The 72,089-nt window shown below is 47.7% G+C and overlaps 1 protein-coding gene across 1 annotated transcript; it reads left to right on the forward strand.

Moving 5' to 3' along the window:
- Positions 1 to 13,561: 13,561 nt before the first annotated feature.
- Positions 13,562 to 53,115, forward strand: LOC126260628 (synaptic vesicle membrane protein VAT-1 homolog). The gene is made up of 5 exons (XM_049957967.1): positions 13,562 to 13,621; positions 13,670 to 13,913; positions 28,265 to 28,522; positions 31,663 to 31,907; positions 52,741 to 53,115. The coding sequence occupies exons 1-5, from the start codon at positions 13,562 to 13,564 to the stop codon at positions 53,113 to 53,115; spliced, it is 1,182 nt and encodes a 393-aa protein (XP_049813924.1).
- The last annotated feature ends 18,974 nt before the right edge of the window (positions 53,116 to 72,089 follow it).

A 72,089-nucleotide genomic window follows, 5' to 3' on the forward strand; every position in this document is an offset into this window, starting at 1 on the left:
GAGAAGACTAGAAAACCGCGACCTACTCGGATTAGTCTAGATTTAAGTTCGTAAGAGCTAACAGTAGGGTCAGTGTGTGGCGGAATCAACAAGGCACTGTGAAAGCTGGCGGGGACTCCATAATGGTGCGGGCTACATTCACATGGAATGGGCTGGATTCTCTGGTCTAACTGAACCGATCATTGACTGCAAAAGGTAAATACTTGGTATGCGAACCGGTATACAGACGACTCCGCTTGAAAAACGAGCCCTCGTGAACGGCGGACACACTGAACTCACATCGATAGGTCTCACTGAGGTGTACATCAAATACGTTGATCGTCTGTCCTTTGGTCCTGACCATTCACAGCAAATAATTAGCAAATCAATATAGCGTTGTAAATGGGGTGTAAGTACCGTAATAATTTCCGTATAAACTGGGAACACTTTGAAGCATTGCAAAGCAGATGTGTCCAATGGATTCCGCAGTTGTCGAAATGAGTGTATCCACTAGCACGTTTGACATTTCGCATCCCACAATGCTAATCTCAAAATACACACTGTAGCAATATCAGACTATTCAAAATGGTATTCACTGTGCTGGAGCCATCTGCTGCCCTATCGTGGTATCTTAGATTGCCAAAAGGCTTCAGGTATCGTCCCTTATAAGCGGATTCTAATCAAATTGAATGCTTACGGAGAATCGCTTCAACTGTGCTACTGAATTCCCGATTTCCTCTCCGAAAGGTCACGGTTCGTAATAGCTGACGTGATTCCTCGCGCTAACCCATGAATTGTTATAGGTTGTCTGGTGCTCGTGTAAATGGTTTAGGAAGATCTTTTATTGGCAGAACCCTTAAAAGATGCAACATACCTACTATAGAGGTTGCATACACTACGCTTGTCAGTCTCCTACTAGAATATTGCAGTACGGTATGTCAAGCTTACCAAATAAGACTGATGTAGGATACCGAAAAAGCATATTTCTGTATAGCTGGCGCAATACGGGGGTGTATCATAAAGAGGTAGGGGTGGTAATCATTAAAACAAGTGCGTTTCTCGTTGCGAAGAGATTTTTCGCGAAAATGCTGTATCCAACGTTCCCCGAATACGAAAAAAAAATTTGAAACTCACCTACATAGTAAGAAATAAACACCGTATTGCAATAAATTAGAGCTCGTACGGAAGCATTTCTTTTTCACCGCACAACGCTTGTATGGAACGGTAGAGAAATAACTTGAAAGTTGTTCGATGAACCCTCTCCAAGGCACTTACGAATTGAATGGTAGTAATGCAGATCTAGATACGGTAGGGACTAGGCACTAGGCACTTTAGTACCGACGGTATTGTTGATAGGTACTATGATCGGTAAATAGCTGATGTGAGCGACCATGTAAAACCAGACACGAACATAGTTCAGAGCATGAAAATCAATACGCGACACAGCTGAATTCACTTCTAACCGCAAGGAGTTGCCTTACTAATCAGGCTGATACAAACTTCATTGTGACTAAAGTTTGCACCATTGGTTTTGGAGTAAGAGGTTCTCCAAAGGTGTAGGAATAGAAGGAACGGATGTAGAGAATTGTGCCTATCCGATCACAAGGACACCTAACAGATTCGTTAAAATTAAGTAGACGTAGCAACAGAGGTGCAATCAATCTACATGTGCACTACACTGTAGAACCAGCGTATCCACGCATATATCATGTCATCGGAGTTCGATTTATTGAACCGTTGAATCATCTTAAACACATGACACACTCAGACTTCCATTTTTACATATGAAAAGAAATATTGGAAAGCAGTGAGTAGTTAATGCCAGCCATTGATAGGTACTCAGACTGAATTCGCCCTTAAGTGGATCGTGCATTGTCTTGAAACTTTCTGGCAGATTAAAGCCGTCGGACCAGAATAGCTGGAACCTTTACTTTTGAGAGGAAACACCTTACCGACTCAATTCTACCTAAGGCATTCCACCGTCGAATTACATCGATCCAGAGTACAAAATTTAGATGTCTGCATCTACTACGCAGAAACATATAACCTATTTGTTCACAAGCAGAATAGCGAATTCTGAGAGGAGTAAGAGGAGCGGAATAAGGCACACTCTCACCACATTGTCTTCAGGGGTGAGGGGTAGTGCAGGGTGAACAGTCTACGCCAACTTAATGTGGTGCAAGCAACACACGTTCGCATAAAATTCGTGCCTTAGGCAGCGCTGCCAGTGTCATCTATTAGCCACCGCCGTAACCGCTGTCAACCGCTACGTTTTGCGTCTTTACGAAAGGAGAAACTGAGACCAGCGTAATAAGTTTGCAAGATTCGTGGGATAGAAGTTGACAATTTCATGTTCAATGATAGCGCTTTTGGCTACTAATTCTGTATCAGTTCTCAGACATTACAGAATTAAAGACGCAGTAGTAAAGCTCACATTGTGACAACAAAATACAGTAAAATTTTGAGCGTTTATCCACTTGTATAATGCTGAATTGTATGTTAACATAAATCACTCATAAAATTCTTCGTTTGTGCATGATGCATTATTGCTGCTACTGTCAGATTCAACAGTAACGGTATAATTTCGTCTATTGAGAGTTCGGTGTCACCGTCGCGCCTCCAGTAATTATCCAGTTGCTAGGCCTTCTCGCAGTATCTGTTAGTCATCAGCAGTTTGACAAAAAGGATTCAATTACAATCTTAACCAGTTTATTTTTGGACATGTTCCCTGACATGATTCCCTTCCTAAACAATCGTCTTACTTTCGCCCGAGCCATTTCTATCGCACTCAAATCAGAAATACTTGATTTCAAAGGAACAATTGGATGGCCTCTCTTTTTTTGCCATTTCGTAGATCAGACTTCAAAGATCTGTTCTTGGATTACAGGGGATACAACCTACTTGTCATGCTCTAATAACAGGCAACACGCCTCTGTTGCAGCCATTACAACATCCTCGCTTTGGTACGATATATATGAATGTTACTCCCATCCGTCATGGTGTGTTGTCCAGCGCAGTGACTTTCTTTGGAGGAAGAATTTGGAAGAATCATATTTGCAAACCACCTTCAAAAGTTTACAGAACTCATTTGACTATGGTAATCGCTTTTTGTGGATTTAGACCAGAATTTTTGGAACTCCCTGACGACCAACTACATCAGTCCGACACTTCCAATAACAAGTCCTTTAGAGGAGATTCCTCTCCACAACGCCGACATCATGCATCTAACATTTACCAACCGTCATATTACTGCCTATCCAAGTTAAATTTAGATACAATATTTCTGTGGCTACTTCCCGAATATTTCACTTCAGCAATGAAACGCGGCTGTAATTATGTTGCAGTAAGCACCTCTTATTTTACACTTTTTCCGTGTAAATGCAATGGATAACGAAACATTCCGTAGAGGTGCAATAACCCGAGTCCACCCAATTTGTCGAGTAAAGGAAGTTTTCGCAAACTGAGAGAAATCTTCAGCATCATGTAGAAGCCTCAGGTTTTGTTTCAAGACGATCCTATCGAAGTTATTTAACTAGAAGTTCCCAGATCTTGGCCTCAGTAAAAGAGAATTTTAAAAAAATAAAGTAGAATTAAATTTATGCACAATGTTACACCCAAAGGAAAAGGGCAGGTCCCAACGGAAAGGATCGGATTTTTTAACCACTTGCATAGTGTTACGGTTCATGTGATCATGCCACAATTGACAATAGTAGCAGTCCTTCGTTAGAACAGATCAAATAGGGCGACCACAGCCGTGAATCTGCATCTTGGAAAATAGAAAACAGCTTCAGCTGGGCGAATCCTTTTTCACTGGACTCAGTCCGATGCTCCACTGGCAAGTCACATCTGACAAGTCATAACGATTAATCATTTGATGGTATCCAAATACTCAGTTACTGTGAACACAAATGCAGTTGTTCATAAGTACCTCCAGGGTTTCAGAAGACTGTGAAAACTGAGACGTACAGAAAAGACCGCAAGTGGTCAGTGTCCTTCGAATCCTTTAACTCAACACAGGTGCTCAGTACTGACGCAACTTGTGACAAGCAATCCATACGACTAATATGCAGTTGACAATTAAGTGCCCGGCAGAGGGTTCACTGAACCACATTTAACCTGAAACGTCCAGGCAGATTAAAACTGTGTGCCGGACCGAGACTCGAACTCGGGACCTTTGCCTTTCGCGGGCAAGTGCTCTACCAACTGAGCTACCCAAGCACTACTCACGCCCCATCCTCACAGATTTACTGCTGCCAGTACCTCGTCTCCTACGTTCCAAACGTAACAGGTACTGGCAGAAGTAAGGCAGTGAAGACGGGGCGTGAGTCGTGCTTGGGTAGCTCAGTTGGTAGTGCACTTGCCCGCGAAAGGCAAAGGTCCCGAGTTCGGTCTCTGTCCGGCACACAGTTTTCATATGCCAGGAAGTTCATATCAGCGCACACTCCGCTGCAGAGTGAAAATCTCATTCTGGACACATTCAACCTATTTCTCTGCCGTTCCGCTCGCGAACAGCTCGCGAGAGAAATGAACATTTTAGTCTTTCCGTGTGAGCTCTGATTTCTCTTTATCATTTCTCTATGTACGGGACGCCAATGAAATATTTTCGCATACGGAGGAGAAAGTAGATGACGAAAATTGCGTTAGAAGATTGTCGCAAAGAAAACGCCTGCTTTGACTGCCGTCCCAACTCCCATATCACTTACGTGACATTTTCCTGTATTTCGAGATAGTACAAAAAGATGTTCCCAGTCAGCCGCATCTTCCAGCACCACACAGCAATGTTCCAGGAGAGAGCGAACAAACTTATTGTAAGCAGTCCCTTTAGTAGGCCTGTTGCATTTTCCAAGTGCTCTGCCAATAAAACGCAATCTTTAGTTTGCTTTCCCCCCAACATTACATTGACAGGTAGTTACAAATTCACTCTTAATCGTAATCCCTAAGTATTTAGTTGAATTTACAGCAGTGGGATTGGTGATTCATCGTGTAACCGAAACTTAAGATTCCTCTTAGAACTCCTGTGGACGACCTCAAGCTTTACACTATTTAAACTGCCATTTTAAGTTGAATATAGGTCTTTTCTGAATCATTTTGCAATTGGTTTTGAACTGAAGACTTTCGAAGACTGCAGACGAGAGCCTCATCTGAAGCAGTCTGAGAGCTCACTTCTCCTAAATCGTTTATATATCTTAGGAACAGCGGAAGACCTGTAGCATTTTCTTGAGGACCGGCACACACTTTTATTTTGACTTTCCATGAATTGCTACGAAGAGTTACCTTAGTCAGGGAATCCCCCCCCCCCCTGCGGGTCCGGGGGTAAGAATTGGCCCACGGTATTCCTGCCTGTCGTAAGAGGCGACTAAAAGGAGTCTCAAACTTTTCCGCCTTAATGTGATAGTCCCCTAAGGGGTTTGACCACTCGATTTCAAAATTTTCTGTTAGTGCGTACCATTTGGGGAAGGACGCCTTACGTGGTGCATTCTATATCCATCTTCCACTAAGATCTGGCACAACCGACTTTGTCATGGAGTTGGCCTTACACCGAGCATCCGGCCACGTCAGCTGCAGTGTGTTCTGGGTGGCATACATGCCCTCCATTATGCACTTCCATCTTCGCACTTACGACACATGGATATTTGACACCCGACATCCAGCACGGTAGCCAGTCCGTTGTGGTGGGGTCGTCATGTACCCTCTTGGTTGTAGCCTCCTGACTACACAAGGATCGCACTGGTGATACCTGAGCTGCTACCTCCCCACGTATGCCGAGGAGTAGATGCCTATCCCTCTGGGGCATCGGGACTCCCGGGAAAGGCCATCCTGCCAGGTGGTCTTAGCTGCGGCTGGGTGGCGCCCGTGGGGAGAGCCCCTGGTCGGAGTGGGTGGCATCGGGGTGGATGACCCACAATGAAGCGTGGTACATCATCTCTCGCTGGTGGGCCTCCACCAGCAGTCTCTAAGCGATCGAGGTCTAACCTCAACGGCAAGCAATACAATCAAAGATCATTTCCCTCCCTAGCCACTCCATGGGAGGAATGCATGGCTAAAGACAGCAGTGGAGATTATTCACCCCAGTACCTTGTCTGTAAGCGGGTTGATGGTGAATCTCTTATGCCAACCAAGCCTCAGTTTTTTGTGGAGCATTTAGAGGACAGGTTTGCGGAGGTGGAGGGCTTGTCCAAAATACGCTCTGGATCAGTTCTCATCAAAACAGCTTTCTATGCCCAGTCACGGAGGTTGCTTGCTTGTGACAAGTTGGGGATGTTTCAGTTAGCATCACGCCCCATTAGTCTCAACATGGTCCAGGTTATTATATTCCACAGGGATCTTCTTCTGCAGTCAGACGATGAACTACGCGCCAACCTAGGACGAGGTGTTCACTTCGTCCGACGCGTCCATCGGGGTCCAAGGGATAATCAGGTAGCCCTCGGTGCCTTCATCTTGGCCTTGGAGGGTGACGTCTTACCCGAAAAGGTTAAGGTAATGGTTTACAGTTGATGTCAAGCCATATATCCCTCCTCCGATGCGGTGTTTTAAATGCTGGAAGTTCAGGCACATGTCATCTCGCTGTACTTCCAGCATCACGTGTCGGGATTGTGGACGTCCTTCGCATCCCAATACTCCATGTGCCCCCTCCTATCTGTGTTAACTGCGGAGAACAGCACTCCCCCTGCTCGCCGGACTGTAGGATATTCCAGAAAAAGGAAGATAATGGGATATAAGACCCTGGACCGCCTGACATACCCCGAGGCTAGGCGGAAATATGAGCGGCTCCATCCTGTGGCAATGACGTCATTTTACGCCGCTGCTGCCACGACGGTTCTCCCATCGTCCCGAATCGGCTCTGAGATCAGTCAGAATCCACCAGCCCCCTTGCTTGTGGGGGCCCTTCACAACCTGTCGCTCCTGCTCCATTTACTTCAGGAGCAACAACCCCCAACACTCGGGGACATCAGCTCCCCCTTCCCAGCCGAAGAAGCGTAAGACTTCTTCGGCTCCTCTCGCAAGGAAAGGGTCCCTTGGGGATCTCCCTTCGCAATTTCCGACCAGCGGCACAGCAGACACCCACAAGTGGCTCAAACAACCACCAGTCCCTGGTTGTAGGGCCTCACGGTCGTCGTCCGTCCCTGAGACTCACCCTGTGAATCCCTCCAAGCCTGAACCACCGAAGGCACAACGCGAGAAACAGAAACAGAAGCAGAAGAAAGTCCCCAAGAATACAGACATTGCGGTGGCACCCGTCCCACCACTTCCTACAAGCTTTGTGTCTGAGGACGAGGTGGAGATTCTGGCGTCTGCTGAGGACCTCGATCTCGCCAGTCCCTCAGACGCCATGGATAGCGCTAGCACCGATGCTCAATTGGAGGCAGCAGGTGACCCAGTGGCGTAATCTGCCTTCAAAGTTCCCTCACGCCTCTCTGACATGGCCAATAACATCCTCCAGTGGAACTGCGGCGGTTTCTTCCACCATCTAGCTGAGCTCTGACAACTTATCAGCCTTCATCCTTTTCTCTGCATTGCTCTGCAGGAAACTTGGTTTCCAGCAATGCGAACCACTGCCATCCATGGCTATCAGGGTTATTATAAGAACCGAGCAGCTTATGCAAGGGTGTCTGGTGGCATCTGCATCTATGTCCTTAACTCTCTTCACAGCGAGTCTGTCCCTCTACAAACGGCTTTAGAGGCTGTCGCTGTTAGGCTGTGGACGCCACAGGCTATTACCGTCTGCAGTCTTTACCTTCCACCAGATGGTGATGTCGCGCAGCATGAGCTGGCTGCGCTGCTGGCCCAATTGCCGCCACCTTTCTTGTTACTGGGCGATTTCAATGCCCACAACCCTCTATGGGGTGGAACTGTCTCCGATGACCGCGGTCGTGCCGTGGAGCATTTGTTGGCTCAGTTCGACCTTAGCGTCTTGAACAACGGTGCTCCCACGCATTTCAGTGTGGCCCATGGCTCGTTCTCGGCCATCGATCTCTCTCTTTGCAGCCCCGGACTTGTCCCATCCCTCCACTGGAGAGTGCATCCTGACCTGTGTGGTAGTGACCATTTTCCCATCTATTTGTCACTGCCCCAGTGTCATTCTTCGGGGCGCCTTCCCCGCTGGGCTCTCCACAGGGCTGACTGGCCGGCTTTTACTTCCGCTGCAACCAGTCTCCCCCACAGGGTGACATTGACGAGGTGGTCCGTGTCTTAACCACGTCAATCATTTCGGCGGCAGAGGCTCCGATCCCCCGCTCTTCTGGACTCCCTCGGAGGAAGGCTGTACCCTGGTGGTCGCCGGAGATTGCTGAGGCTATTCGCGACCGTAGGCGGGCCCTCCAGCGTCATAGGCGGCACCTGTCTCTAGAGACCCTCATTGCCTTTAAGAGGCTCCGTGCCTTGGCCCGTCTTCTTATTGCACGGCGTAAGTAAGCCGGAGTGCTGGGAGAGGTATGTCTCATCCTTGGGCTCCCGTGTCTCCCCCTCGCTCGTGTGGTCCCGGATCCGGCGGATTTATGGATACCAGACCCCTATGGGTGTCCCTGGGATCTCTTGGACGGCGCTGTCTGCACGGACGCTGCCGCCATTGCTGAACGCCTTGCTGCGCACTTTGCTAAGAGCTCTGCGACTGCAACTTATCCCCCCACCTTTCGCTCTCTAAAAGAGCGAGCCGAGCAGACGCCGTTATCATTCCACACGCGTTGTTCTGAAAAATACAATGCTCCTTTCAGCGAGAGGGAATTCCTCGCTGCCCTCGCCGACTGCCCTGATACAGCACCAGGACCAGACTGCATCCACGCACACATGCTGAAGCATCTCTCCAGGGACTGCCAGAGACACATCCTCACCATCTTTAATCGTATTTGGAGCGAGGGCGTGTTCCCGTCGCAATGGCGAGAGGGTGTTATTGTCCCCATCCTGAAGCCCGGTGCGGACCCACTGGCGGTGGACAGCTATCGTCCCATTATCCTCACCAACGTTTTGTGCAAATTGCTCGAATGTATGGTGGGGCGGCGTTTGTGTTAGGTCCTTGAGTCGTGCGGTCTCCTCGCTCCATCCCAGGGTGGCTTCCGTTGGGGCCGGTCTGCAGCGGACAATTTGGTGCGGCTGGAATCTGCTATCCGTACGGCCTTTTCCCGACGTCAGCATCTCGTTGCTGTCTTTTTTTATCTGCGGAAGGCGTATGACACCACATGGAGGCATCACATCCTTGCTACGTTGCATGAGTGGGGTCTTCGTGGTCGGCTCCCGGCTTTTCATCAAACCTTTTTATTGCGCCGCTCTTTCTGGGTGCAAGTCGTTGCCACCTCTAGTTCCTCTTACACACAGGAAAATGGGGTCCCGCAGGGCTCGGTGTTAAGCGTCTCCTTATTTCTAGTGGCCATTAATGGTCTGGCTGCAGCCGTGGGGTCGTCGGTGTCTCCTTTGTATGCCGACGACTTCTGCATCTCCTTTAGCTCCACGACTACGGGAGTCGCTGAATGCAGGCTGCAAGTAGCTGTTCGCAAGGCAGCATCATGGGCTCTGACTCGTGGTTTTCAGTTCTCTGCAGCCAAGACTCGAGTTAAGCACTTCTGCAGGCGTCGGACGGTTCACCCTCATCCTGAACTTTACCTCGATGGCCACCTGCTTGAAGTGGTGAACACTTGCCGCTTCTTAGGACTCGTCTTTGATGCCCGGATCACATGGGTTCCTTATATTACTCAGCTGAAGCAAGTGCTGGCGGCACCTCAACGCCCTCCGCTGCCTGAGCCACACATCTTGGGGCGCGGATCGCTGCACGCTGTTGCGATTGTACAGGGCCTTTGTGCAGTCCAGGCTTGATTATGGGAGCCTGGCCTATGGGTCTGCATCACCCTCAGTGTTGACGTTTTTAAACTCCATACACCACTGTGGGGTTTGGCTTGCAACTGGCGCTTTTCGTACGAGCCCCGTGGATAGTCTACTGGTGGAGGCCGGGGTTCCCCCGCTGCAGATTCGCCGCCATCGACTGCTCGCCGACTATGCTGTCCACGTGCATTGCTCGCCGGGCCATCCCAATCGTCGCCTGCTTTTCCCTGCCATGGTTCTCCATCTGCCTGAACGGCGACCTAGGTCTGGGCTTTCCATAGCTGTCCGCGTCCAGTCCCTGCTGTTGGAACTGGGGTCATTCCCTCTTCTGCCTCCCTTCAGAGTCCGTGCACCTACGCCTCACTGGTGTTTTCGCCCCGTCCGTCCGTCCGTCCGTCCGTCCGGACTTGGCACAGGGACTCAAGGACTCGGTTCCGCCTGTGGCCCTCTGTCGCAGTTTTATTGTGCTCCTAGCCTCATTTTCGGGCTGAGAGACTGTCTACACTGATGGTTCCCTGGTTGATGGTCGCACTGCATACGCTTTTGCACACGCTGCCCGTGTTGAACAGCGCTCCTTGCAGGCTGGCTGCAGTATTTTTACTGCAGAGCTGGTGGCCATATTGCGCGCTCTTGAGCATATGCGTTCCTGCTCAGGTACGTCCATCGTCATCTGCAGTGACTCCCTGAGCAGCCTCCAGGCCATCGACCGCTGCTACACCTCTTCTCCTCTGGTGTCCTCTATTCAGGAGTCTGTTTCCGCCATTACCCGTTCTGGTCGTTCGTTGGTCTCTGTTTGGACGCCAGGTCACGTTGGCATCCCGGGGAACGAACGTGCTGACAGGCTGGCCAAAGGGGCGATCGACGCCCCAGCTTTGGAGATCGGCCTCCCGGCTCGTGATCAGTAGTTGGTGTTGCGCCGTAAGGTGTTTGGGATATGGACTGCTGACAAGGGAACCTCCCCATCGCACCCCCCTCAGATTTAGTTGTAAGTTGGCACAGTGGATAGGCCTTGAAAAACTGAACACAGATCAATCGAGAAAACAGGAAGAAGGTGTGTGGAACTATGAAAAAATAAGCAAAATATACAAACTGAGTAGTCCATGTGGAAGGTAGGCAACATCAAGGACAGTGTGCGCCAAGGAGCGCCGTGGTCCCGTGGTTAGCGTGAGCAGCTGCAGAACGAGAGGTCCTTGGTTCAAGTCTTCCCTCCAGTGAAAATTTTACTTTATTTATTTTCGCAAAGTTATGATCTATCCGTTCGTTCATTGACGTCTCTGTTCACTGTAATAAGTTTAGTGTCTGTGCTTTGCGACCGCACCGCAAAAGCGCGCTACTAATCGCACGGTCGCACGCTTTTGTGGTGCGGTCGCAAAGCACAGACACTAAGCTTATTACAGTGAACAGAGACGTCAATGAACGAACGGCCAGATCATAACTTTGCGAAAATAAAGTAAAATTTTCACTGGAGAGAAGACTTGAACCAAGGACCTCTCGTTCAGCAGCTGCTCACGCTAACCACGGGACCACGGCGCTCCTTGGCGCACACTGTCCTTGATGTTGCCTACGTTCCACATGGACTACACAGTTTGTATATTTTGCTTATTTTTTCATAGTTCCACACAACTTCTTCCTGTTTTCTCGATTGATCTGTGTTCAGTTTTTCAAGGCCTATCCACTGTGCCAACTTATAACTAAATCTGAGGGGGGGGGGGGGGGGGGTGCGATGGGGAGGTTCCCTTGTGAGTGGCGTGGCATGACCTCTCCGAATAAACTGCAGGCTGTTAAGGAGACGACCGATGTGTGGCGCTCCTCCCTGTGGACTTCTCGCAGGGACTCTGTCATCCTGTGTCGGCTCCGCATCGGCCATACCTACCTGACGCACGACCATCTTTTGTGTCAGGAAGATCCCCCCCTGTGTCGGTGTGGGTCCCAGCTGACGGTCACCCACATTTTGTTGGAGTGTCCCGACTGTGCCCCCTCCGGCAGTCTTTTAATCTCCCAGGCACTTTGCCTTTGGTTTTATGCGATGATGCCTCCATGGCTGATGACGTTTTACATTTTATCCGTGGTAGTCCTTTTTATGGTTCCATTTAGGGAGCTCCTGCACCTTTCCCTTTGTGTCTTTTGTCCTCGTGTCTCTCAAAATTTGTTGCTGTTTTGGTGTGTAGTCGGATGGTTGACTCTCCTTTTCTTTGTTCTCGTGGTCAGTCAGCCAGTCTTCGGCCATCTTCTTTTCTTCTGTTTCTTTCTTTCTGTCTGGTGTTCTTGTGTACTCTTCTTGTCTGTAGTATTGCTGCATTTGTGTTCTTTTAGTGCCTGGGGGACTCTCCTCCCCCCTTTGGTTTTTACCTGCTCAGCAAATTTTCAGCTCGCCTGTTTTTGGAATGGGGGACTGATGACCTTCGCTGTTCAATCCCCCTTAAACATCCCAACAACCACCACCACCAATCGTACAGTTGAGACGATAGTCCCTCACGTAATTTTATCAGGCATCGCACGCCAAATACGAAATTGCCCAGGAAGGCGTGACAATAGTAAGATTTTGAAATGTATGCCTATGTGCAGCCGTGAGCTAATTACACGGTATGGAATGGCAGATATGTCTAAATGTTATGGCATGCCTGTCCTAGTGAAACTACGCAGCGCAGTGTATTAGAAATAGGTTTGAGATGTTCTGTCATCTGATGGTTCTGTTACAAGTATGTCTTAGTTCTCGTGCACTTTGTATTCACTTATAACCCTTTACCATTAACATGTTTCATAAATTCTATTTGCACTCCTGTGTATTAAGATTCGTGGAAATTTATGTACAGGTTATATCATGGGTTTTCCGCTTTTGGTATGTAGTACGAGACGTCCCCTTAGAGAAATTTATGAATGTGCAGATAAACGCCTTACGTTATTCGGTTTTCAAACAGCTGAGCAGAACTGAACGTACTCACATTTCTCTCTTTACTTATTCTGATCAACACTAAATTGACACTATTTTTAGCGTAACGCAATCTGACTTTCAATAATCCTGACCAACAATAACCTATACCTTACATGAATCACTTACCTCACAAAAATCTTCGTTACTCAAAGTACTGCCAGCTGAATAAGATTCTAACTACTGAAGTCACTAACTACTGATGGGTGTAGATAGCAAATGATAGATTTTGATAGAGAACAATGTATTTACCTTCATAGTGTTCAAAAGTCATATATATATATATATATATATATATATATATATATATATATATATATATATATATATATACATATCAGTTCATAACATCCAGTCTTACAAATTTCGTTTCTCTGATGGACATACGTCCAGATCATCCGCTCTCAAAATTCCGCCATCTCTCCCCACATCCACCACTGCTGGTGGCTCACCTCCAACTGCGCAACGCTACGCGCTGTTCACATCCAACTACCCAACACTACAATAGCAAATATTCCAACAATGCAAACCAGCCACAGACTGCACACAGCACAGTGATTTTTCATAGAGAGCGCTACGTGGCGTTACCAACATAACCGTTTAGCCTAATTACAGTAGAAGTCGCACGACAGTGGACGTTTGTACAGTGGAACTCAATATTTCAGGTCATCGTAGACATCATAACGATTTCCCTGTAACTTACATTTCCAGGTTGTGAATACACCGCTGCCACAGGCCCTGAAAGACGACCACGTCGAAGTGGCAGTTTTTTACTGCGGCCTTAATTTTACGGATAATTACCTGAGACTGGGCATCATCAGAAGCGAGGCCTTTCCAATCGTCATGGGAAGCGAGTGTTGCGGGGTAGTCAGGCGAGTGGGTGCTGGAGTGGACGATCTCGAGGTAAGATGAGCGTAACTTATGAGAACGACTTGCTGCTTGTGGACTCAGAGCATTGAGGTAGCACGCTGGCTGCTGCGGCAGGCGGGCCGGAAGGTGCTGTGCCTTTGGATGCAGGGCGGGCTGTTCCGGCACGTGGTGCAGGTGCCGCGCGGCCACTGCTTCGCGCTGCCCGCCAGCGTCACCCTCAGCCAGGCCGCCGCGCTCGGCCTAGACTGCCTCGTCGCCTACCTCTGCCTGTTCGACCTGGGCAGGCTGCGCAAGGCGGGCGTCGTCTTCATGCAGTCTCTCGCAGGTACAGTAAGGCAGCAAGTTGCGATACGTGCCTGTAGGTCGTACACCACAGGACATCGATAAACTGGAAAAGCAATACTACTAAACCCTACCCCAGAACCCCGTATCCGTTCCAGGTTGCCTGTCTGGCATCCAGCGCAACAAAAATTTGGTTTTCAAAGTTTCGCGTAACTTGGTTCAATAAAAACTGTCATCATACGAGGGTGAGTCAAATGAAAACCTTAAATATTTTTTAAATATTTACTGTGCAGAAGTGGTACAAAGCTGTATCACTTTCCAACATAATCTCCCATACGCTCAATGCAAGTCCTCCAGCGTTTACAAAGTGTATAAATTCCTTAAAAAAAATTCTGGTAGTCCGCGCAACCACTAGTGCACCGCGTGGCATACCTCATCAGAACTGAACTTCTTCCCTCCCATTGCGTCTTTGAGTGGTCCAAACATGAAAATCACTTTGGACAAGGTCTGGTGAGTATGGTAGATGAGGAAGACTCAAAATGCAGGTCTGTGATAGTTGCAACTGTTGTACTGGCAGTGTAGGGCTTTGCATTGTCATATTGCAAAAAGGACACCTGCTGACAGCAATGCACGTCGCTTTGATTGCAGGCCGCAGATGCTTTTTTTTAGATCTATGTATGATGCACTGGTGACAGTGGTCACTCTAGGCATGTAATGCTCCAAAATGACACCTTTGTAGTCCCAAAAGTGTCAGCATAACCTTCCCTGCTGATGGTTCTGTTCGAAACTTCTTTCGTTTTGCTGATGAGGAATGGCGCCATTCCTTGTTCGCTCTCTTCATTTGTTGATGGAAGTGAACCCAGGTTTCGTCCCGAGTAATGATTCTTGCAAGGAAGCCATTACCGCCTCGTTCAAAGCGCCGAAGTAGGTCTTCACAAGCATCAACACGTCGTTCTCTCATTTCAGGAGTCAGCTGCTGTGTCACCCGTCTTGCAGACACAGGAGCAAATAATGCACAGTGTGGTGTGCTGCCCCATGACTAATCTGTAAACATGCCGCAATGTCATTCAGTGTCACTCGGCGGTTTTCCTTCACTATGGCTTCAACTGCTGCAGTGTTCTGTGGAGTCACAACTCGTTGTGCCTGACCTGTAGGAGGAGCATCTTCCACTGAAGTCGCATCATTTCCGAACTTCCTACTCCATTCGTAGACTTGCTGCTGTGAAAAAGGTGCATCAAAGTACTGAACTTTCATTGGTCGATGAATTTAAATAGGTTTTACACCTTCACTACACAAAAACCTAATAACAGAACGCTGTTATTCCCTGGTGCAAGTTGCAAGTGGGGCGGCTATCTTTATACTGATACTGCTACGGTATGTATGCATCTGCACTATGCTGCCACCTACATGCCATTCTGCACGCTGTTTGTAGCACGCTTACCATCTTACAGGATAACGGCGCGAAATTTCGATTTATTACAAATTTAAGGTTTTCATTTGACTCACCCTCGTATACTCATTAAACCTTTCAGTACCAGGTGTCGCTGTCTGAAACTTTCTAATGATCAGTGCCTTTAGGATGAAACCACCGATGCTATGGCAAGGCAGAGTACACAGAGGGACCTCTACGAATGAAATGGACTATGTCACAGCTTTCAAAGCAACAGCAGGCGTGAAGCTGTACTCAGTTATTGTAAGAGTTTAACATGCCCCTTTTTGTGACTGTATTGAGATCATTGACAGTGAAAGTAAATCTAGTTTTACTGTAAAGTAAATCTGTCACTACTGTTAAGTGGCTTCGAAACGGAACGTTTGGAACAATATGTACCTTTAGTACAAATTTATATTTTAGGCCCATTTTTGCGTATTTAGCTCCATAATTTATCATGACCTCATGGAAGCTGAGGTATGGGATTAGGTCTAGGAAAAATGCGAAATTTGTCAAATACATTTCACGAAAAGATGGCCGATGGAAACTGTATGACCCTGTGATTCCAAAGTGAAACTAAAAATTTCTGATGATGTATTGTTAAAGTTTCGCGGTTTTTCCTGTATTCGTTGCTTACAATAAAGGTAAATTTTGTGCAAAGTTTTAGAACGGTTAACACACTGACGCGTTTTACCGTCTGAAACAATGGTCTTCCGGCGTAAGTGACGATGCGCAAATAGCCAGATTTTATTCATCCCAGCAAACACCACACAATTTGAAACCTTTAATAAACTTTTTGCTGACACCGTTCCCTCCCCCCCCCCCCCTCTCTACCTCCTAATGATGAAAGCAAAAAGGTTATCGCTTACTATATTTTTGCTTTTACTGCAGGCATACTTCAACATTAAGCATGAGGGATTAATTACTCGTTCACGGACTATTTGCAACACAGTTAGCAGACAGTATCCAGACATCGATGTATCAACAAAATTATCACTGTTCAACGCATAGTTCGGGAAATAAAACGTAACGAACGTTTAGATGCGTGAGAAACTACCTTTTCTTAAAATTGCACGCAATTTATCCAGACCACATTCATCCATATTTCATTACAGCACTTAGCGAGTTTCAAAGAATTTAAACCCTAATTTCAAAACTTCTCTACACCTTTCCTCGCGTCTACACCCAAACTTATCTGTAATTAGACGTTGGAATTGCTGTATACATGGGAGGTAGATTCTGTAAGGAATCGAGGGTAAAACTTAAAACAAAGTCACCTTATCTTCAAATACAAAACCTTCATCTATACTGACAGTAAAATTCTAAAGCTCACGTGCCTGAACACACTAATCTCAAACACTGCTAGACTACTTTCCATGGGGTTTTCACAGTTAAAAGCGTCACCTAGTAATATATTGGCTTTTTCATGTAAATCGAGACATAAAGACAAATACCATAATTTAAAGTTCTATCTAAAATCGTCTCCTCGGCTTAGTAGCTCGGATGTTTAATCACAGCATAGTATTCTAAAGAAACAGAGGGAACTCTTTCGTAATAAGTTTAAGAACTGGTGGAGGTATTTGTTTCTTAGCTCAGTGACATACGCCAGTAAACAGAATTTAGCACCACAAGAGCGAATTTACCTGTCTAGTATCTACGGATGTACTGATGCCGCCTTCTGTATTACAAAGATGGTCTGCTTCTTTCGATAAATTTTTTTATTCTTTGCTACGAAAAGATTTCATCAAGCTTGATTTATAATTTGGATGTCTACTGATTAAATTTTCGTTTTGTTTGCGAATATAAATGCCTAGAAAACTGTCTGGTCCTTTTGAAGAAACCAGAATGGCTAAAAGACTGAGGACTACGGTCTCGGCAATCTGATGAGGCGACTTACTGTGATTCCATCATCGGGCTTCCTCGCTCTTCGGGAACTCCTTCCAAAAGCGAGGCGCAGTATAGCTCTGATCCCAAGTGTCATTCATTATCTCGCTCCTCAGAACCCTTTCCAGTTACTTCTCTCGAACGTAACTTCATAAAAGCGGAAATTAGGACGGGAAGCGGCCAAGGAGTTTTAATAGCCTGAACTCGAACAATTTCCAATTTCGCTTTAAACGTGTAAAATTTCTGGTGAAGTTATGATCACACACACTGCAAAATGCCAGACGTTGTGTTGTGTACGTGCATCTTAGTATCAGCTCTTCCTTAGTCACCAATCGCACTACCGAAGCTAAAAATATTTCACATCCCTGAAGTGTTGGGCACAGCTACAAATAACCGGGCTACGCTGGATCTCTCAGATAGGTGGAAATAAAAGGACCAGAAGCCGTAAAATTAAATGTGGACGACAAAAACACTAGAAAAGTTTATTATCTCCAACTGAATACATTAAAATGTCGTGGAGCCTAATTCAACATCAGTCTGTCCCGATGGCTAACCAAAATTCCACACAGTATCAAGGATCGTAAGAATTGGATAAAACACGAACACACACTCCAAACAACGCAATATGAAACGGCCAATATGAGACATTTAAGACTCAAAGCACATATTGGTAAAATCGAGCTGAAGAAAACCAGAACTCCTTAGCGACCTTGTTGCAAGCGTGGAAGCAGATTGCTGAACATTTACTGTTCTCCCTGGTGAGCACACATTCTACACTACTGGCAATTAAAATTGCTACACCAAGAAGAAATGCAGATGATAAACGGGTATTCATTGGACAAATATATTACACTAGAACTGACATGTGATTACATTTTCACGCAATTTGGGTGCATAGCTCTTGAGAAATCAGTACCCAGAACAACCACCTCTGGCCATAATAACGGCCTTTATACGCCTGGGCATTGAGTCAGAGCTTGGATGGCGTGTACAGGTACAGCTGCTTATTCAGCTTCAACACGATACCACAATTCATCGAGAGTAGTGACTGGCGTATTGTGACGAGCCAGTTGCTCGGCCACCATTGACCAGACGTTTTCAGTTGGTGAGAGATCTGGAGAATGCGCTGGCCAGGGCAGCAGTCGAACATTTTCTGTATCCAGAAAAGCCCGTACAGGACCTGCAACATGCGGTCGTGCATTATCCTGCTGAAAAGTCCGGTTTCGCAGGGATCAAATGAAGGGTAGAGCCACGGGTAGTAACACATCTGAAATGTAACGTCCACTGTTCAAAGTGCCGTCAAAGCAAACAAGAGGTGACGGAGACGTGTAACCAATGGCACCCCATACCATCACGCCGGGTGATACGCCAGTATGGCGATAACGAATACACGCTTCTAATGTGCGTTCACCACGATGTAGCCAAACACGGATAAGACCATCATGATGCTGTAAACAGAACCTGGATTCATCCGAAAAAATGTTTTGCCATTCGTGCACCCAGGTCCGTCGTAGAGTACACCATCGCAGGCGCTCCTGTCTGCAGTGTCAAGGGTAACCGCAGCCATGGTCTCTGAGCTGATAGTCCATGCTGCTAATGTCGTCGAACTGTTCGTGCAGATGGTTGTCTTGCAAACGTCCCCATCTGTTGACTCAGGGGTCGAGACGTGGCTGCACGATCCGTTACAGCCATGCGGATAAGATGCCTGTCATCTCGACTGCTAGTGATACGAGGCCGTTGGGATCCAGCACGGAGTTCCGTATTACCGTCCTGAACCCACCGATTCCACATTCTGCTAGCAGTCATTGGATCTCGACCAACGAGAGCAGCAGTGTCGCGATATGATAAACCGCAGTCGCGATAGGCTACAATCCGACCTTTATCAAAGTCGGAAACGTGATGCTACGCGTTTCCCCTCCTTAAACGAGGCATCACAACGTTTCACCAGGCAACGCCGGTCAACTGCAGTTTGTGCATGAGAAATCGGTTGGAAACTTTCCTCGTGTCAACACGTTGTAGGTGTCGCCACCGGCGCCAACCTTGCGTGAATGCTCTGAAAAGCTAATCATTTGCATATCACAGCATCTTCTTCCTGTCGGATAAAATTTCGCGTCTGTGGCACGTCAGGTTCGTGGTGTAGCAATTTAAATGGCCAGTAGTGTACTACAGGATGAAATAATTTTAAATTGTGCAAGACTTCGTAAGTCAGATACTATAGTCCAGTGCACAAAGGAACAGGCGAATAATGCGACAAAACAGAATTGCAAGCCAGGAATATCAATCACTTCTCTCAAGAAACACTAACTAGCAAACAGCTATCAAATATGATTCTTGAGTTTCTCCCGGCGTATTTGATAATAAAAATATCCACGGGTGTACTGCCGGTCTACAGTGTTCAACGGGCACAATATTTCGGCGATCATACATGTCACCATCATCAGGTGAACTGACTGACTGAGCTCCTGTGAACGTGCCGGCACGGAGATCCGTACGCTATGGCTGCTCAGGGGGCCGATTTAAATACCCTCCGCCCGCGGCGCGCTCACTCCGCCGTCCGCGCCCCGCGCCACGGTCGCGCGGTGGAACAGATTGCGACGGCGTCTGAGGTGACGTCGGTGTGATGGCTCTGTCCGCCGTGGTCGTCACAACTATACGTTTGCTCGATTTACTCTTGATTAACCCAATCGCTGGTCCCCAAGCCTTGGTAAGATTATAGCCACAGTCCCGGTTTATGAGGTCGTCATTGGTGCGAATTTCGATGGCCTCTCTAACAACGCTGTCCCAGTATCTCGACGTCTGTACCAGAATCCTCGTGCGTTCATACGCCATGGCGTGATTTTCCGACAAACAATGTTCAGCGACCGCCAACTTGCTCGGATACATCAGTCGAGTATGCCTCTGGTGTTCACGGCATCGATCCTCGACGGTACGCATCGTCAGACCAACATACGACTTGCCACATTGACACGGAATCTGGTGCACGCCGGCCTTCCTCAAACCGACAAGTTTCACGACGTATTTCCTCAGCTGATTGAGGTGGAAGTCGAGCTGCAACCTGTTCAACAACACTAACAATTTCTGCGACCGGAGTGAACTTGGGGGTGGGAGCGAAGTTGAGACCTTTCTGCAAAACAGAGACCGCACCATCACTCAACACCATGCCACTCAGATTGATGAGTCTTGCACGGAACCTGCAGGGATGGTTTGTCAAGGAGACGTGAGAACTTTGCTGTTTGACGTCCCGTTGCCTTCTTATGGGCGGAATCAGCTGCAACCCAGGTGACATCAATCCAATCCCAGGGAAAAGAAGTGAAATTACTAGCCAGGGAGGAGGGAGGAGGAAATCACTAGGGAGGAGGTAGGCACTGCGTTTATTCCATAGACAGGCGCACTCTCGGGGAAAATCGCCCGCATTTTGAAGAAACACCGGGTCGGAACTGTGTTGTCCTCCGAATAAAACTCGTGCACTGGTGGGGAGCGCCAAAGATGACCTCTGTTTGAGGAAGGCCGGCGTGTACCAGATTCCGTGTCAATGTGGCAAGTCTTATATTGGTCAGACGATGCGTACCGTCGAGGATCGATGCCGTGAGCACCAGAGGCACACTCGACTGATGTATCAGAGCAAGTCGGCGGTCGCTGAACATTGTTTGTCGGAAAATCACGCCATGGCGTATGAACGCACGAGGATTCTGGTACAGACGTCGAGATACTGGGACAGCGTTGTTAGAGAGGCCATCGAAATTCGCACCAATGACGACCTCATAAACCGGGACTGTGGCTATAATCTTACCAAGGCTTGGGGACCAGCGATTGGGTTAATCAAGAGTAAATCGAGCAAACGTATAGTTGTGACGACCACGGCGGACAGAGCCATCACACCGACGTCACCTCAGACGCCGTCGCAATCTGTTCCACCGCGCGACCGTGGCGTGCAACGTCCAACAGCTGACTCGTACTAGTTCTATTTCTGCAGCTGCTATATACTGCGGCACGATGACACTCCTCTGCATATATGGAGCGAACCTTAAGTCCCCAGAATCCTTGAAACATGTCAACACACTCAAGTTCTGGCGTAGGTTGTCTTGACGGATCATTGACACAGGTCTTAGCCGAAGATGCAACTAAATCAGCAATGCTTCAGCCATCCTACATGCAGTGAATACTACTAGATTTAAAGGACTAATTTCAGTAGTTAACTCCCACGGTGGAGATAGAGGGGACAAGGCTTGATTTTTTTTCCCCAGAAGAGGGCTGCTGCTTTCCGAACCTCGCTCGAACCACACACACTCCAAATGTTTCCCTGTTCTCGAAATAAGTTACTTGCCCTTGTCATCCACAACATATGGAACAGTCTTCATTTTTGCTGTCCTCTCCGTGTCGATGCAGCGTTCCTGTTTTGGGAGAACATTCCGTTGTGTGGTTCCGCCGTCGCCCTACTTCCACCTGTGCATGTTCTAAATCTCCTAACGATACTCTCAATTCAGTGTTATGTGTAGGTTGTCTGGTGACAGTGTCACAGCTGCTGACGACTCCCGCCACGTTACAAGCACCTCTTTTGGTGGTTTGTTGATATTGATCATAAAGGGACTAACAACCACGCTGTTGAGTTCCTCGGAAACCTCATTATCTCCGTCGTTCGTGATCAAACGCGTTGGCGTCTTGAACCCTGCTGACAGCCATTACAAGGTCTGATTGCACTACGGTTACGTGACTCGCTTATGCTACATGTAGGACGACTGCTAGCTTTATAAAAGTTATCCACAGTGCACTTCCTCACTGTCTAAGGATCGATCAAAAACTTTCCGTTCAAGGGATGTACTATCCAGAACTGGTATACCAGTCAGGCAGAATCGCCTGAGTATTGAGGCAATCATCCCACCAAAACACCACGTTGAAAAAGCCTGTTTGGTAAAACACCTTGCCCTGCAGCGTGAAGTCCTCAGCTGCCTGCTGCACATCCCCATACTACAGATACTGTATATCTCTAAAGGACTTTCTTGAGGGACCAAAGGCGTGACAATACCAGAGACGGCTGCACGGTGGATGCTCGAGCGTCTCCCACTTGAACTGGGCAACTTGCGCGTGACATTTTCCACATGAGGATGTGTTATCATGAAGTAGAGCACTTGCTGCAGTTTTCCCGGAATTCCCGCCATAACTGCTAGCCATCATTTCTCCTGCGTTCCTCGGTGATGACACATGCTTCTTTGAAATTAATAAGCAATGGGCTCTGGTAATCAAAGATAAAGATGAGAATCACCTTTCCAGCGAGTGCCTGGCTCTTGAACTCGTTGGGGTGAAGGGACGATGAACGACACTGCTGCATCGTCAGCGCTTTACTGATTCACAGTGGTGGCACCAGCTTTCTGTCTGCAACAATGCACTCAAGGACCTTGTTGCGTTCAAAATTTAAATACATCTGGTGCTTCAGGCACACAGCTCTAAGATTTCCTTTTTGTTAGATGTTCAACACCCCAGGTATCCACTGGCTGCCGACCTTATGGTATCCTAACATCTGTTGGGTACAGTGTTGCACGCTACCGAAGCTGATGAAAGGATCCTTTGCTAGCGCACGATTGGTTACGCCTCGGTCAACCCTGATCGCTCTATCAATCGTCCGCTTGTTTTTCGTAATGGAGGATGACCACCCAGTCCGGCTGGCGTCTTGTCAAACTGTAACCAGCATGGAACTTGACGCACCATTCCACAACAATGGTTTCAGACACAGTGCAGCACTCTTAATTCTCTGATGGATATCTACTGGTGTTTGTCCTTCTGCAGCCAAGAACAGAATAACAGTAAGTTGATCCTGTTCCGAAGCATTTGGTAATAACGTCTCCATAGTTCCTATTTTCACTTCATGGTATCGGTACTTACATCGCAGTCGCAATGACACACTCAAATGGAAACGTTTTCATCGTCCCTTATCTCTAGTAAGCGCACACCCTGAGCAACTCCATCTTCTACCTTTACATTTTCATGCTAACTGTTTTGTCGTTATTGCGCTGCCAAAACGCTTTCTACTAGCCAAGTTTTTCAAAACGAATTTCATCGGTAATATCTGCACTGAACTTGGTCTTCGCCAATAATTACAGAATAAAGCTTAATATCTTAGAGAATTCCTAGCAAATAAACTGTTGCACTGGGACTAGAACACGGAGCTCACCCTTCTGTGATCACTGTGTGACGTAGTTGGCATTTGATTTGTGACGTATATATAATCTTTATTTTTAATTTATCAGCATGATTCTTTCTCTCAGGAATATTGTCTCTTCTTATCACTTTTAATTACGTGCATAAGTAAATATGAAACGGGTTTTTGAAGGGCCTCAGTTATTCATGTACCAACTTTAGATTTTGAACGTGATGACTAAAATATAGTTGCCGTTAACTGAATTAAATGTAATTTTGATAATTTCTATTTATTGATTGCAAAGCAAGGCTCGAGAGAATTTAGATTGTTGTCGTGGAGCGCACAACATAAAATTTACTGAACTCACGGAATCTTCTAACATTCTGTGTGGTGTCTGTCTGTTCTATATCGTGTCTCCCTACCGCTTTCGCGCAACTACGCTCTGAGCGTATTTTTTAGGGAATTGACTAGTTTGAACCTGGGACCTGTTGCTGGTAAGGAGACGCCAGACCACACGACATGCAGTGTTCAGAAGGGTTCAGTGAGACTAGCGATGATATAACCAAATACTTAATGATTTCAGCGTCAGCTCCACTGCACTCCCTGTAAAAGAATCTTAATACTAACTAAATTTAGTGGAAGGGTTCAAGGCTTTCCTATTTTTAGTTAGCTGGTAAAATAACGTCGAAAAAGCAGTTAAGTTTACCATTGGAAATTTAATTCTACTCACAAAACATTGTTTATAAATTGCACTATTGATAAAAGGAAATGTTTTAATACAGGATGGTAAAAACCATACTGCGTTCAACAAAAATGTGAACGAATATTCCCTGAATGGGTTTCCAAGTTCTACAATGGATCGAAGGATGACCTATGCCATATCACATCTATAATCTAGGTTTAAATTTTCACAAGAGAGAAAACTATCAAAATGGTCTACAGTGACCCTCAATTATCTTTACTTATCTAACTTGTCGTAAATTAGAGTGGCTGATGTGGCTTCTCAATAACTATATAACAGAAAAATCATCGCATTTCAGATTTTTACTTAGTGGCAAATGTGAACACCATGACCTTTAATTACGCAAAAAGGGGGTGTAACAGACGACACTTCTGCAGTTCTGAGTGAAGCTTTGCGCACTGTTATGCGGCATCGCGTGCGTTCATTACCTTGTCGGTGTTCGTCAGGGGGCGGCGGACAGCACAGCTCCGCTCACCTCGCCGTCTCGGAAGCAACTTCTTACTAAAATTTACCGAAGCTGGTTTAAAAAAAAACTATCTGGCTGTGTATTCATCTGACCAATCAGGGTCTCAATGTTAACCTTAAGCTCCACCTACAAAAATTGTCTATCCAATGAAAAACGTTATACTTTTCGTTGTGGGGCAATGTTTTTAAAGTTTGCAACGTAACAGAGACGCGAGAAAGTCTCACGCTAAAACTTGCAGCTGGTGTGGTCGTTTTAGTGTTATCGTAAGATCTATACTGTTCCTCTGGAGGGCTCTAGCTTTTAACATGGGCTGGGGGTGGTCCTAGCGGTTTGCTGGCGACGTGGGTGTCCGTCCCTTATCGTAGGGCCTTCTAGCTTAACACGGTTCTGCTCTCGGCTTCTGTTCTCGTTTCTCCCCTCGGAACTGTCTCACGGTGGGAAGGTATGACATGCATTTAGGCATTCTTGTATTAGTCTGTGGTATTCCTTTTGCTCGCTCGTTACTCGTATTACTTTGGTTAATTTAATGTCACGATTTATTCGGAGCTATGTGACATACTACTGGATTTGCTTATGTCAGGGTTTTCATGTAAGGTGTTGGATTTGCCTGATACCTTACAATCTGTATAATTTAAAAAAATGAACTTTAACGTAAATTATCTATTGCAATTTAAAAAGGTTCTTACAACGCAATCTCACGCATTTACATTTACTGTTAACACTCTGAAAAATAAATTAATACTTCGGCGCGTAATTGCCGACCAGAGGCTGCATCGGAAGATGAGCTTCCAGCAGCGCAAATTACTGGAAAAATGCTTCTTAAAAATAATTAGCCACTGCGAGCATTTGAGGTGACAACTATTACAAAGAAATTCATTTTGTGGTAATTTTATTTTAGCAATAAATACGAATAACTTACATAAAATGTGTAGCCGCTCAACGGCTGCCTTCCATACCACGAAACAAGTGTGTCCCATAAAGTACGTCCTTCCTCCTCGGCCGTACAATCGCGTCTCTTTAGATGCTTTATTTGCATAGACATTAAATAAAGACGCTACTCTTAAATTATCGCTGCATATCAGTTGTTTCAAGAACATTAACTGTATCTTTTATGCTAATTATATTCACAAAATACGTTAACTACGGTTTACAACCAATAAAAATGTCAATATTTATGTGACGTACCGTCACAACTGCTCTTACCGACTGCGCTATTCAGGCCACTCAGGGCTTATTCACAGCTCCAGTTGCTATATCATCTCCGAACTCAAATACCTTCTGGTATGCTTTGCTAGACTAGCGCTCCCGATAAAAAGATAATCTCCGCCTATGGCACTCCAAAACGCAGTAAGTCACGCCTCCACTTCTTACTGGAGCCCTTAATCCAACATGTGGAAAACAGCTTCACTAAAATGCAGGAAGGAAGGGGAGGTATTGGTAACAGTGAAACTGAGACGTTGGGTTGTCATTTGTGCCTGCAGAATTCTCTGTATCATTGTCTGCAAAAGGCTAGGTTACCAGTCAGACTTGGTCTAGCACACAGTGTGTTTCCAACGATTTTTCACGACAATTACTCCTTGCAAGCCAAAAACCGGTTCACAATATAAGCACTGATATCTGTCGTCCACATTCCACTTCCGTACAGCGCTAAAATCCAGACACGATCTTTCGTAATCGCTGCTCTTCTTACATATCTCAATTTGCTTCGTCCAGCTGGGGGTGTACTCGTTCCTACCACAGCAATGAAGGGCATTTAGGGACGCTTTGTGTACCAGGTTTGAGACACTCTTGCAATTCCCAAGTTTCGGGGCTATCCGATTTGTGTTCTCAATGTAAGACTGATGTTGAATGGAATCGGCTTTCCACAGGATAATTCGTGGGATTTGGGTACTTTTTACAACTGGAATTGATAGTCAGATCTCTAAAATTACCGGGAGCCCGTGGAGGATCCTTCGTACAGCTTGCACGGGTGTACCTGTTGTTACACGTGTGATGAGGGTTACGTCAGGTGTCAACGTTGTTGGGCTCTTGTAACTGCTCTCTGGTTGGCGTGCAAATTGTAAAAAAACCTTTCGGTTGTTGCATTTTAATCTCTAACACCAAAATTTAAGTGTTACACAGTCAACATTGTCAAAATCCTCTCTCTAAATCTAAAATTTCTATAGACTTAGATTATCCTTTAATAGATCTTCTAAGATAAGTCAGTGGATCAGTATTGCCTCGCATGTTAGTGCATTTTTACGAAATCCAAATTGATCTTCTCAAATGCAGTCTCCATAAGTTTTATTCTTTTATGAATGATTCGTGTCACTATTTTGCGACTACGACGTATATAACTAATGGTTAGATAGCATTCACACCAGTCAGTATATGCTTTGTTTTGAACTGGAATTACATCCTTTTGGGAGTCTGAGGGAATTTCGCCTGTCTAATACATACTGCACAGCACCTGGAATACACTTATCATAGGTGGCTCTCCCAAGGATTATAATAATTTGAAGGAACAGTCTACGTCATGGGTCTTGTTGCCCGTTAGGTCTTAAAATGCTCTGTCAAATACGCCTCGCAGTATCATCTCATCTTCACCTTGTTCGCTTCTTTTCATTTTATGATACTCTCCTTGAATTTGTTTCCTTTATTGCGACCATTTATACTTCCTTCAAGCTATATTCCGCTTTGCTTAGTACTGGCTTACCCTCTGAGCTTTTGGTATTCATGAAGTTACTTCTTTCCATCAACGAGCTCTTTAATTTTCATGTACACGGAATTTCTTTCCCCCTAGTTATGCATGCTTTTATGGCCTTTCATTCGTTCAAAAATTGGCTCTGAGCGCTATGGGACTTAACATCTGAGGTCATCAGTCCCCTAGAACTTAGAACTACTTAAACCCAACTAACCTGAGGACATCACACACATCCATGCACGAGGCAGGATTCGAACCTGCGACCGTAGCGGTCGCGCGGTTCCAGACTGAAGCGACTAGAACCGCTCGGCCACAACGGCCGGCCTTTCATTCTTCCTCGAGCCATTCCTGCTTAGCTGTTTCGCACTGGATACCATTTTCAGACGACCTAAGAGGAAATGAATAATCGACCAAAATTTTTAGACAATACGAAATCGTCAGTGGTGTAAAATCTATTGAAAATGTGCTTAAGTGAAAAACACCATCTACCGTTACTATCATATGTCTGGGTAGATTGCCTTCGTCTGAAGTTCTCATTTTGCCGTCACATTCTCCAGTTCATTTAAATGAAGATAGTTTTCTTCTATTGTACAAGTCTTCCCTACAATTTCTTTCAGTGGGTGTCATTCGTGCATCTGATTTTTCAGGAGATTTATGTCGATATTTACTGACGTCAGGCAATGATTCTCTATTAACTTGCGTTGGAACTGAAGATAAGCATTAGTTTACAAAAAAGTTCCACAGGCGTTGCTCATTGGAGACCTCGTACTACCTGAGACATCACTCTCCCTTCTCTCAAAGTTCCTTTAGAGCCCTCTTCCGTCTGTATAGTTTCGACCGTCAAGCCTTGGATCACCGTATGTAGTGCTAGAGACGTGCAGCCTGAAGACAACCAGGCACTAGTTAAATTTCAGCGGTGATGAGTTTTTTTACCTGTTGTTCCCCCTAGCGTGAGAGTTTCACGTAAACAGCAATTTCCTCTTAATTTTACTTAAGCACTGAAATGTCGCTTAACAAAGCAAGCAGTGAGACTGAGGGAGAGTGGCACGCTTCGCAGGTGGCGTGGGCACGGTCGTGGCGCAGCTGGCTCGGACGGTGCCGCTAGTCACAGTGCTGGGGACGGCCTCGGAGTCGAAGCACGACAAGCTGTGGCGCCTGGGGGTGAACGGCGTGTACCGCCACGAGGAGGACTACGTGGAGCGCATCCTGAGCCTCTACCCTGAGGGCGTCGATGTCGCCATCGTCAGGAGTGGAGGGGCGGAGACCCAAAAATTCCTGAGGCTGCTCAAGCCTTGCGGAAGACTGATCACTATCGGTGAGTACGCGAATTGCTGGTCTGTCGCTGAATTGCTGTTCTTACGATAGTTCTAAGATGTTAATCCTCTTAATCGTGTACACTGGCAAGATTTAAACACCATTTTAACACGGTTACTTCATTGCCAAACGGCAGTTCAGGTCTCACTGCTTGGTCTGTAAAGACGAACCATTTGTGCTTATTTTTGTTCTAAATCTTAACAACGTAATTACTCTCGCGTCAGTATTAGGATGGTGCGTAAGTTCCTAGCGTTTTTGTATTTAACGCTAGTATTCTGGTTACAATGTCTTGATCGTTCACTTATTTGCACTTCGCTTTTTATTTGCACTTCGCTTTTTATTTGCACTTCGCTTTTTATTTGCACTTCGCTTTTTATTTGCACTTCGCTTTTTATTTGCACTTCGCTTTTTATTTGCACTTCGCTTTTTATTTGCACTTCGCTTTTTATTTGCACTTCGCTTTTTATTTGCACTTCGCTTTTTATTTGCACTTCGCTTTTTATTTGCACTTCGCTTTTTATTTGCACTTCGCTTTTTATTTGCACTTCGCTTTTTATTTGCACTTCGCTTTTTATTTGCACTTCGCTTTTTATTTGCACTTCGCTTTTTATTTGCACTTCGCTTTTTATTTGCACTTCGCTTTTTATTTGCACTTCGCTTTTTATTTGCACTTCGCTTTTTAGTTGCACTTCGCTTTTTAGTTGCACTTCGCTTTTTAGTTGCACTTCGCTTTTTAGTTGCACTTCGCTTTTTAGTTGCACTTCGCTTTTTAGTTGCACTTCGCTTTTTAGTTGCACTTCGCTTTTTAGTTGCACTTCGCTTTTTAGTTGCACTTCGCTTTTTAGTTGCACTTCGCTTTTTAGTTGCACTTCGCTTTTTAGTTGCACTTCGCTTTTTAGTTGCACTTCGCTTTTTAGTTGCACTTCGCTTTTTAGTTGCACTTCGCTTTTTAGTTGCACTTCGCTTTTTAGTTGCACTTCGCTTTTTAGTTGCACTTCGCTTTTTAGTTGCACTTCGCTTTTTAGTTGCACTTCGCTTTTTAGTTGCACTTCGCTTTTTAGTTGCACTTCGCTTTTTAGTTGCACTTCGCTTTTTAGTTGCACTTCGCTTTTTAGTTGCACTTCGCTTTTTAGTTGCACTTCGCTTTTTAGTTGCACTTCGCTTTTTAGTTGCACTTCGCTTTTTAGTTGCACTTCGCTTTTTAGTTGCACTTCGCTTTTTAGTTGCACGTCGCTTTTTAGTTGCACGTCGCTTTTTAGTTGCACGTCGCTTTTTAGTTGCACGTCGCTTTTTAGTTGCACGTCGCTTTTTAGTTGCACGTCGCTTTTTAGTTGCACGTCGCTTTTTAGATTTGAGTTTATATTTTGGCATTTCCACTTAGAGGTATAGTGGAGGTGTGGACGCTACAAAAAGGAGTGTCAAGGAAAGAAATTGGAACATTTTAGACATATTCTTCTGTTTGAGTTCAGTAGATAGATGATAGCAGTTGAAGTAGCCAGAAACATTCGTACTGTGTGTGGGATAATTGCATTGGACAGGGCACGGCGAGAAGATGGTTTTCTCTTTTTAAGGAGGGTCGTTTCGATCTCCCTAGACGTTCAAGAAGACTGTAAAGATATCAAGATCGTTCAAACGCATTAATGTACAATGATCCACATCAGTCTATTCCAGAAGTAGCAAATGCGATAAACTACGATCATTCCACTATCGTGCGATGCGTGCTTGCTTTGGGGTCCATAAATCGGGCGTATGGATACCGCATGTTCTAAGCCAAAATCATAAAAATCACTGGATATGTGAATCTGCCTGCTCGTCATGGATTTGCTCTTAAGCCACAGACCGTCTCTATCCTGTATCGTTACTGGTGGCAAGAAATGTCTTCATGCTAACATAAGGAAAAGAAAGGAATGGTTGAGCCCAAAGCAGCAACTCCTCATACAAAGAACTGCGCGCATCCACAAAAGATGTAATCTAGTGGAACAGGGGCAGTGTGGTGTACTAAGAGTTGCTTCCACAAGGTACAGATGTCTTGCACACCCTGAGAACAGCCAGTAAGACCGTGTGGAGTGATGCTACCCCACCTAAACGCACGCCCGCATTCTGTTACACCGACAGAAAACGCTGTAGAGGAGTTTGCTTGGGAAGTTATTCGGCGCCCACCTTATTCACTAATCTTGCGACCTCGGATTTTCATATTTTCGGCTTTCTATCGAACAGCCTTCCAGAAACTTCCTTTCCGGATGGATATGCGCTCCGAACATGGCTCGACGAGTTCTTCATACCTAAACCATGTGATAGCTACAGTCGCGGAATAGAAAAATTATCCCAGCGTTGGCAAACTATTGTAGATAGTGAATGAGTACGTAAAGACTATCTCCGTTGTGTATCTGTAAACTTACGGAAAAACGCTACGGATTTATGCACCAACCCAATACTAGGGGCAGTCCAGAAGTTACGGTTCGACTGGGTTGAAAGTGTGTAGATGGCAACAATATTTCGTTGGTGATCTGTACAGACTTAATGTAGTCATCTTCAGGAAATGAGCGTCTGGCTGCTACTGCTGGTGGCTCCTCGGATGCTCAGGCGGCAACAAGATCGTAAGGATGGCTTCTACATGAAGTTTACAACTGTTATCAACAAAATATTTTTGCTTCCTAGAATGTGTCAACATCTATTACTCCTCCGGACCATGTTGACCAAAGTTAAATTAAGGTTTGACTAGCACACAAATGGTCGCAAATGATTACCTATATTTATAGGTTGAATTTCTTAGACTGCAGTGAGCCCTTCATCCCTCTTTGGTCACTAAACTCGTTCATCACGGATGGCCAAAACTCTATACACGCTAGACATGTGGATCAAGGTGAACTCACTTCAATTTAATTTCCGTTACTATGTATGGGTCTTCGGCCTACGGCCTACGGACGTTTTCAATTGCTGATTTAGATACACCTCATTTAAAACGAAACTGTGCTACAAGGTGGTTGGAATTTGTTGAAGTCAGATTTCCTCGTGCAATACTGGTGTTACCCCAAGTTGCAATGGGATCTTGAAATAATTCATAGAAAAACCCTGCTGTGGATACTCCTGCAATTGATGTCTAATTTCCCTTCGTATAGCAGAGATATGTATTGGTTTCAGGCTCGGACAGCACGGCTACATACCCAAGAACTATTACGAGGACACTGCAGAGACCAACTTGGGACACAAAATACGTATCTTCCGCTGAGTTAGTGAACAAGAATGTTATCGTGGCTGGTCTGAACGTTGGAGATACGATTAAGAATCATTCATACGATGTGCAAATAATGCTGGACAATATATTTGACCTATATTTCCAGGAGAAGATAAAACCTCAAATTCATTCCGTTTTACCATTTGAGAAGGTGAGTAAATTTGAAATAAAACAACCAATTTGCGTTAAACATTATTGCATGAAAAGCCCTGAAATAGATGTGGTAAGACAGATACGTAATTTTAGGTGGGATAGAATAAAATGCGTTAATGTTAAGAAATTTTACTTTTGTTACTGTTACCATTGTCACCGTTAAATTACTGGTAAAATTTAAAAATAACCTTAAAAATTGCAGCTAAGACAGTCAGCAGTTGCAAATACACACACACACACACACACACACACACACACACACACACACACACACACACACACACACACACACACACACACACACACACACACACACAATCCGTTTGAGGGTCGTAACGAACTGCTAATAACTGCAAGCGACACTTTCTGTGCATTTTAAATTATTGAATTTCTATGTGTTTGTTTCTTCCCTTTTACCTCTCCTTTCAGTGGGCAGGATTTCATTCACTGCTGCTTTAACAGATGTCCTGTCATCCTGTTCTAAGCTTTATCCGCAAGTTTCTTCCTCCACAGATTCTGCTTAGAGCCACCTCATTCCTTACCTTAGCAGTCTACCGGATATTCAAGATTCTTCTGTAGCAATAAATCTCAATGCTCAGATTATCTTCTGTTCCGGTTTTCCCAATTTCCGTGATCCCCTACCATACAATGCTGTTCTGAGAGCGTATGTTCTCAAATTTATTTAGCAAATTAAGGCCTATGTTGAATAGGGGTAATCTTTGCCTGTGCCAGTCCACCTTTTGTCTTTGCATTGCCCTTCATGAGGAATTCTGCATCCAGGGTACAATAATTCCTGAACTTCATCACCCAGTTTAGTGTTCCTTTTGCTATTCTCGTCACTTTAGCCTTTCATCAATTTATTCTCAACCCACGTTCTGTATTGGACTTCCCATTCCTCAAACAGATCCTGCATTTTATCACCTTCTCTGAGGTTAGCAACATCGGGAACTATCACAATTATTCCTTTCATCCTAAATTTTAATCCCGCTCTTGAACCCTTCTAGTTACGTAATTTCCCCCTGCGGGTTCGGGGGTTAGAATAGGCCCGCAGTATTCATGCCTGTCGTAAGAGGCGACTAAAAGGAGTCTCAAACGTTTCGGCCTTATGTGATTGTCCCCTGTCGGGTTTGACCTCCATATCTCAATTTTTCCGAAGAGCAAGCCGATTGGGGAAGGGCGCCTTACTTGGTGCATTGTCCATCCTGCGTTGAGAACTTTCGCCATCTTATTCGTCGTTGCATTGCAGTCCTGCCCGCTCTCCATCGCTTGGGCATGGATACGCTCCTGCGTGCACTTCCTGCCAAGCAATGGGCAGGGCAATTTTCTGCACTGACGGCGACCATGGACCACATGTCACCTAACATCCAGCACGGTAGCCAGTCCGTTATGGTGGGGCCGCCATGTACCCTGTTGGTTGTAGCCCCCTGACAACACAGGGCTCGCTCTACTGATGCCTGCGCCGTTAACTCCCCACGTATGCCAAAGAGTAGATGCCCATCCCCCTGGGGCATCGGGAGTCCCGGCAATGGCCACCCTGCCAGGTGGTCTTTGCTGCGGCTGCGTGGCACCCGTGGGGAGGGCCCTTGGTCGGAGTAGGTGGCATCAGGGTGGATGACACGCAATGAAGCGTGGCACATCTTCTCTTGCTGGTGGCCAGCCACCAGCAGTCTCTAAGCGTTCGAGGGCCTATTTTAAAGGTAACGTTTATGACCCCAAATCGTTCCCCTCCCTCGCCACACCATGGGAGGAACGAAAAGGCATTGAATGAAAGTGAGACGTATTCGCCCAGGTATCTTGTCTGTGCCAGAGTTGATGGGGAATCCTTTCTATCCATGAAGCCTCAGTTCTTCGTATAGCATTTAGAGGACAAGTTTGGGGAGGTGGAGGGCTTGTCCAAGATGCGGTCCGGATCGGTGTTGATAAAAACGGCATCCTCCGCCCAGTCGCGGGCCTTGCTCGCTTGTAACAAGCTGGGGGATGTCTCCGTAACTACACTACTGGCCATTAAAACTGCTACACCACGAAGATGACAAGCTACAGACGCAAAATTTAGCCGACAGGAAGAAGATGCTGTGATATGCAAATGATTAGCTTTTCAGAGCATTCACACAAGGTTGGAGCCGGTGGCAACAACTAGAACGTGCTGACATGAGGAAAGTTTCCAACCGATTTCTCATACACAAACAGCAGTTGACCGGCGTTGCCTGGTGAAACGTTGTTGTGATGCCTCGTGTAAGGCGGAGAAATGCGTACCATCACGTTTCCGACTTTGGTAAAGGTCAGATTGTAGCCTATCGCGATTGTGGTTTATCGTATCGCCACATTGCTGCACGCGTTGGTCGAGATCCGATGACTGTTAGCAGAATGTGGAATCGGTTGGTTCAGGAGGGTAATACGGGACGATGTGCTGGATCCCAACGGCCTCGTATCACTAGCAGTCGATATGACAGGCATCTTATCCACATGGCTGTAACGGATGGTGCAGCCACGTCTCGATCCCTGAGTCAACAGATGGGGTCGTGTGCAAGACAACAACCATCTGCACGAACAGTTCGACGACGTTTGCAGCAGCATGGACTACCAGCTCGGACACCATGGCTCCGGTTACCCTTGACGCTGCATCAGACAGGAGAGCCTGCGATGGTGTAGTCAGCGACGAACCTGGGTGCTCGAATGGCAAACAGTCATTTTTTCGGATGAATCCAGGGTCTGTTTACAGCTTCGTGGCGGTCGCATCCGTGTTTGGCGACATCGGGGTGAACGCACATTGGAAGCTTGTATTCGTCATCGCCATACTGGCGTATCACCCGGCGTGATGGTATGGGGTGCCATTGGTTACACGTCTCGGTCACTTCTTGTTCGCATTGACGGCACTTTGAACAGTGGACGTTACAAATCAGATGTGTTAGGACCCATGGCTCTAGCCTTCATTCGATCCCTGCGAGACCCTACTTTTCAGCAGGATAATGCACGACCGCATGTTGCAGGTCCTGTACGGGCCTTTCTGGATCCAGAAAATGTTACTGCTGCCCTGGCCAGCACATTATCCAGATCTCTCACCAATTGTAAACGTCTGGTAAATGATGGCCGAGCAACTGGCAATACGCCAGTCACTACTCTTGATGAGCTGTGGTATCGTGTTGAAGCTGCATTTGTAGCTGTAGCTCTACACGCCATCCAAGCTCTCTTTGACTCAATGTCCAGGCGTATCAAGGCCGTTACTACGGCCAGAGGTGGTTGTTCTGGGTACTGATTTCTCAGGATCTATGCACCCAAATTGCGTGAAAACGTAATCACATGTCAGTTCTAGTATATTTGTTCCATAAATACCCGTTTATCATCTGCATTTCTTCTTGGTGTAGCAATTATAATGGCCAGTAGTGTATCACGCCTCATAAGTGTCTGAATATGGTCCAGGGCATTATCTTCCACAGGGATTTCCTTTTACAGTCCGATGACGAGCTGCGCGCCAACTTGGAGCGACGAGGTGTCCATTTCGTCCGGCGCGTCCACCGGGGTCCGAGGCATCATAAAGTTGCCACCGGTGCCTTCACCTTGGCCTTCGAAGGTGACACGTTACCTCAGAATGTCAAGGTGATGGTGTACCGTTGTGATGTCAAGCCATATATCCCTCCCCCGATGCGGTGCTTAAAGTGTTGGAAGTTCGGCCATACGTCTTCACGCTGTGCTTCCGACCTCGTATGTCGCGATTGCGGTCGACCATCCCATCCTGATCATCCCTGTGCCCCGCCTCCAATCTGTGTGAACTGTGGTGAGCACCATCCGCCTTGCCCGCCGGACTGTCCGATTCTGCAGAAGGAGCGGAAAATCATGGAAATCAAGATCCTCGACCGACTGACGTACACTGAGGCGACGCGGAAATATGATCGGCTTCATCCAGTGCGTATGACATCTTCTTATGCCGCAACTGTCAGTCCTGCTACAGTTCCATCAGCTCCAGTCAGCTCTGAGTCGAAGGCCCACACCTGCTCCCTTGATGGTGGGGGGCACTAAACTCCCTGTTGCTCCTGCTCCATCTACTTCAGGAGCAACACCCCCCAACCATCGGGGACATCAGTTCCCCCTTCCCAGCCGGAGAAGCGTAAGTCTTCTTCGGCTCCTCTCGCCAGGAAGGGGACCGTTGGGGACCTCCCTTCGCAAGTTCCGACCGGTACAAAAGCAGCCGCAAGTCGCTCAAACAACCACCGGTCTCTGGTCGTAGGGCGTCACGGTCGTCGTCTGTCCCTGAGAGTGATCCAGTGAAGCCCTCCCAGCCTGAACCACCGAAGGCACAGCGAGAGAAACAGAAGAAGAAGAAGAAGAAGAAGAAGAAGAAGAAGAAGAAGAAGAAAGTCCCCAAGTCTAACAACATTGCGGAGCACCCATCCCACCGCTTCCTACAAGCTCTGCGTCTGAGGACGAGGTGGAGATTCTGGCGTCCGCTGAGGACCTCGAACTCGACGGTCCCTCAGACGTCATGGATAGCGCTAGCACCGGTGCTAAATTGGAGGCAGCAGGTGACCCAGCGGCGTAATCTGCCTTCCAAGTCCCGTCACGCCTCTGACATGGACAATACCATCCTCCAGTGGAACTGCAGCGGTTTCTTCCACCATCTAGCTGAGCTCAGACAAATTATTAGCCTTCAACCTTTCTCCTGTATTGCAATTCAGGAAACTTGGTTCCCAGCAATGCGAACCCCCGCCCTCCGTGGCTATCGGGGTTGTTATAAGAACCGGGCAGCTTATGAAAGGGTGTCTGGTGGCGTCTGCATCTGTGTCCTTAACTCTCTTCACAGCGAGACTGTACCTCTACAAACAGCTTTAGAGGTTGTCGCTGTTCGTGTGTGGACGCCACAAGTTATCGTCTGCAGTCTTTACCTTCCACCGGATGGTGAAGTCCCACAGCATGTCCTGGCTGCTCTGATAGCCCAATTTCCGCCACCCAACTTGTTACTGGGCGACTTCAACGCCCATAACGCTCTGTGGGGTGGGTCAGTGGAGACAGGTCGAGGCGCCACCATTGAGCATTTATTGGCACAGCTCGATCTTTCGCTTCTAAATGATGGTTCCTTCACACACTTCAGCATGGCGCATGGCACGTACTCCACCATCGACCTTTCGATCTGCAGCCCTATCCTCTTACTGTCTGTCTAATGGAGAGTGCATGACGACCTGTGTGGTAGTGATCACTGTCACTGCCACATTGTCAGTCTTCTCTGCGCCCTTGAAGGTGGGCTATGAATAAGGCTGACTGGGACTTGTTTTCCTCAACTGCCGCTATTGAGCCTCTCTAGTGCTGACATTGATGCGGTGGTTCAATCGGTCACCACCGGCATCGTTACTACCGCCGAATCTGCCATTCCCCGTTCTTCTGGGTCCCCTCGGCGGCGGACTGTGCGTTGGTGGACGCCTGAAATCGCTGAAGCGATTAAAGATCGCCGGCGGGCGCTACAGCGTCACAAGAGACATCCCTGCATTGAACACCTCATCACCTTCAAACGGCTGCGTGCGCGAGCCCGCCACCTTATCCACCAAGGCAAGCAGGAGTGCTGGGAGCGGTATGTGTCCACCATTGGTCTCCATGTCTCTCCCTCGCAGGTCTGGGCCAAGATCCGACGCCTCTACGGCTGTCGGACCCCTGTCACCATCCCTGCGCTCTCACTGAATGGAGCAGTTTGTACAGACCCTGACGAAAGAGCCAACAGCTTGGCAGAGCATTTTGCTCCTAGTTCTGCTTCTTCCAATTACCCACTGGCCTTCCGTTCCATTAAAGAGCGGATGGAACGTCGGAGCCTTTCTTTTCGCACCAACCATTCTGAATCCTACAGTGCTCCATTCAGTGAGTGGGAATTTCACAGTGCACTTGCCGCTTGCCCTGATACCGCTCCCGGGTCAGATCGCATCCACTGTCAGATGCTGAAACACCTTTCAGTGGACTGCAAGCGACGCCTCCTCGACCTTTACAACCGTATTTGGGTCGAGGGTGCGTTTCCGTCGCAATGTCTGGAATGTATTGTTATCCCCATTCTGAAGCCAGGCAAGAACCCTTTGGAGGTGGACAGCTACCGTCCCATTAGCCTCACCAACGTTCTTTGCAAGTTGCTGGAACGGATGGTGAGCCGGCGCTTGACTTGGGTACTGGAGTCTCGGGGCCTTCTGGCTCCATCTCAGGGTGGGTTCCGTAAAGACCGCTCCGCCGCCGACAATCTGGTGAGCCTGGAGTCGGCCATCCGTACTGCCTTTGCCCGCCGTCAGCACCTGGTCGCTGTCTTTTTCGACATGCGGAAGGCGTACGATACGACATGGCGTCATCACATCCTTTCTACGCTTCATGGATGGGGTCTTGGGGCACTCTGCCGATCTTTATCCGCAATTTTCTGTCGTATCGTACCTTCCGCGTGCAAGTCGCGGCCCCATATAGTTCTTCCCACGTCCAGGAGACCGGTGTGCCACAGGGTTCTGTTTTGTCTGCCTGTTTTTAATAGCCATTAACGGGCTCGCTGCGGCCGTGGGCAATTCTGTCTCCGCTTCCCTGTATGCTGACGACTTCTGCATTTACTATATCTCTATTGGCATTGCAGCTGCTGAACGTCAGCTACAGGGCGCAATCCGCAAGGCGCAGTCTTGGGCTGTAGCGCGTGGTTTTCAGTTTTCGGCTGCCAAGACACGCGTTATGCATTTATGCCGGCGCCGAACGGTCCATCCTGTGCCGCGGCTTTATCTTGACGGCGAACTTCTTGCTGTGGTGGAGACCCACAGGTTTTTGGGTTTACTTTTTGATGCCCGGTTGACTTGGCTGCCTCATATTCGGCAGCTTAAACAGGCGTGCTGGCGGCATCTAAATGCTCTGAGATGCTTGAGCCACACCCGCTGGGGCGCCGACCGATCTACCCTGTTACGGCTCTACCAGGCGTTAATCCAGTCTCGTCTGGATTATGGGAGCCTGACAGGGCTCAGCATCCCCATCTGCATTGCGGGTGCTGGACCCAATCCTCCACAGCGGGATACGCCTTGCCACTGGTGCCTTCCGGACCAGCCCTGTGGACAGCATACTTGTGGAGGCAGGTGTCCCTCCACTGCGGATACGACGCCAACAATTTCTGGCTGCTCCCCTGCGTGTCTGGGGTAAGAATAGGCCCAAGGTATTTCTGCCTGTCGTAAGAGGCGACTAAAAGGAGTTTCAACCGTTTTGGCCTTCCATGTGATGGTCCCCCTTGGGGTTTGACCTCCATTCTTCAAAATTCTACAGAAGTACGAGCCTTTTGGGGAAGGATGCCTTATGTGGTGTCTCACTGGTCCTCAGTGCACTAAGACCTTGGCACTCAGCATTGTAACGCCGTTGTAACCACACCCACTATTCCTCAAATTGGGCCTAAACGCCTGATGGGTTGTACAAGTTACGCCCATAGTGAGTCCCCATCTGCACCTACGATCATGATGGACTCTCCATGGCACCCGAAATCCAGCATGGTAGCCAGCTCATTGTGGTGTGGTCGTCATGTACCCTCTAGGTTGTAGCCCCCTGACAAAACAGGGATCGTACTGCCGATACCTAAGCTGCACCCTCCCCACGTCGGCCAAGGAGTAGATGCCCATCTCCTTGGGGCATCAGGACTCCCGGCAACAGTCATCCTGCCAGGTGGCCCTTGCTGAGGCTAGGTGGCACCCGTGGAGAGAGCCCCTGGTCGGAGTGGGTGGTATCGGGGCAGACGTTTCGCAGATGAAACGTCAACATGTATCGGGTCGCTCTGCAGCCGAGTCTTTTAAAAAGAAAGGTACTGTCTCTGGTTCTGGTTCTCCTGCCCTTTCCCCCTTGGCCACTCCCTGGGAGGAAGGACAGGCCCACCGGCTTGGGGCGAAGTACTTCCCCCACTATTTAGTCTGTTCTCGGACCGATGGGGGGACGTTCGCCACCTCCAAGCCCATGTTCTTTGTCCAGCACATCGAGGACATCTTCGGGGAAATCGAGGTTCTCAGTAAAATGCGTTGGGGGTCCGTTCTTCTAAAGACCACCTCCGCCACTCAGTCGGCGGCGCTCCAGGCGTGCGACCGACTAGGGGGCATCCCAGTGTCCATTGTCCCGCATCTGGCACTGAATAGGATGCAGGGGGTTATTTTTCATCGGGACATCCTGCTGCAGTCTGATGAGGAGCTCAGGGCCAACCTGGAGCGCCGAGGCGTGCATTTCGTCCAGCGAGTCCAGCGCGGCCCCAAAGACCATCGCATCGACACCCGGGCCTTTATCCTCGCCTTCATGGGGGACGTTCTCCCGGAGAAGGTAAAGGTGATGTGCTACCGGTGCGACGTGCGACATTACGTCCCGCCTCCTATGCGCTGCTTTCGGTGTTTGCGCTTTGGGCACATGTCGTCACGGTGTGAGGCTGAGCCCCTTTGTGGCGATTGTGGACGTCCTCTTAGTGAGGAACATACATGCACCCCCCACCATCTCGGTGCATCAATTGTCCTGGAATCCACTCCCCTAGATCTTTAGACTGCCCCGCGTATCAGATGGAGAAAAAGATTCAAGAATTAAAAACTTTGGATCGCGTCCCTTATTCTGAGGCCAGTAAGAAGTATGACCACCCCCATCCCGTGACATTGACAACTTAGTTTGCCTCAGTTGTGTCCACTCCTTCCACACTATCCTCACCCCTAACCTGTCCCCCCCTCTGCCCCAGGCGCCACCCTTCCTCCTCCTCCCCCTTCGCTGCCTGAGATGCGATCCTCTTCTCAGGCGTCCATTGGGGAAACTTTCCGGACCCCAGCTTCCGAGGTCCGGCGTTCCAAAACGGACCCCGTGCGTGAGGACCTTCTTCGGGTCCAGCCCACCATCCCTGTGCCTCATCGGACTTCCAGGAAGGCCTACAAAAAGAAGTCTTTATCCCCCTCTCCACCCTGGCGCGTTTCGTCTGACGCTCCATCCGTGAGTCGCTGCTCCCGGCCGTCCTTAGTTTCGCAGGGACGCTCTGCTGCCAGGCAATCAGCTGGCCTCTCGTCGGCGAATGATGCTGCCCCTCCTACGCAACCCGGGAAAGCGGCCGCAGCTGGCGACGACTCGATGGAACAGGATCCGCCTCCCGCCGGTTGTAGCGTTGTTCCCTCGAAACCTGGCCCTCCGCAGCTGTAGAGATGACCAGCTCTTCACCCATTTCGCTCCCCCTCATTTTTGACTAGCGATGGCCTTGTTACATTGGAACATAAGAGGTATTCGATCTAATCGGGAGGAATTACAACTGCTCCTCCGCCTGCACTGTCCGCTCGTCCTTGGTCTCCAGGAAACCAAGTTCGCCCAACTGACCATATTGCTTTTACCCACTATACCTCGGAGCGGTCTGACCTTCCCCCTGTGGACGGTATACCAGCTCAGGGTGGGGTCATGTTGCTCGTTCGGGACGGTCTATTACCATCCCATCCCATTGACCAACCCAACTCCAAGCAATAGCTGTCCGTATTACTCTTTCTGCCTTTACTTTTTCAGTTTGTACTGTCTACACTCCATCGTCATCCGCAGTTAGTTGGGCTGACATGATGCACCACATTGCTCAGCTTCTTCCGCCGTTTTTTTGTTCGGCGACCTCAATGCCCATCATCCCCTTTGAGGCTCGCCTGCATCCTGTCAGAGAGGCTCCCTCTTGGCGGATGTCTTCAACCATCTCAATCTTGTCTGCCTCAATACTGGCGCCCCGACTTTCCTCTCGGACTCTACTCATACCTACTCCCACTTGGACCTCTCGATCTGTTATGCCACTCCTGCCCGTCGGTTCGAGTGGTACGTCCTTTCTGACACCTATTCGAGCGACCACTTCCCCTGTGTCGTTCGTCTCCTGCACCTCACCCCATCCCCATGTCCTTAGAGCTGGAACATACCGAAAGCTGACTGGGGACTTTACTCCTCCCTGGCGACCTTTCCGGACAACGATTTTCTCAGTTGTGACGGTCAGGTCGAATACCTCATGCCTGTTATCAATGCTGCCGAGCGTTCCATTCCTCGTACTACCTCTTCTTCACGTTGCGTTTCCGTCCCCTGGTGGAATGAGGCTTGTAGAGACGCTATCCGTGCTCGACGACGTGCTTTACGCACCTTTTGCCGCCATCCTAGGTTGGCGAATTGTATTGGATACAAACGACTCCGAGCGCAATGCCGTAGTCATCAAAGACGGCAAAAAAGCTTGTTGGGCCTCTCTCACCAGCTCCTTTGACAGTTTTTACTCCCTCTTCTGTCGTCTGGGGTGGCCTGCGCCGGCTGTCGGGCATTAAGGCCCACTCCTTGGTACCTGGCCTGACTTCAGGTAATGAGGTCCTTGTTGATCCTGCGGATGCCTCCAACGCCTTCAGCCGCTTTTTCGCGGAGGTTTCAAGCTCCGCCCATTACCACCCTGCCTTCCTTCCCAGGAAAGAGGCAGAAGAGGCTCGGCGACCTTCCTTCCACTCGCTGAATCTGGAAAATTACAATGCCCACTTTACTGTGCGGAAACTCGAATGTGCACTTGCACTGTCCCGGTCCTATGCTCCGGGGCCAGATGCCATTCACGTTCAGATGCTGGCCCACCTTTCTCTGGCAGGCAATAGCTTCCTTCTTCGTACCTACAATCGCGTCTGGACCGAAGGTCAGGTCCCCATGCGTTGGCGTGACGCCGTTGTTCTTCCTATACCCAAACCCGGGACGGATAGTCACCTTCCTTCTAGTTACCGCCCCATTTCTCTTACAAGCTGTCTCTGTAAGGTGATGGAGCGCATTGTTAACGCTCGGTTAGTTTGGATTCTTGAATCTCGACGGCTACTTACCAATGTTCAATGCGGCTTTCGTCGCCGCCGCTCCGCTGTTTACCACCTTGTGACCTTGTCGACATTCATCATGAACAACATTTTGCGAAAGCGTCAAACGGTAGCCGTGTTCTTCGATTTGGAGAAGGCTTATGATACCTGTTGGAGAGGAGGTATCCTCCGCACTATGCACAGGTGGGGTCTACGCGGTCGCCTGCCCCTTTTTTTGATTCCTTTTTAACAGATCGACAGTTTAGGGTACGTGTGGGTTCTGTATTGTCCGACGTCTTTCTCCAGGAGAACGTAGTGCCTCAGGGCTCCGTCTTGAGCATAGCCCTTTTTGCCATAGCGATCAATCCAATTCTGGATTGCATTCCACCTAATGTCTCAGGCTCTCTTTTTGTCGATGACTTCGCGATCTACTGCAGTGCCCAGCGAACATGCCTCCTGGAGTGCTGCCTTCAGCGTTGTCTAGACAGCCTATACTTGTGGAGTGTGGCAAATGGCTTCCGGTTCTCTGATGAGAAGACGGTTTGCATCAACTTTTGGCGATATAAAGCGTTCCTTCCGCCATCCTTACATCTCGGTCCCATTGTTCTCCCCTTCGTGGAAACAACTAAGTTTCTAGGGCTCACACTGGACAGGAAACTTTGTTGGTCTCTGCATGTCTCTTATTTGGCTGCCCGTTGTACACGTTCCCTTAATGTCCTCAGAGTTCTTAGTGGTTCATCTTGGGGAGCGGATCGCACTGTCCTGCTTCACTTGTATCGGTCCATAGTCCGATCAAAGCTGGATTATGGTAGCCGCGTCTGCTCGGCCATCCCTCTTACGCCGTCTTAACTCCATCCACCATAGGGGGTTACAACTTGCGGCCGGAGCTTTCTACACTAGTCCCGGTAAGTCTTTATGCTGAAGCTGCCGAATTACCAATGACGACGTACTGCTTTGTTGGTATGCCTGCCGGCTGTTGTCAATGCCCGACCACCCCTCTTATCAGTCCTTCTTCGCCCCCCTGGAGTCCGCTTTCGTCGCCTGCTTCGACAATTGGATTTTGCCCTCCCCACCACCTTCAGAGAGGGTGAGAGCCCGACACCACCGTGGCACCAGGCTCCGGTTCATATTTATCTCGACCTCAGCTAGCTCCCGAAGGAGTGTACTCCGGCTGCAGTGTATTGCTCACGGTTTGTCGAACTTCGTGCGCGACTTGCCAGTCACACCTTTATTTACACTGATGGCTCCAAAACTGACGATGGTGTCGGCTGTGCCTTTGTCGTCGGGGCCGCCACCTTTAAATACCGGCTCCTCGACCAATGTTCCAGCTTTACGGCCGAGCTTTTTGCTCTCCATCAGGCCGTTCAGTATGCCCGCCGCTACCTCCATTCATCGTATGTACTCTGCTCTGATTCACTCAGTGCTCCTCAGAGCCTTGGAGCTCCATATCCAGTCCATCCCTTGGTGCCACGGATCCAGCAGTCCCTCCATTCTTCTTCTGCTGCTGCTGATGGCTCTCCTGTCAGCTTTCTGTGGGTTCGCGGTCATGTAGGAGTGCCTGGGAATGAGGCTGCTGATGCAGCCAAGGCTGCAGTCCTCCTGCCTCGGCCAGCCTCCCATTGTGTTCAGTCATCTGACATTGTGTTGTTTGTAAGAGGCTTGTCTTTGTGGTGGGATACTTGATCATCACTTCAAGGAAACAAGCTCCAGGCAGTAAAACCATTCCCAACTGCTTGGACAACCTCCTTCCAACCATCTCGTCGAGAAGAGGTCCTTCTGACCAGGTTGTGGATTGGGCATTGCCGGTTTAGCCACCGCTAGCTGCTCTCCGGTGACCCAGCCTCGCAGTGCCCTTGTGGTCATGCATTAACAGTGTTTTATTGTCGTGTCCCTGTTTTAGTCAATCTCCTTTTGTCCTGTCTCTGACATCTACTTTACAGGATATTTTAGCTGATGACGCTTGAGCAGCTGCTCGTGTTCTTCGTTTCATTACTTTGACTGGCTTGTCCAAAGACATCTAACTCCTTCACTTATTTTATCTGCATCTTCGTAAGAACTATCTGGTGTCCCCCCCCTCCCCTTGAGTTTTACTAGATTCTATGTGCTCTAACAATTGTGACAGGGCGATAATGACCTCAGTAGTTGAGCGCCCTTAAACCCCAAACAAACAAAAATTCAGGCTGCTTATGCTGCCCATGTTTTTAGCTTGCCCGGGCATCCAAACTATCGTGTCCTGTTCCTGCTGTCATTCGTTAATCTGCCAGAACGTCGGCCCCGGTCGGGTTCTCCGATCACTGTACGCGTCAAAGAGCTTCTCTCTGGGCTTGGGTTTTCCCCGTTCCACCTCCTTTCTGGGCACCTCTGCGTACACCCCCGTGGTGTGTGCCTCGCCCTTGCCTTCGGCTCGAATTGGCACAGGGCCCGAAGGACTCAGTCCCTCCAGAGGCCTTCCGCCGCCGCTTTCTTTCAATCCTCGCAACGTATCAGGGCTCTGGCATTGTTTACACTGACGGCTCGATGGTTGCTGGTCGTGTCGGTTATGCGCTAACTCCAGGGGAACATTCCGAACAACGTTCCTTGCCGGCTGGCGGCAGCGTTTACACTGCTGAGCTGGTCGCCATCTTTCGTGCCCTAGAGTATATCCGCTTCTGCTCAGGTGAGTCCTTAGTTATCTGTAGAGATTCTCTGAGCGGTTTACGAGCTCTCTACCAGTGTTTCCCTCGTTCCGGTTTGGTGATGGCTATCCATGAGTCCCTGTATACTGTTGCGCGTTGCGGCCGCTCTGTGGCCTTCGTGTGGACCCCAGGCCATGTTGGGATACCCGGCAATGAGAATGTTGACCGCCTGGCGAAAGAGGCGACCAGTAAACCATCTCTGGACATTGGCCTCCCGGAGACAGAATTGCGAGAGTTCCTGCGCAGCAAAATTCTGGACCTTTGGGACACTGAATGGCGCGCCCTGCCTTCACGAAACAAACTTTGGGCCATCAAGGAGGCTACCAGTGTGTGGAGCTCCTCCTTGTGGGTCTCTCGCAAGGAGTCTGTTGTCCTCTACCGGTTGCGCATTGGGCACACATGGATGACGCACGGCCACCTATTGCGACGTGGGGACCCACCTTTGTCGCCGCGGTTCCGTTTTGACAGTGGTCCACATTTTATTGGACTGTCCACTTTTAGCTGTGCTCAGGCAGTCGTTCGCACTGCCTGACACGCCCCCTGCCCTTTTAACAGATGACTCTGCTATGGCTGACTTAGTTTTACGTTTTATTTGGGCAGGGGGTTTTTATCATTTAATCTGAGTGTTTGTTTTATTTTATTGTTTTGTGTTGATTCTGGCCTTTGGTCTACGATTTTTAACTGATTTTTTAATGTGTTTCTAAGTGTTTGGCTTTTACTTTTTTATTTCTATGGTCGGCCAACCACTGTCACACTCTGTGATTTTAGTTCGTTTTGTCTGGTCTTTGTCTGTTTTTGTTCTGTGTCGTCTGTGATCTATTGTTAATCGTTTTTATTCTCTGTGGGTGTTTTTAGTATTTGGCAAAAGCGACCGATGACCGTCGCAGTCTGGTCCCTTTAATCCCACAAACCAACCAACCAGTTACGTAATTACTGCTTCGATGTACGACAGTTGGGGGGCGAAAGACTGTGCCCATTTCTAAGCCCAGCACTTCGTTTTTGGTCTTACAGTCTCGTTATCTCTTGTTCCGTGTACATACTGGTACCTGTCTTTCCCCGTAACTTACTCCTATTCTCAGAATTTCGATCATCTTGCACCATTTTACTCTTTAGAGCGCTTTTACCAGGTCGACAAATGCGATGAACGTGTCGTGATTTTTTTCTTCAGTCTTGCTCCAATTATCAACCGCAACGTCAGAACTGCCTTTCCTCAAGCCAAACTGATCATTTAAGAATTATCAGTTTTATTTTTCCATTCTGTTTATTGCTCTTCTCAGCAGCTTGGACGTATGAGATGTTAAGCTGATAGTGAGATAGTTTTCGCACTTACCTTCCCATGCTGCCTTCGGAACTTCGTAGATATTTTCCGAGAGTATGACGGTACATCGTGGGTCTCATAGATTCTACACACTATTTAGAATAGTGATGTGGTTGCCACTTAATGAGTTTAAAAATTCCAATAGAATGTTACCCAACACATTTGCTTGGAGCTGAAGTTGCCCCGAGCTCCTTCAAATTCTAACTCCAATTTCTTCTTCTGTCACGACATCAAAGTCCCCATAGAGGGGACTGAGGAGAAATTAAGAACTGGGGAATGTGTTCCACCTGGGAACAGCTTAGGTCCTACAGGGAAAAGTTTCCGTGTATTTGAGGCAGCTCCAAATAATTCTGTAGCTAAAACTGCCCGACAGGTCCCGAGTCCGAGTCTCGGTTGGGCACACAGTTTTAATCTGCCAGGAAGTTTCATATCAGCGCACACTCCGCTGCAGAGTGAAAATCTCATTCTCGAATTCTGTAGCTTTCTTGCAATGCAAATTGTGTAAAAAGATACTTATTTGGGAACCCAGAGTATTAGATTAGATTAGTACTTGTTCCATAGATCATAAGACACTTCGGAATGATGTGGAACGTGTCAGGTTAATAAAAGGTGTCTATACAAGATATTAAATTATACAAAATATTACACGACACTAGATACTTTTAATTTTTTTGTGTGGTTTGGGGAAATTACCTACTTACTATATCCAAAATTCATCTATTGAGTAGGAGTTAACATTAAGAAATTCTTTTAATTTACTTTTAAATGCTATATGGCTGTCGTACTTTTGATGCTATTAGGTAAGTGACCAAAGACTTGTGTAGCAGCATAATTTACACCCTTCTGAGCCAAAGTTAGATTTACCCTTGAGTAGTGAAGATCATCCTTTCTCCTAGTGTTGTAACCATTTTAAGACGTGTTTGTAAATTGACCAGCAGTTCCCTCACTCCATAAGAATTCGAAAGAGGACGAAAACTTACAGGGAGCCAAGTGTGTGGAAACTTGTGCTGAGGACATGAGGCCATTCAGTAGTATACAGGCTTTATGAATTCAGGGCAAATATTGATTGAACCAGGAGAAAATATGGCTGTGGGTGTGAAAAACCACATTAGATAGTATTTAACGTAGTGCGAAGAAAGCTTATTAGGGAAGAAAGCTTATTCCAAACCTCTCCTTTCTAAATTAACATTATACGAAAAACTTACTTCGTGTATAGTGCATTGTATTTAGAGAAATTAGAATGAACTACTTTGACCACTTAGAATGAACGCAGCGAACCCACTATACATGTTGTGGAAAAATTAATCGCTTTGTATGACTGGTGTTACGAGGGTAATCCCAAAAGTAAGGTCGCCTATTTTTTTTTTTTTTTTGTAAGTACAGAACTCTGTGGCAGTTCGTCACACTTCACGGTCCTCTGCTCCGGGGCCAGATGCCATTCACGTTCAGATGCTGGCACACCTATCTCCGGCGGGCAAAAGCTTCCTTCTTTGTACCTACAATCGCGTCTGGACCGAAGGTCAAGTCCCCATGCGTTGGCGTGACGCCGTTGTTGTTCCTATACCCAAACCGGGGAAGGATAGACACCTTCCTTCTAGTTACCGCCCCATTTCTCTTACAAGCTGTGTCTGTAAGGTGATGGAGCGCATGGTTAACGCTCGGTTAGTCTGGATTCTTGAATCTCGACGGCTACTTACTAATGTCCAATGCGGCTTTCGTCGCCGCCGCTCCGCTGTTTACCACCTTGTGACCTTGTCGACATTCATCATGAACAACTTTTTGCGAAGGCGCCAAACGGTAGCCGTGTTCTTCGACTTGGAGAAGGCTTATGATACCTGTTGGAGAGGTATCCTCCGCACTATGCACAGGTGGGGCCTACGCAGTCGCCTGCCCCTTTTTATTGATTCCTTTTTAACGGATCGAAAGTTTAGGGTACGTGTGGGTTCCGTATTGTCCGACGTCTTCCTCCAGGAGAACGGAGTGCCTCAGGGCTCCGTCTTGAGCGTAGCCCTTTTTGCCATCGCGATCAATCCAATTATGGATTGCATTCCACCTAATGTCTCAGGCTCTCTCTTTGTCGATGACTTCGCGATCTACTGCAGTGCCCAGAGAACATGCCTCCTGGAGCGCTGCCTTCAGCGTTGTCTAGACAGCCTCTACTCATGTAGCGTGGCAAATGGCTTCCGGTTCTCTGAAGAGAAGACAGTTTGTATCAACTTTTGGCGATATAAAGCGTTCCTTCCGCCATCCGTTGTTCTCCCATTCGTGGAAACAACTAAGTTTCTAGGGCTCACGTTGGACAGGAAACTTTGTTGGTCTCCGCATGTCTCTTATTTGGCGACCCGTTGTACACGTTCCCTTAATGTCCTCAGAGTTCTTAGTGGTTCATCTTGGGGTGCGGATCGCACTGTCCTGCTTCGCTTGTATCGGACCATAGTCCGATCGAAGCTGGATTATGGGAGCTTCGTCTACTCGTCTGCTCAGCCATCCTTCTTACGCCGTCTCAACTCCATCCACCATCGGGGGTTACGTCTTGCGACCGGAGCCTTCTACACTAGTCCTGTCGAGAGTCTTTATGCTGAAGCTGCCGAATTACCATTGACCTACCGGCGCGACGTACTGCTGTGTCGGTATGCCTGCCGGCTGTTGTCTATGCCCGACCACCCCTCTTACCAGTCCTTCTTCGCCGATTCTCTCGACCGTCAGTACGGGTTGTGTGTGTCTGCCCTGCTGCCCCCCGGAGTCCGCTTCCGTCGCCTGCTTCGACAATTGGATTTTGCCCTCCCTACCACCTTCAGAGAGGGTGAGAGCCTGACACCACCTTGGCTCCAGGCTCCGGTTCATATTTATCTCGACCTCAGCTCACTCCCGAAGGAGGCTACTCCGGCCGCAGTGTATTGCTCACGGTTTGTCGAACTTCGTGCTCGACTTGCCGGTCACACCTTTATTTACACCGATGGCTCCAAAACTGACGATGGTGTCGGCTGTGCCTTTGTCGTTGGGGCCGCCACCTTTAAATACTGGCTCCTCGACCAGTGTTCCAGCTTTACGGCCGAGCTTTTTGCTCTCCATCAGGCCGTTCAGTATGCCCGCCGCCACCGCCATTCATCGTATGTACTCTGCACTGACTCACTCAGTGCCCTTCAGAGCCTTGGAGCTCCCTATCCGGTCCGGTCCATCCCTTGGTTCAACGGATACAGCAATCCCTCCATTCTTTCGCTGATAATGGTTCTCCTGTCAGCTTTCTGTGGGTTCCCGGACATGTAGGAGTGCCTGGGAATGAAGCTGCCTATGCTGCAGCCAAGGCTGCAGTCCTCCTGCCTCGGCCAGCCTCACATTGTGTCCCGTCATCTGACGTTCGTGGGGATGTGTGTAAGAGGCTTGTGTCGTTGTGGTGGGATGCTTGGTCATCTCTCCAAGGAAACAAGCTCCAGGCAGTAAAACCGCTCCCAACTGCTTGGACAACATCCTCCCGACCATCTCGGCGCGAGGAGGTCCTTCTGACCAGGTTGCGGATTGGGCATTGCCGGTTTAGCCACCGCTACCTGCTCTCCGGTGACCCAGCCCCGCAGTGCCCTTGTGGTCAGGCGTTAACAGTGCGCCATGTTTTATTGTCGTGTCCCCGTTTTAGTCAATTTCGTGTTGTCCTGTCCCTGCCATCTACTTTACTGGATGTTTTAGCTGATGACGCTCGAGCAGCTGCTCGTATTCTGCGTTTTGTAACTTTAAGTGGCTTGTCCAAAGACATTTAACCTTTTTACTTATTTTATCTGCATCTTTGTCAGGTCCTTCTGGTGTCCCCCCATCCCCTTGAGTTTTACCACATTCCATGTGCTCTCACAACAGTGACTGGGCGCTAATGACCTCAGCAGTTGAGCGCCCTTAAACCCAAACAAAAAAAAAAAAACAAAAAACATACAGGATAAACGGTCATGTAATGAAACGGTGTGGGAAGACAGGCAGGCCAGAAAGACTCCTTTAGCCTGCTTGGGTTAGGACACAGCGTGGATTGGATGGGATTAAAACAGCCTGCTCATTCTGCTGCTAATGTGCAGCAACTTGCCTGCCTAGCTAACATAAACACGCACAGGTGAAAAGCTGACTGCTGACCGCGATTGTAGCGCTGCCGTGGAAAGGAACTTTGAGCTACCTCGTATCATCTAATCATATTTTTGCGTGTTCTGGCAATGAAAGTGGAAGACCATTTACGTACGTGGCGTGTTTTTTGAGTACCGTTTTGAAATTAAAAAAAGACGTGATAAGATCTCAATTTTGTTTTTACTTTAAAGCCTGTACCTTAATCTACGCACTGACGCCATTGCAGTCTTTCTCCCTTGTTTACGTTGTATACTGAGTGTTAAGATGCCTCCGATAAGCGTGAGTCCCGCCGACTGTTAAGTACGGGCTGTTATAAGATTTCTTAGTGCTAAATGCCTAAAAGCAATCGATATTCATTGAGATCTGTGCAGTTAACGGAGAAAACATTGAGTGATGGAATGGTAAGAAAGTGGGTGAGAGCATTTGAAGATGGCCAAACAAATGTGCATGACGAACAACGGAGTGGGCGTCCTTCGGTCGTTAATGGAGGTTTGGTGCAGGAAGTGGACAATAAGGTGAGAGAAAACAGACGCTTTATGATTTCCTCCTTACAGGATGACTTCACTACTGTTTCTCGTAGTGTTTTGTATGGCATTGTGACCGAGCACTTGAAGTACCGAAAATTGTGCGCTCGTTGGGTACCGAAGATGCTGACGGATGTGCACAGTACCAAACGCTTAGACAGTGCATTGACTTTCCTTTAGCGGTACCACAACGACGGTGATTTCTTAAGCCAAATTGTTACGGGCGATGAAACATAGGTGGCCTAAGTCACACCAAAATCAGAGCAACAGCCCATGAAAGCTGAGCAAGGGCATCGTTTTGCTGCAAGACAATGTCCGTTCGCATGTGGCGAGTCAGACCAAAGATCTCATCACATCTTTTCGATGGGAAACTAGATCATCCTCCGTAAAGCCCCGATCTTTCGCCCACTGACTACCATCTGTGCATTTGAAGAAACACCTAGGCGGTCAGCATCCTAAAGACGATGACGAAGTCAAAACAGTGATTATGCAGTTGTTAACAAGTCAGGCGGCAGACTTCTATGAGGAGAATATTGAAAAACTGGTACAACTTTGACAAGTGCCTGAGTATTGGCGGAAATTATGTAGAAAAGTAGATTAAGGTACAGGCTTTGAAACACCCCCGTTTTGTGGGGTGTTGGGTTTTGTGTGATTTACCGAAGCCGCCAAACAGTTAATTATGATTATATGACCGTGTGCTTAATGGATGAAAGGCTATCGGTTTATGTTCTGTGGTTTCGGGGGTATTTCAACCGAGTGCGGCTGTTCTGAGATGGAATAGTTAATGATTGAATGTTTGTCTATTATTAAAGACCATAACGGTTGCGATGTACAAACTGATAGGTATTTTCTACTAACACAAATGCTGAGGCAGTTGCTACCTTCGCCTTAGTCTAATTACGGTTATCTTTTTATTGGTTGCTGATTTTAAGTACTTCGTCACACGCAATGATGGTTCAGTCACAACAATCTTCACTGCAATCCATAGTTGTTTCTGGCCGACGCGGTTGACCCGAAACACGTAATTCGGCACTTGTCACTTTCGGTTTCATATCACTCGCGAATCGGTATTAGTGAGGGTCAACCCCACAACGATCAGGGCGACGCGCTCACTCGTCATACTCCGGTGAATTTACCCTTTAGTACTCACTCGACCGCCATTCTTGCTCGTCTCTCCAGTACCATACTCACTAGACACTCGTCTCACTGCCTCCTGCAGCGCTCGACAATCGACTCCTGTGCACTATCGACCTGGATGTCGGATACTAATATCTGTGGGATCACAGATCCCTTACAGCTTTCATGTAAAAATAAAATTGATATCTTAGCACGTACTTTTTGATTTCAAAACGGTACTTACAAAACACGCCTCGTATATTAACAGAAGACCCAAAATAGAATCCAGTGGAGTAGAGCAGTAGTATTCGGTTCCGGCCACGCATCGCGACTGCTTTGTTCTCAGATGACGGACGGCCTCGAGCTGCTGTGCAGAAGGGAGAACTTCGGGAAGGTCCTGCTGGTCGTCCAGGACGAGTTGGACCATCCGGGGGCGTTCGGCTGGCGGGTGCCCAGTCCCCCGAAACCTATCCCCGGCGCCGTGACGTGGGACAGACTCCAGCGGAGGGTCGAGGCCAAAGAAATCTGCAAGAGGAAGCTGGAGTACTGGGTGAGGCAAGGGGAGATGGCAGCCGCTGAGGCGCTGGAGGAGACGGAGGAAGAGAATGCTGGCGATAAAGACGACGACTACTCTGCGTTCACGGAGCTGGAGGCGAGTGTGGCCGCAGAAATGGTTAAAGCGATCAGCGAGTCTGAAGCTGAAGGGAACGCGAGTTTCTGAAATTTTAGTCTCTTCCAGTAGAGCCTTCCGCGAAATCTTCGAGAGATCTCCGGAATATTTTATTTCACGACGTTATTACGTCTTTTATTGTTGGATAAGGAGACAATACAAATGCACCTTAAGCATCTCTGCCAAATGTTACCATTCAGTATTTTGTTTTAAATGTTATTTGTATGGTTTTTGAGCATGCAACAAATAAAATATTTTGCATGCTGTACTGCATTCGTCCATTACTCTCATATTTTCTGGCACCTTAAAAGTACTATTAATACCTACAGCCAAACATTTTCAGCGTGCAGAGTGTATAGTGAGGAGACATTCTCTTTGCATGTTGCAGGACAATGCTCAAGCACGTACAGTGCAACTTGTTACTGATTCGTTTGACTGGTGGGACTGCTAAGTGCTATACCACCTACTGCACATCCACTGACTTAAGCCCTAGAGTGTTCAGCTCGACTTCTAAACTGAAGGAAACACTTCACGGCATTAGCTTCAGAACTGCTGCAAATTCGTCGGGCAATAGACCGCGTCGCTCGAACTGTCAACACAACTGGCACTGATAAGAGTATGTTAAGACCTCCACATAGCTGGCGACGGGTTATACACAATGCTGGTGACTACTCTGAAGTCAGGAAAACTTTGAAGCACGTATCTATTTTGAACGAGCTGTAAATAGAGTGTTGCCACTATTAGTTCCAACCCTCGTATATGTTAGGAAAAACGAAAATTATAAATTTTTGGTATAAAGGTTCATTTTTCCTCTAAGTATGACTTCATATTGTAATAGATACAGGATGGTAAAACGTTGTTTGGTGTTCACAGCTGTGAAGCGAAATTGCTAACTATCCAAAAGTTCTTTAACAGTAAGATGGTTATGTCTATATCCGGAGGTCGATAAAATACAAACAAATACAGTTGGTGCCAGATATACCTATTAACACGCTCACTTATGTTTCCGCGATCAACAAGCCAGTGTGGGTAACGCCTACAAGTGGCGCGTTCGCTGGCTGAGTACTCAGTTTAGGTGGTTGAGCTGTGCACTCGTGTTAGTACGAATAACCAACGAAATATCACTTAACGTTTCCCTGCATGCAGCTGTATTTTTTTTCTTTAGTCGTCTGTGTTGTGCACTGTTTGCAACGGCGGTGAATCAACCGACACCGGGGCCTTTCAACCCGAAAAGAGTTCGAAGAGCGAACAGTGTCACGTACAAGGAGGTGTAATTAGATGAACGACGAACACTCACTTCACTTAACGAAGGTTTATTCAGCACTTGCACATACAAGAGAGCGGAGCGAACTGCCTCCAGCCAGAACACTGTGTGTGTGTGTGTGTGTGTGTGTGTGTGTGTGTGTGTGTGTGTGTGTGTGTGTGTGTGTGTGAGAGAGAGAGAGAGAGAGAGAGAGAGAGAGAGAGAGAGAGCGAGCATTAGAGTGCAATGATTCTTGACGTTTTTGGATACTTACAGAATGTACTCGAATCTAATATACAAATTAAAATCTTACAGTTAAGGTGAGTTTTGAACTCACGGCCCTCCATGCAACAGTCTAGTATCATAACCACTTTTTTAATCTCATTTTGTTCGTTTTCGTTTGTTGCATCTGCTCGTGACGGACGTCGCAAAATACCCATTTCAGTTCGTCGTTGATCCATTAACGTGTGACAGAACACGCTGAGTTACCGTGCCGGCATGATTAAAACGTGGTGACTGTGCTGCTCAGCTTCTTCTGTGACAATATACTGACCATGCCTACTGCGTCTGTTAGACACTGATGTTGAGTTCAGAGGGGGCCAAGCAGAGGGGGTGGCTGGAATTTGGAGACTTTAGAAATATACCATAGTGATGACAGCGTAGAAGCAGAAATGTTGAATGTTTCGCAACAGTTCGTAATCGGAAGACACGGACGACGATGATGAGGAAATCGCCGACGACAAAGAACACGCGCTCGCAGAAGTAAGCAAACCAGGTGCGACTTGGCTTGAACCACATGGGATGCAGTATCATCCGTTTACAAAAGCAAAAAGTTGTCAGATAAATCCTGCTAGTAATAAACCAATGGGTTTTTTCAGGCTACTGGTTGCAGATGACATTCTGCAACTCGTAGTTGATAAAACGAATGCTAACGCACGCAATGTATTTGCGAGCGAAAATACGGGAGGGAGCTCTAGGATTAGTAATTGGAAACCTTTAAGTAGAGGAGAAATACTAGTCTTTCTGGATATTTCATTACATATGAGTAATGTCAAATGTGCCCGATTACAAGACTACTGGAAGAAAGAAACGCTGTCAGAAAATAGGACTAGTGACGAATATGGACAGAGGTATTTTCTCATCTTAGGTTCACAGCATTTTGCGAAAAATGGTCAGGAGACCCGAAACCAGATAAACTATACAGGGTATGACCTATATTGAGTTATTTTAATAACAGGATGTCAGGTGTACATCCGGGTAGGGATCTATCTACAGATGAATCAATTATTTTTTGGAGCGGACGAGTCATTTAGACAATATATACAAAACAAAAGGAATAAATATGGCATCAAATTCTACATGCTGAATAATCGAGACGGTTTCGTAAATAAATCCGTTGTGTACACGAGGATGCGTGGTATGGGGGAAAGGGTATGCTGGAAAGGTTGTATTACATTTGTTGCAAAAGAAACTGCATGTTGGCCATCACGTATACATCGAAAATTTTTACAACAGCTTTACTTTAGCTAAAATCCTGCTGAATGCAAAAACACATTGCACCAGGTCTCTAAGGGTAAAAAAAGAAATACTCCGTAAGACGTGGTATGCGCAAAACTGTGGAAAGGAGGTGCTATTGCACGATATTCAGACGGTGTAATGAAAGGCAGATGGAAGGATACACACGCCCGGGTTCCCGGGTTCGATTCCCGGCGGGGTCAGGGATTTTCTCTGCCTCGTGATGGCTGGGTGTTGTGTGCTGTCCTTAGGTTACTTAGGTTTAATTAGTTCTAAGTTATAGGGGACTGATGACCATAGATGTTAAGTCCCATAGTGCTCAGAGCCATTTGAACTTTTTTTTTTTTTGGAAGGATAGACGAGAAGTCTCCTACATTTCCGCAGAATGTCCTAATACAATGGGACGTATGCCGAATGCACGCCAGCAAATAGCCTCGAAACTACGCCTATTATCAAATATAGTTATGTCTGGGACCGATGGGCAGGACCAGTTGTTTATTAATGTGAACGAAAAAATATCCGCTGGCCAAAGAAACTATTCTTCCATGTAGCTGACATGCTAATGTTAATTTAACATTAACTAGATAATACTCAGGGCATAAAATGACGTAAACTGATGTAGAATACAAATAATAAAGGAAGTACTTCCACCAAAGGACGTTACAAAAGGTGTGCGTGACAAATATCGTAAAGACCCACATGTTGTGCAAAAGGAGGACGCAACTGAAGGGAAGAAGCAAGTTATGAGGAAGTGATGTAGGTGTGCAGAATGGGGCAAGCGTATGGCTACACCATATGTTGTAAGATGTGTTCTCCTGACCTTCATTGCTTACATATTCCGCCATCACAATCATATTCCGCACATAAAGACGCTTCATTCGAACCCGAACTCGATAAGATAAAGTCAATGTATGAATTCATGTAAACGATATGCAAATAACTGGGGTTGAAGTACTCGAGGCTGGCGTACACACATACAGTCCAGACGGTCACAAGAGCTTTCAGTTCGAGAGGCAAACCGCACACTGGGAGGCCAGTCCCTTCAGAGGATGAGTCAACCTCGGCCACCCGTGGAGCAGACAGCATGTGCCAGAGTGAAAGGGGGAAGGCCCCTGTGTTCGGCTTAAAAGCAAATTCTTCTACATTGTGTGGGAGCGTCCAACCTACGCATTCTTTACACATAGCAAGCAGTTTCAGAGATTTTCACAGGGAGACAGCAAACGCCAAACGCAGATACTGCATATTTACGGATTGGTCGCCTTAAATGAAACGTCATTCTCCAGTTTTAGAAGAGCAATGCTGATTGGCACACGATATTTCTGACGCCTTGAGCTGAAGGAGTCAGGGAACAGACCGAAAGATGTACCCCTTAACGTCTGGCGTGGTGAGGTGACGTTCCGTTGTCGCCCTTGGAGAGAGGAACAAGTCTCTCCTCAGTACTTCACTAGGAAAGCACCTCTGTCGAGAGCGAATCGAAGTGCGACTCTATTGAGTGCTTGCGATTAAGCGTTGTTAACTGTGTTGGCCGACACACTTATTGTGCGGTGTGAACGGACAGCGTTATAGTTAAACGCCTGCGAGTGAATTTGAGTGGCATCGTGGTTGACTGGTTATCTGATCGGTGTACCACACCAATAGTTAGACTAGGGGCGAATAGGAATCCTTGACTTCATCAAGGCGTAGCGAGAGTTTGATTGGCGAAGGTCAATCCAGATAGAACGAGACTTACTTCATTTGTCAGCAGCGAGCGGCGCAGACAGCAGTCATCGCATCTTACGATATTGTGCGCTACAGCTATTGCAAGCCCCATGTTTCCTCCACTACAGTACACTTCACTGCATTTCACACGCAACAGCCTCGACTGTACCTAGCAACATTCTAAAGGATAATTATTCAAGTTGAGTATGCGCACCTCTCAGCCATTCTGCCAAGTCAATAACAACCTTAAACTTTGTATAGAAATTTCATTAGCGAATCCTATCCTTGAGAGGTAACTTCACATTCCGAAAAAGAACCAGGATATAACTTGCTCAATTCATAACTAAAAGTGCCATTGTGATTTCTCAGAATTTTTGCAAACTAAATTTTAGTTTCATGTTTTTCTTACCCTAACTAGCACTACTCCAGTGCCAAAGTATCCCACTAGTTACAAAGAAATTTTGTGAGTTTTTGTGTCATTTCCTTACAGCGGACGACTCCAGAACGTATTTATTCCTGAAAGTTTTTCAGGCATTTCTCTTGAGAACGTTAAGAGCGTCTGTCTTACTTCTGTAGTAGTGTGAGGGTGGAAATGGCATCTTGCAGGAGCCACACGGTAAAGGGTACATCTCATACTAATCCGTTGGGCAGAATAACAGAATAGATCAACCCCACACTCACAACGTGTGCATAACGTGTCCAATCAAACTGGGATTCTGTTTGAACTGCTGCACAATTACGCATCTGTAATGTAATGTAATGGGATGTCGTACCTTCAGAGGAAGACCTGTTCGTGTTTGATTTGTTAAGTGTTTGTTTTATTTGATAGCCAAGTAAAATGTTACATTAATTGTTCAGAACATAAGTTTTCTGTACAGTATGTGGACTTATTTGTGGTTTGCCATAAAAATCACATCTACACCTTGCAAACTTGTTACATGGGATTTGGTTTCCATAGCACATTGCAGATGAGTCACGTCCCTTTTTCTCAGTTTGATAAATCTGTCGGTGTTATCAGACTCAAATTCTTTCTCAGTGGGGCGGATTTATCGCTTGTTTTCATTGAATTTTCTTTCCAGTTTGCAATAAAATCAATAAATTTGAGGCATTGTTAGAACTGTTTGCAATAAATGCATATAACGCGTAAAAGCATCAGAGCATGCAGAATTTATCACATGATCGGCATGCAGCTAAAACGTACTTGTATCTCTATATCTAGCACAGCCTCTTTCGCAGACGTTATATTCCCTGTTACTATCACCTACGTGCACAGCACGAACTTGCAGGTTTCGCAGGGTTATGATTTCAGCTCTCAGCTCACGTGCGCTTACAAGCGTCCGCTTAAAGCGGTAGCGGCCCGCATTGGTGACCGCAGCGAACGCGTTAAGCTATAATGCACAGTTAAAATAACTAGTTAATGGAGTTTGGCAAAGAGCGATCAGAAAGTAAACAATTAAAACAATTCCATAAATTACAAAGTATAAAGCATATTTACACTGGCTGATCATTTCATTAAATCGGATATCTCGTGTTTCTGCTTCAATTAAGCCCAACAATCGTGAAAATGCTTGAAAGTACAAAAAATAGACGGAGACGACCGCAGTTCAGTGTCAATTTGAATAGCCCTTGCTGGTGAAGCGCGAGCACGCGTGTTTATCTTTAGTCGGCGGCGGTAGTGGCGGTTGCCGTCGCGGGATGTGAACCTGAGAATGAAATTCTCTCTCGACTGTGGAACACCAGTCTGATACTTTTCCTCCGTCTACGGTGAGCCGAGACTTCGTTACTCCCTTGCTACTTTTTTTCAGCAAGACTAGTGCGTACGTTGTTTCCCCCTCAAATCGCTCAAGTGTTAACTGTCAATGCTGGGTGCAATTCTCAATATTAAAGTCTGTGTCACGTTGGAAGGCGGCCCAGTTTTCAGCCTTTCTGCGCTTCAATCACCACTAACCACTGGCAGCCAATGACATTTATTCATTTTCCGAGCGGCTAGCAGAGAGTTACAGCGAGATAGCGAGAATTTCGCTCCTACATGCTGCACTGATGCCATACTTCATGACAACCGAATTATTCATTCAACTGTCAGTTTTTCTTGTAGCAGTATAGATATGAATGTGTATCTGTAAATGTTTGTGTGATTAAAAAAGCCAGGTGACAGCAATAAATGTGCTTGACAAGCATGGAAGGGGATTATTTGTCGCATTTGTAACTCTTTCAAACGTGAGTTAGAAAGCAGGCCTCCTCCTGTTGACATTTGAAGACACAAGAACGGACTCTAGAACCACGAGGTGTCACCAAGAGAACTGTAAAGACAATTGTAAACGAAAGTGCCAGAGCTGTAGGAACAGGAGAAAAAGCTGGTTTCGTGTCGCCTGGAAAGTATAGAAATCGCAAGGAAGGTTTTAACGACGATAATTGGGAGTGTCCCATGTGAATGATGAATGTCCAACATCAAAAAATGTTACAGTTGTGCAGGAGAAATAGCTTCAATGCTAAGTGATTCGTCAATGTAAAGAATTAATTTTAAAACGTTGGCTTCTGAAATGTTAAGAGGAGAGATTTTAGTTCAAATAAGTGACATAGATGCAGCACAAACTACATCCCATATAGATTCAAGACATAATAGGGTGTAGATCAACCTTGATAAAACATGCCAATTAGAATCATTCCTGGAAGATCTGTTGGAAAATTAGTGATGGTACGGTGGTTTTAAAGTTTTCATAGGAATCGGTTCATGGATAATTATTCTACAAGCTGACTATTCGTCTGGTTTTCCTTCTGAGAGTAAATTAGTATTTACGTGTAAGAAAAACAGTGACTACCATTCGGAAACGAATGCTGTCAGTTTCGTGACGTGATTCACAGTTCTTGTCATCTCTTGCTTCGAAATTGGTAATTGCCAGTTACAAGTCAACTGTTACAGAGAAAACACACAGTATAAACACCATAGAAGCGGATATTTTTCCCAGGCTTAAAAATGTCACACACAGCATAAACCCTACTCGTGCTGATCTCCTGCAGTTTGTTAATTTATACAAGTCACATGACAGAACGTACAAACTTGACTTCCTTGCATGTGAATGGAATCACACAGTTTTGCGTTTACTGACTTGTCAGTCTAGCTCTACTGAATTAATCTGGGTAAAGGATAAGGCTACGTGGGAGGGAAGAAAACATTGAAGACAATGTTCACTGAATCACTTGGGCACGAGGCAGTATGCAACAACCCACCTGTACACCCCCCCCCCCCCGGGGGTCCACAACTCTTTTGTGGATACGTGCATAGCGAGCATGGGACCCCGAGCTAATGTGGCCTACCTTCCTTTCCAGCCCCCAGGGGCTCAGCATTCATTTGCTGGGTACGGGCTTGGCGACCCCGGGGTTCCTGAGCTGGGGACTGGTAAGCGCCGCCAGTCCCCTGTCACCGTAACCTCTGGGCATACTTCAACGACCACCGTGCGGCGCGGCGGTGGAACGTTGTGTGTCTCAGGGAATGGGGATCTTGGCTTGACCGCCCGGATCGCGAGGATGGAATAAACCTCTATAAAAAAAACCCTCAATCTCAAGGTGTGCTGCGCGCCGATGAGATGCATGGCTGTTGAGGTGGAACAGTCGATAGCGGGCAACCTCTGGGGAACCTGCCGCACCTCAGTTGTATAAGGCTTACCTAGGCACGCGGGGCTCTGTCTAGGTGGACTTCTAGTTCCCTAGCTGCTCGTGGGACCGAGATGGATCCTTCGAAATCCTCTTTTCTTCCTCCCAGCGGAAAGGGTGGGCCGCTGGAAGGTTCTAACACCCAGTCTCTTAAGAGGGCCCGTGCAGTCAGTCCCCCTGACTCCGGCGCTTCTTTACAAAGTCCAGTCTTAGGTAACAGAATGCATTCTGGTAATCCGAATGTGTTTCTCATTGTGAAACGGAAGGAGGGTAGTTTCGAGAAGGTTTCGCCCTTCTATATTCAAAAGGGATTGGAGGGAATCTGTGGCTCCTTAAAATCGGTGAAGCGCTTACGTAATGGGACCTTGCTAGTAGAAACTTCCACTTCTCAGCAAGCCACTAACCTCCAATCTGCTAAATGCCTTGGAGAGTATGCCATAGACACTGAACTGCACAGCACCTTGAACTATAGCAAAGGTGTTGTGACATGCCGGGATCTAGCTGATATTCCCAAGGAAGAACTGCAACGTGAGTGGGCTCCGGAAGGTATCGTTGATGTCCAACACATCATGAAGAGGGTTGATGGCACTCTTGTCAAATCCGACTCCTTTATTCTGACCTTCAGTAGCACAAAACTTCCTGAACATGTTAAAGCTGGCTTCCTTCGCCTTAGTGTGAGGCCTTATTTCCCGGCCCCAATGCGCTGTTTCAAATGCCAGCGTTTTGGGCATACCACCTTAGGCTGTAAAGGCGAAGCGACTTGTGGAAACTGTGGTCAGGCTGCTCATGAAGGAGTTGGTTGCTCGTCTCCGGCTAAATGTATTAATTGCTCTGGGAACCACCCTGTTTGGAGTAGGGACTGCCGCATATTTTTAGAGGAACGCAAGGTCCAGGAAATAAAAACAACCAAGCGTATCCCCTATGGTGAGGCCAAGAAGATTTATAAGTCGATGCAACCTCCCACATTTGCTACATCTTTTGCATCCCTGGTACAGAAGCCTACTCCAAAAGTCGATGCCTCAACGCAGACTGTGGTGGTGAGTGTTGGCACTAACACCTGTAGCTGTCAGTGCACTTGCAGCGCAGCCAGTGTTCCAGAGCCAGTAGCCCCTCCTCGCACGGCAGACAAAGGTACAGTGGCGGACTTGGTCCAGCCCCTCGCGCCTCCAACAGCTGAGGTTGTCCCCAAGCCCAGTGCGCCAATTACCACTCCCACATCCGCTCCCCCAAAGTCCACCAAGCCACAGAAAGCTACTGTGCAGCAGCAACAGCGGGTCAAATCCCGTGGTAAACCGTCTGACCATGCGGATGTTGTTTTACGCGAGGCTTCATCTGACTCTTCCCCAGAGTTGATGGAGTACGATGTATGTGTGGGGCAATCATCTCGTCCCACGCCTGCCCCTCCACCTGCTGCGGTCTCCCCACCCCGTCGGAGAGACAGGATGAAGGTGCTACCCCCAACATAGATGGCTCCCATACTCCAGTGGAACTTGCAAGGGTTCAGGACGCAGGTGGAGGAACTTCGTCTACTTTCTCAGGGTAGACCACTGTGTCTGTCTCCAGGAGACGTATTTCCATCCATCATACTCTCCTGAGATACGAGGCTATACACTCCACAAAAAGGACGACCTGCGTGGAGAGAGAGCTAGAGGAGGCGTAGGTATTTTCGTCAGGACGGACTACCACTCCTCGCCTCTCTCACTTACGACGACTCTACAGGCCGTCGCTGTGTCTGTGCACGTGCGTCATCCATTGACTGTATGCTCACTTTACTTGCCCCCACGTGATGCACTTGATGAAGCGGCCCTCACCGACCTTCTTACACAGCTCCCCCAGCCATTCATTATTTGTGGTGATTTTAATGGCCACAATGTGCTTTGGGGCTCTGCACTTACCTGCCCCAGGGGTAGAGCAATTGAGAGGCTTCTCCTGTCATCCTGTGCCTACTTGCTCAATGGAGGACAGAGTACTCATTTCAGCACGGCGACTGGGTCGTTCTCTGCCATAGATCTCTCGCTTTGCTCTCCAGCTCTTGCCGCTAGTGCTCACTGGGAAGTGGTCGCTGACTTGCACGGCAGTGATCATTTCCCAATCTGGATTCACCTGCCAGATGGCGTGGGCCCCGAAAGGAGACCACCACGATGGGTGCTCAGTGGAGCTGACTGGACACTTTATAGCCAGATGGCCCAATTCGAACACTGTGCGAATGTTGAGGTGTGGGTGGATCATATTACCCAAACGGTCCACCACGCCGCTGCAGCATCCATCCCACAGTCCACAGGCCACCGGAAAAGGCCACCTGTGCCTTGGTGGAGTGACGAATGCCGCTCTGCAATCAGGACCAGGCGTGCGGCCCTGCGGCGGTTCAAGTGTCGGCCGACTGCTGAGAATCTTGCAGCCTTTCGGGTGGCGAGGGCGAGATGTCGCCGCATTATTCGTGAGAGCAAGAAGAGGTCGTGGCAAAAGTTCCTGAACACCATTAATCGTTCCACCAAAAGTTCCATTGTGTGGGAGACCATTAGGAGAATTTCTGGCAGAGGAGGGAGGTACCCCATAGCTGCTGTAATGAATAACGGCACTCTTCACACAGATCCGCGAGACATTGCCCAGACTATGGCAGCGTATTTTGCGACAGTTACTGCCACAACCAGTCAGGATCCAGGTTTCCAGCGCCATAGAGCGGTTGCTGAGAGGTGTAGTCTGAACTTCCAGCCCACCTCTCATGAGGTTTACAACTGCCCTTTTTCTATGTGGGAGCTGGATTCTGCATTGTCTGGAGCTCGTGACACTTCCCCTGGTCACGACAGGATCCATTACAGTATGCTATGGCACCTCACAATGCGCAACAAAGAAATCCTCCTCGCACTTTTTAATGCCTTTGGGCGTCGGGTCACTTTCCTGACGCGTGGCATGAGGCAGTTTTAATCCCTTTTTTAAAACCTGGGAAAGACCGCACGAGCCCAAGTAGCTACCGTAGTATTGCCCTCACTAGTTGCATAGGGAAGACCTTGGAGCGGATGGTCAACCGCCGCCTTGTCTGGATGTTAGAATCCCGGCAACTACTTAGTCGCTTTCAGTGTGGGTTCAGGAGGTTTCGTTCCACCTTCGATAACCTTGCCCTCCTGGAGGCGGCTATCCAACAAGCTTTCCTACGCCGTCATCACCTTCTAGGTGTATTTTTCGACATCGAGAAGGCCTACGATACCACTTGGCGGCGTCTCATCCTGGAGCAGCTTCACGAATGGGGTTTTCGTGGTTGTCTTCCTCTTTTTATTCAGTCTTTCCTCTCGCCACGTTATTTTAGATACCGAATTGGTGACGTCCTGTCTGATCGCTTTGAGCAAGAGAATGGTGTCCCTCAGGGTAGCGTTTTAAGTGTGACTCTCTTTGCCATCGCTATTAATAGCATTACGTCCATAGTGAAAAGTCCTGTCCAGTGTTCTTTGTTTGTGGATGATTTCTCTTTGTTCTGCTCTTCTTCAAGCCTTGCAACGACAACTCGTCGGTTGCAACTTACGATTAGGCGTTTGGATGACTGGGCGCTGGAGAGTGGCTTTCAGTTTTCCACCGAGAAGTCTGTATGTGTTCTTTTTAACCGTTCTCGTTCGATTTTAACCTTTCCTGAGTTGAGGATGAGGGACACTATTCTGTCTTTTAAAGACACGGTGAGATTTCTGGGGCTCATTTTTGACTCGAGGCTCACGTGGCTCCCTCATCTTAAAGACCTGAAACGTCGGTCGCTTCAGGCTTTAAGTATTTTAAAATGTCTTAGCCACAGTACATGGGGAGCTGACAGGACTTGTCTGCTCCAGTTTTACAGGGCGTTTGTGCGATCTCGGCTCGATTATGGGTGCACGGTGTATGGGTCTGCGAGGCCTTCGTACTTAAAGATGTTGGACGTTGTGCACCATGAAGGGCTTCGGTTGGCCACTGGGGCATTCCGAACTAGCCCCATACCCAGCCTCTGTGCAGAGGCTGGTGAACCGCCACTTCATATGCGGCGACGGCTACTTACGGTCCGCCAGGCGTATAAAACTTTATCCACACCATACACACCAGCATACCATACCGTTGCTCAGCCTCCTCTGGCACGGTTATTTCATAACCGGCAACGTGCGACGCAGCCCTATGGGATTCGCGCACAGGATTGCCTCGCTGCAATGTCTATGGCTGGTCTTCGTGTTTTACGTCGCGGTTGGAGCAGATCTCCACCTTGGCTCCTCCGGAGACCCAAACTTATTTTAGATTTTACTCGTTTTAAGAACGATTGCACGCCAGATTTTACATTCCAGTCCCTTTTTTTTAACATTTTAGATGTGCATCACGGTTTCACTGTCGTTTACACTGATGGCTCCAAACAGGAGAATTTCCTTGGCTGTTCTGTGGTGTTCCCTGACCATGTTACCCGGATTCGCCTCCCTGCTGAATATACCGTTTTCGCAGCGGAGCTCCACGCGATCCTGACGGCACTGGAGCAGATGAATCGTGTTCGGGGCGATCGATTTCTTCTCTGCTCCGATTCTCTTAGTGCCTTACAATCGCTGCAGAACCTATACCGAACTGAGGAGATGGTCCAGCTGATACATGGCCAACTGTACTTGCTCCAACAGCGGGGTAATGAGGTATCCTTCTGCTGGGTGCCTGGTCATGTCGGCATATGGGGCAATGAACAGGCTGATCGGGCTGCCAAGGAGGCCTGCAGAGATCAGGATGTGCTCCAGTGTCCTATCCCCTTGCAGTCGGTCATCGCTGCACTCCACAGGAAGTGCATGGAGTTGTGGGAGGACGAATGGCTGGCGGTGACGGCCAATAAACTGCGGTCGGTAAAGTCAACCACTCGGCCGTGGCGTTCCTCCTGTCGGTTGCTCAGGCGGGAAGAGGTGGCCCTCACACGTCTTCGGATCGGGCACTGTCCTCTGACGCATAGCTATTTATTACGGCGGGAGGATCCTCCGTTTTGTGATGCTTGTGGTGTGCACATCTCTGTCCGGCACATTTTAACAGACTGTGTTTTATACCGCGATGCAAGGGCAGCAGCACAAGTTGATGGGGATCTGCCTTGTGTTTTAGCAAACGATGAGACGTGTGTGTGTAGGGTTTTTAAGTTTTGTGATGTGTCTGGACTCTGGCCTAAACTTTTAGGCTGGAGGTTTTAGTGTATTGCAGAGTGGCTGACTCTTCCCTTTTTTTCCTTGCGGTCAGCCAGCCACTTCCATCTGCTACATTGTTTTAGCTCCCTCTCTCATTTTATTCCTGTGTTGTCCATGTTTTCCTGCTGACGCTCTGCTTCATCCCACGCTTCGGTGTGGGTGCGCACATATTTTCCAATGATTGTTCCCCGTGTTTTATGTTCCGTTTTATGTAAATGTTCTCAGCTTTTTTTCTTGACACCCGTCTCACTATGATGCTGCATGGGCGCTGATGACCTTGCTGTCGTGCGCCCACAAAACCCCTCTACTACTACTACTACTACTACTACTACTACTACTACTTCCTTTCCAGGCTGCATACCCTCCCTTTCCGCATCCTTACCCATCCCCCATCTTCGCCCCCCCCCCTCACCGCCACCTCTTTCCTTCCCTTTCTACCACTCTGGGAGTATGTTTTGTGCCTACATCCGGAGACGGATGCTCGAAACTGTCACAAATTCTTTGCTTTCTCAAATTCTTTGTTTTCTCCACTTGAAAGCCTTCGTCATTCCTTCGTCACTCCTTTGTCCTTCTCTTTTCCTTCTCTTTTCCTTCTCTTTTTGAGTCCTCTCTTCTTTCCTTTCCCTTTCTCTTTTTTCCTCCCCGTGCATGTCTGAAGGCCAAATCTACGCATTTCCATGTGTAGCCGGTGACGGGGTAACGCGTAATTCCCCGTCCCGGGTAGACAGGTAGGACATGTACGTACCCCCTGGTAACGGCCAGGCCCAGGGAGGGGTGATTACCCGAGCTGGTACCCCGAAAGTGCCGATTGGTCCCTCCGTCCATTTGTCGGGAGGTGTGACCTAAGGTGTGAACAATCACCTAAGGCGGGAGTGCCCTCAGAGAGGGCCCCCACAAGGAAGGAGCGCGCCATCGGAGACGCCGGTAATCATGGGGGATACTTTCGCAATGGTTTCCTCATCTTCTACTTTGTCACCTCACAAGCGTAAGTTCAATGAGTCTCAGCCACAGACAGACCTTCCATCGTTGCCACAGTTCCTTGTTGTTTCTGGGTCTGACGTAGGTCACGACTTCTCCACGGTCTACCCTTTCATTATTCAGAAAGGTGTCGACGCAATTTCAGGTCCTGTAAAGTCTTGTTCCAGATTACGAAATGGCACCTTGTTGTTAGAAACAGTCAGTGCCCTCAAGGCAAAAAAATTGCTGCGTTCTTCACTGCTACACACCTTCCCTGTCCGGGTTGAACCGCACCGCAGTTTAAATTCATCACGTGGGGTCGTTTATACACGCTCCCTCGACTGGTTGTCCGACGAGGAAATTAAACATTACCTGTCTGACCAGGGCATAACGACTGTTCATAGAGTTATGAAAAGGGTTGACACGAACATCGTTCCCACCCGTACTGTCTTTTTGACATTTGACAAACTTCAACTCCCATCGAAAATCAAAGCAGGCTATGAGATAATTTCCGTTCGCCCTTACATCCCAAACCCTACGCGTTGCTATCGGTGTCAGCGGTTCAATCACACCAGCCAGTCCTGTTCCAACCCGGCCAAATGTGTTACGTGTGGCAAGGATGCCCATGAGGGTGCTTGTCCACCTCCATCCCCTCGTTGCATCCACTGTATGGGTGACCACGCTGCTTCTTCTCGAGATTGCCCAATTTTTAAAGACGAAAAGCTCATTCAGGAAATCAGAGTGAAGGAAAAGGTGTCGACCTTTGCTGCTCGAAAATTATTCGCCAGTCGACAGCCCACCATGCCTCAGACAGGAAAATACAGCACTGTCCTTGCTTCTCCTCGGCCAACAAAGGAGGCGGCCACGCAGACTTGTGACCTCACCTTTAGTGCCACGGTCGTCAGATCGGCCAGCGCAAAGATCGCCCGTTCAACCTCACCACTTTCGCCTGCTCACTCTATGGCTCACCCTTCATCGAGTTCTGCTAAATCTCGAGCCCAAAAGTCAGACACAAAGACTTCGAAAAAAGAGCATACTCGTGAAGTTTTTTTACGTATCCCAACTTCACAACCATCGGTTCCTCCTTCATCTAAACATCATGTTTCCAAGAAGGCTAGTAAGAAAACCAGCTCATCTCCCTCTCCGCCAAGGCGTGTCTTATCTACAGCACCACCTAGCGGTAATCGCTCTCGGCCGTCTTCTGGGTCGCTGAGGCGCACTGCTGGCGGCCGATCAACCGTCCGATCGCTGGTGGAAGGAGCTGCTCCTGAACAACCTATGGATCAGGATCTTCTGCCTTCAGCTGAATGTCATTCCATGCTGTCGGTCGCAAGCTCTGAGTAGTCGCTGAGTTGACGGCAACCTTGGTCACATTCCTTCATTTTCTGTTCACCCTATGTCCATTATCCACTGGAATATCCGCGGCATTCGAGCCAATCGGGATGAATTTTCGAGCCTCTTACGATCCTACTCCCCAGTCATCTTCTGTCTTCAGGAAACAAAGCTGCGTCCCCATGACCGCTTTGTTCTGCCCCATTTTCAGTCTGTCCGATTTTCAGTCTGTCCGATTTGATCTCCCCTCTATTGAAGGCACTCCAGCACATGATACTCTCCATTATCACCCAATCCCCTTAAACACTTCCTTCCAAGCTGTCGCTGTCCGTTTTTCCCTTCTGGATATACCTTTTCTCTTTGTACTGTATACATTCCATCGTCCACACCAATGGCACGAGCTTATCTCCTTCATCTTCTTGGTCAGCTTCCACCCCCCTATTTGCTGGTTGGGGACTTCAATGCCCACCACCCGCTTTGGGGATCTCCACATCCTTCTTCGCGTGGCTCACTATTGCTAGACGTCTTCCACCAAGCGGATCTAGTTTGCCTCAACACTGGGGACCCTACATTTTTGTCTGCCTCCACGACAAATTTCTCTCATTTGGACCTTTCGGTCGGTACTGTTACGCTAGCTCGGCGCTTCGAATGGTTCGCCATTGATGATACACACTCGAGTGACCACTTTCCATGTGTCCTTAGACTGCAGTCTCAACTGCCATATATGCGCCCGCGGCACTGGAAGTTAGCCCAAGCCGATTGGACACTTTTTTCGTCTCTAGCGACATTCGATGACAGTCACTTTCCCAGCGTCGACGCTGAGGTCACACATATTACAGACGTTATTCTTACAGTTGCGGAACGTTCAATACCACGCCCCTCCGCCTTGCCCCGGCGCCCCCAAGTTCCTTGGTGGAACGAGGCATGCCGTGACGCAATACGTGAGCGTCGACGTGCTCTTCGCGTTTTCCGCCACCATCCTACTTTGGCCAACTGTATCCGCTATAAGCAGTACCGAGCGCGATGCCGTCGCGTCATCCACGATAGCATGAAGGCAAGCTGGAAATTCTTTACTAGCTCATTTAACACCTTCACTCCCTCCTCGGAAGTTTGGAGTCGGATTCGACGGTTATCAGGCGCGCCTAGTTTCTCCCCGGTCTCTGGGCTCACTGTCGTGCGTGATACGTTAGTGGACCCCGTCGCAATTTCTAACTCCTTGGGTCAACACATTGCTGAGATTTCGAGCTCTGCAAATTACCCGCCAGCGTTTCTCCCGAAGAAACGTGCAGCGGAAGTGCAACCTCTTGCTTTCTCCTCTCAAAATCGCGAAAGCTATAATACTCTTTTCTCCATGCGGGAAGTCCAACATGCACTCTTCTTCTCGCTCCTCCGCCCCAGGACCGGATGGTATCCACATCCAAATGTTGCTGCATTTATCAACCCATAGTCTGCGTTACCTCCTTCGCCTTTATAATCGAATTTGGACCGACAGTACTTTTCCCAGACGATAGCGGGAAGCTATCGTCGTTCCTGTTCCGAAACCTGGAAAGGACATACATCTCCCCTCTAGCTATCGCCCAATTTCTCTCACGAGTAGTGTATGTAAGGTTTTGAAGCGTATGGTGAATTGCCGTTTAGCTTGGTGGCTGGAGTCCCGCAGTTTTTTAACACCTGCCCAATGCGGATTCCGAAAGCATCATTCTGCAGTTGACCATCTTGTTGCTCTCTACTTATATCATGAACAATTTTCTCCGGAAACGCCAAACAGTAGCAATATTCTTTGATCTGGAGAGAGCATACGATACCTGTTGGAGGACAGGCATCCTCCGCACACTGTTCTCTTGGGGCTTTCGAGGTCGGCTGCCCCTCTTTCTTCACGAATTTATGGCAGAGCGCACATTTAGAGTGCGGGTGAACACCACTCTCTCCCGTACTTTCTCCCAAGAAAACGGGGTACCCCAGGGCTCCGTGCTAAGTGTTGTACTGTTTGCCATTGCCATAAATCCGATTATGGATTGTCTCCTTCCTGATGTCTCGGGCTTCCTCTTTGTGGACGATTTTGCGATCTACTACAGTTCTCAATGGACCAGCCTTCTTGAACTACGTCTTCAAGGATGTCTCGATCGCCTCCACTCTTGGAGCATCCAAACCGGCTTCCGTTTTTCTCCCAGTAAGACCGTTTGTGTTAAGTTTTGGCGACGTAAGGAGTTTCTTCCACCCTCCATACATCTAGGACCTGTCCACCTTCCGTTTTCGGACGTCGCTAAATTCTTGGGTCTTACGTTTGACAGAAAACTGTGCTGGTCCTCCTACGTTTCCTATCTTTCGGCTCGCTGTCTGCGATCTCTCAACACCCTCCGTGTCCTGAATGGTACCTCCTGGGGAGCGGACCGAGTGGTCCTTCTCCGCCTCTCGAGCGCCTTAGTGCGCTCGAAATTGGACTATGGAAGCATAGTTTACTCTTCTGCTCGGCCGTCTATTCTTCGGCGTCTCGGCTCTATCCACCACCGTGGATTACGTTTAGTGCCTGGAGCTTTTTACACCAGCCCTGTGGAGAGCCTTTATGCTGAGACTGCTGAACCTCCGCTGTCCAATCGGCGAGCGGTCCTTCTGAGTCGATATGCTAGCCATCTGTCTTCCATGCCTGCTAATCCGGCCCATGACATTTTTTTTGACGCCAATTTGGATGTAGGGTATGTAGGCCGCCCTTCCTCCCTACTACCACCGGGAGTCCGCTTCCGTCAACTGTTCCATTCTCTTTCCTTCCGCTATCCTAAAACCTTCTTGACAACTTGGGGTACAGCACCGCCTTGGCTCCGTCCCCGGATCTGCCTGCTCCGTGACCTTCGTCAATTTCCCAAGGATGGTACCCCTTCCCTTGTTTATCGTTGGGCATTTGCTGCTCTATGTGCACAAATGAAGGAAGCCACATTTGCCTAGATCAAAGCTGGTGGCCACGCCTTTCCTTTTTTGGTAATCAGAGCATTCGTACCTGTTAAACGCCACTCAGTTTTTGTAGCCTATTGCAGGAATTGTGTCTTTCGTGGGGCCGAGTTTAATTTCTGCTATGTAATACTGAGATAAACAGCTTTTCCTTTCGTGCGAGTTTAAGCACAGGTGGCTACAGTGAATCACCAATGTTCTGAGTAGGGTTTCTTCAGGCATTTATCTGCCATCTCCAGCCATGTTCCTGTAGAAAGGCTTTCCGAAGGTTCGTCGTTAAAAGCGGGGACAAGGGCGGCGTTTGCTGCCGGCTGTTTGCGTAGTGGCTCCGGTGTAGGGTATCCTTTTTTACACAAGATACGTTGATGATATTCTAGTCATCTATATGAGACCCGCCGATAGCATTGATCATATACTTAAACTTTTTAACGACCTCCATGAAAAAATTTCTTTCAGTATTGAACTCGAAAACGAAAACCGCGAATTACATTATTTAGACTTGACGCTTACAATAGAATACAATAACATCATTTTCA

This window comes from Schistocerca nitens, chromosome 5, assembly GCF_023898315.1.
Source record: "Schistocerca nitens isolate TAMUIC-IGC-003100 chromosome 5, iqSchNite1.1, whole genome shotgun sequence".
Classification (NCBI taxonomy): domain Eukaryota; kingdom Metazoa; phylum Arthropoda; class Insecta; order Orthoptera; family Acrididae; genus Schistocerca; species Schistocerca nitens.

What these genes read in the sequence shown, in the direction of transcription:
- LOC126260628 (XM_049957967.1), top strand. Translation starts at nt 13,562, where the DNA reads ATGGGAAGCGAGTGTTGCGGGGTAGTCAGGCGAGTGGGTGCTGGAGTG. An exon ending in CTTCATGCAGTCTCTCGCAG is followed by an intron (nt 13,914 to 28,264) that starts GTACAGTAAGGC and finishes CACGCTTCGCAG; the next exon opens with GTGGCGTGGGCACGGTCGTG. An exon ending in CCGTTTTACCATTTGAGAAG is followed by an intron (nt 31,908 to 52,740) that starts GTGAGTAAATTT and finishes CTTTGTTCTCAG; the next exon opens with ATGACGGACGGCCTCGAGCT.